Below are 72,089 nucleotides of genomic sequence, written 5' to 3'. Positions count from 1 at the left end.
TGCTACGCCCCGAGACCGACCCCCCGACCCGCCTGCTACGCCCTGAGACCGACCCCCGGATCCGCCTGCTACGCCCCGAGACCGACCTCTTGACCTGCCTGCCACGTCCCGAGGGCGACCCCCCCGAACTGTCTCGCCAGTCCGCCCGGCCCCGAGGGCGACCCCCCCGAACAGTCTCGCCGGTCGATCCGGCCTCGAGGGGGACCCCCCCGAACTGTCTCACCGGTGTGCCCGGTCCCGAGGACGGCCCCCGGAACCTTGACCATGTGTTCACCTGGTTTTTGGAACTCCTGCCTCCTGCTCTCCTGCGTTTGGGTCCTCAACAAACCGTAATCATGACAATTCTGGGAAATTTTCTCTGGCCTTCCGTCGGCAAGTCAGCATCTGAAATCCCTCGCTCTGAAGGGCTAGATTCATACCCCCTACCCATCTTTAAGCCCACTACCCCTGTATGAAAAAGAGTAATTGGGACACCACTACCATAGGCGGCAGGTGACTGAAATATTTGGTGAAGCTATATATAGGGAGGAATCCTCAAAATAGGGAGGAATCCTCAAAATTTTCGCTCAAAATTTTGAGTTTTTTTTTCACCCAAAACAGTTGCGTAACAATGATTTGAGCATAATTTGACCAATATCTGCAGTACAGCGACATCGCGCCAGTCACCAGGATGAATTGAATCGACTCATCATGACATAAAATAAGTAGGCCTACCTATACTGCGCGCACTAACAAACAGGGCACACAGGGCGCTGTCCATGGTTCTCAATTGATACATATATATGCATGCCACCCACTGAGCTATTACAGCGAGCCAAAGTCATTTGTTCAGTAAGGCATATAAACACATATTTGTCTTACCTTTAATGAAGCAATATGCAACGTTTCGTCTTCGCATCATAGGCGTCAACAATGTCCTCTGGGTTGATTTTCTCAGTGACATCACTTTCGATGTGAAGCAGGCTAAGATTTGTCTCTCCTGGAGCATAGTAATTCTCAGCCAGGTTCTGATCCGTTTCATGGCTGAGAATGAGCATTCGCATGTTGCTGTGCCGACAGGTATGCACAGTGCCAGACGAAAAGTTTCTCATAATTAGGGTAATGTCCAGACATTAGTACACTTCGGATGTCCTCAATCGATCCTTTATTGTTTTGCATTGATACCATTGTCAATTCAGTCCGTGCGAGTCTTGGGTTGATTTTGATCAAATTTGCATACTGGCTGATCAGGTTCTCTGCACCTCAAAATCACACTTGAATACAGCATCAACACTTTTTGAAATGGCCATTGACTGTGGGGAAAAATCTACTTCGACACTCGCCCAGAAGTGTTTCCAAAGCAGGATAGAATAGCTGACGGGCCCATTTCTGTTTCATGGTTTGGGTGGTTGCTGTGCTGCTTTCTATGCACTCTCTTTGGCCGAGAGTGCTCGTCGTGACAACGCTATGTGCCAGTGCAGCGGGCAGTTTGACGGGGCGCTTGCGTGCAGGAAGACTTGCAGAATGCTTCTATTTCGATCCATATGCCATCCCAAGTTTGGCTGTTGTTTCTTATGTTTCCAAAAGTTTTAATCATCGTTTCCAGGACACTTGCGGCTTTAGATAATGTTGTGTCTGCCCCCTTGTGAGCGACATGAACCGTGCTGAGCAAATTATTAAAAATAATCAGACTCACACAAAAGTCTGTGCTTGTCACACTTTTCAGCAGACCAGGGGCCTCATCTATAAAGCTTGCTTGCGCAGAAAAAGCGCCTGAAAGTTGCGGAAGCCACCATCTACGCAAAGCCTCGGATCTAAAAAGAAAAAACTAACCGAAAAATCTGCGGATCCCTACGGCAACCCTCACCCTCCCGTAAGAATCTACTTAAGACATGGGGAACTGGCGACGCAGGCTGTGAGGTGGTGAAATGCAGCCAGATACATGTCATACTCCCAGTGACTGCGTCCACGTGCACTCAACAACCACTTTAAAACGCGAAGATTGGCAATAACACGAATGTGGACTGCATGTAAACATAGTCAATGTCATCACATATCAGACTTACACATCCATTTACACCCAAGCCGGCACCATCATAGATCCATGTGTTCCACGAGTAAGCCATTACGCAGGCATTTGCAGGATGTACATATATCAAACTCCCATCCTCAAATGAGTGGTTAATAGCAGCGGTCTAATCATCTAATGATCAATCGTGACAATCAGTCTAATTGCTGTGTAAGAATATAAAATGCACGGTGACAGCCGTACGTAATGCTGCACAATGTATGCGCTGGCACTACTCGAGGACCACGGAAATGGTTGGATCAGGATGGAGAGACAGTTCAGAGATCATGCAGATTTCCTGGCCCATGATGATGACTGGTTAATAAGCCGATTTAGGCTTCCGGCTTAGCTGTACATGGGGTGAGACGTGATTAGCGGAGCTCCTGCAGAGTTAATTTTAATTCAACATTTATAGGCACTTTTTGCATCACTCCCACGGCTTTGGTTTTAACTAAATTATTTTCAACGCGGTTACTTCGACAACTTACCACGGAAATGCCTCCAAAGTCCTTCAAAGCGGGGAATAACCCTCCAGCTAACCCGCGGCCTGCTGCTCATGCTGTCTCCTCGCCCCGCGGTGTTTCCCCTCCTCCGGAGAGCACCTGCGCTGCGCAGGTTCCAGCTGCGGAGTTCAGCCGGCTTAAAACCGAACTCCTCTCCGCTCTCCGCAATGATGTTGCAGCTATATTTCGGTCAGAGCTTCAGGCAGCACTTACCGATAATTTAACGTCCATTAAGTCCGAGCTGCTTTCTCTTAAAGCCGATCTTTCTGGCAGTATTTCCTCCATGAAGGCGGACGTCGCGGGTCTCGCGACCACGGTCGCTGGGATGGAGCTGTCCGTCTCAAGCTGCTCAGACGACATCGTTGCTCTCCAGAAAAAAGTGGATCACTTGTCGAAAGAATATGTGAGGCTGGAGGACAGATGCGAGGATTTGGAGTCAAGGTCTCGTCGGCAGAACGTACGGATTATTGGCGTCCCGGAGGAGGATCCTGACTCTTCATCTGCAGCCGGTGTTTCCAGGCTATTGGCGGAAGCCTTCTCCCTCGACGCAGAGCCGGTGGTTGACAGAGCCCACCGCACCCTCATGCCGAGACCGAAGCCCGGGGAGCGGCCCCGCGCAATAGTGGCAAGGCTCCATTATTACACCGACTGCGCTGACATCCTGAGAAAGGCGAGAGAGCGGCAGCAGATCAAAGTCCGGGGTATGAGCATCTCCGTGTTCCCGGACCACACAGCCAAGACAGCGCGGGCGCGCGCTGCCTTTAATGACGTGCGCCGTCAGCTGCGGGAGATTGAAGGAGTCCGGTATGGATTGCTGTACCCCGCCCGGCTGCGTGTAACCCATGACGGCCAGCAACGTGACTTCACGTCGCCAGATGAAGCCCTGGCATTCATCAGGAAAATAAAAAAAGTGACTACCAGCTAGTTTTCTGGGACGACTTATCCAGCTTGATGTCCGTGCGGGACTCTGGCCCGGGGTGAGTGACTGAGTCAATTCAGAAAATGGGACTTTATGTCGTAATTTTTTATTTTTTATTTTTTATTTTTTATTTATAAATTTTTTTTTTCTTTTCTCTTCTAACTATCAATGGGAACAACACTGTTTTAAATTGATGGCCTAATCATTTCTCTGGTATGATGCCTTGATAAGAAAATATGCACGCACCCCTGTCTTTGCTTAAATTGTGTGCATGTGTGTGCGTGTCTGTGTGGGTGTGTGAGTGCATATATGTATATATTATTGTTCTATAGGCCAAAGATCTCCCTAATTTACGTTTGTTGTTACCCTGACAAGACAGCGATCGTCAGAATGGCTTAGATTGATGGTTTCATATGCCTCATATTTTATTTTTTTTTTTTTTTAAGGTTTTAACTCTGCAGGAGCTAATTTTGTTTTTGTTTTTGTATTTAGCTTTATAGTCGAAAGCATCTCTTTTCGAGAATGGCTTCCTTTGAAGCCAGCACGGCTGTTTCCATCGTTTGGGGATGGGATCATCTAATGTGCGCTGGGTGGGTGGGCGGGGGTTATGGGATGTTGGCTTTTTGTCTCTGTAGGTATGTATATATATATATATATATATATATATATATATATATATATATATATATTTTGTTTGTTTTGGTTTTCCCTTTTACCTCTTTTCCTTATATCTCCTCTGGTGGTGGGTGAGTCGGTCTTATTTTCTCTCAGAGAATGCCTATGAACGATCGTAATCTGCGCAAGCCTGATACTGGATCAAACATTACGTTCACTAGCTGGAATGTGAAAGGTGTGAATAATCCAATTAAGCGATCAAAGATTTTTTCACATTTGAAACGCTTGGACACTGACATAGCTTTCCTTCAGGAAACTCATTTGCGAAATAAAGATCATTTCAGACTCAAACGAGCTTGGGTGGGTGATATTTTTCATTCAAATTTTGATTCTAGGTCTAGAGGAGTAGCAATTTTGATCAACAAAAGAGTCAATTTCTCCGTCTCCAGGACAATATCCGATAAGAATGGTAGATATCTTATTGTTGCGGGCACTCTATACTGTAACCCTGTATTGTTGGTGAATATATATGCCCCTAATTTTGATGACCCCAATTTTACGGATAGGCTGTTTGGCAACCTCCCTTTCTTAAATACGCATATTACAATACTGGGCGGTGATCTGAATTGTGTTATTAATCCTTCTTTGGACCGTTCGAATCCTCGTACTTTGACTCAATCCTCTATGTCAAAATCTATTACCGATTTTACAGTCAAGAACGGGCTTGTTGATCCGTGGAGGGTCTCACATCCTGGAGATAAGGAATTCTCTTTTTTTTCACAAGTACATCAGTCATATTCACGTATTGACTATTTTTTTGTTGATGGCTCTCTTCTCCCCAAAGTTACTTCTGTCGTATACCACCCAATTGTTATTTCGGATCACGCCCCTCTAACTTTGAATATAACATGGTCTGAGCGCCCCCGTTTTTCTTCTCCCTGGAGGTTTAATCCATTGCTTTTATCCGACGATGCATTTAATGTCTCTATATCTGCTTCAATAGATGATTTCATTGCATTAAACAAAACAAATTCTACCAGTTTTTCGCTAGTATGGGAATCACTCAAAGCATATTTGCGAGGACAGATTATTTCTTATTCAGCATACGCCAGTAAAATCCGCAGGGCTAAATTACAGGAGCTCACATCTAAAATTCAGGACACAGACAGACTAAACTCAGTTAACCCGAGTCCGAGTTTACTGAAACAACGGCTTGATTTGCAGTCAAAATTCGATCTTATAGCGACAGCTGATTCTGAACGGCTCCTATTACGCGCTCATGCCAACTATTATGAACACGGCGATAAACCAAGCAGGTTATTGGCTCACCAATTAAAAAGGCAAGCAACGTCGAGACTGATTCCCAGCATTAGAGATTCTAATGGCACACTTACCACCGATCCAATCGCCATCAACACAATTTTTAAATCATACTACTCCTCTCTCTATGAGTCAGAATCTCCACTTGACACAGCAGAAATGACCTCCTTTCTTGATAATATCACTGTCCCTACTATTAATTTGGATGTGGCTAATGGCCTCGATGCTCCTTTCAGCTTGCAAGAAATTGCCGCCGCCATTGAAGCTATGCAAAGCAACAAGGCCCCTGGTCCCGATGGGTTCGGAGCTGAGTTTTTCAAAAAATTCAAAGACAAATTAGCCCCCCTTTTACTTTCAATGTACAATGAGTCCCTTGATCATGGCTCATTGCCTCCCTCTTTAATGCAGGCGTCTATTGCCCTCCTTTTGAAGAAGGACAAGGACCCTGAATCATGCACTTCTTATAGGCCCTTGTCCTTACTGAATGTAGATGTCAAAATTTTAGCCAAAGCACTAGCAATTCGTCTTGATAAGATCCTTCCTAGCATCATATCTGAGGAGCAGAATGGTTTCATCAAGGGACGCCAGCTCTTCTATAATGTTCGTACACTTCTTAATGTGATTCTCTCTAAAGATTCTTCTCCACTCCCTGAAGTTGTTATCGCAATTGATGCTGAGAAAGCTTTTGATCATGTCGAATTTAACTATCTTTTTGCAACACTTCATAAATTCGGATTTGAACACAGGCTTATATCGTGGATTAGACTTCTTTACACTTCCCCTCAGGCCAGCATTCACACCAATGACAACTACTCCACTTATTTTACATTATCACGTGGCACGAGACAGGGCTGCCCTCTCTCCCCTTTGCTATTCGCTCTATCCGTCGAACCACTTTCAATTGCTTTAAGAACTCTTCCTCTATTTCGCGGAGTCTCTAGGTCCAATGTGGAACTTAAATTGTCACTTTATGCAGACGACCTCCTTTTATATGTATCTGACCCTTTAACCAGCATCGCACCAATATTATCTCTGTTGAAGAATTATGGATCCTTCTCCGGCTATAAGGTCAATCTTCACAAGTGTGAATGCTTCCCCATAAACTCCTCTGCTTTACAACTCAAACAATCTGATATCCCCTTTAAACTCAGCCCGTCGGGCTTTAGATACTTAGGGATTAATGTGACCCGCACTCTGCCCTCTCTTTTCACCGCTAATTTTTCCTCACTGGTAACTCGAGTGAAGGCGGACTTACAGAGGTGGAACTCCCTACCATTGTCACTGATAGGAAGAATTAACACAGTGAAAATGACTGTATTGCCTAAATTTCTTTTTTTGTTCCAATGCACTCCTTTATTTCTACCAAAATCTTTTTTTAAATCACTTGACCAAATTGTTTCCAACTTTTTATGGGCTGGTAAGACACCCAGAGTGAGGTATTCGCTTCTCCAAAAATTTAAATTTAATGGGGGTCTAGCACTACCAAACTTTATGCTTTACTATTGGTCAGCGCATATTCACAAACTAATTTATTGGCTTCAGTCTCCTGAGTTATTATGGTGCAGATTGGAGGCTCAGTCACTCTCTTCATCCTCTGTAACGGCCCTACTCTCCTCCTCTTTACCATTGAATCCCTCTAAGTTTACAAATAGCCCTGTGGTGCTTTCCTCCCTTAAGATTTGGTCACAGTTTAGGCGCCACTTTAAATTTGCTTCTCCATCCATCTATACACCTGTTACTAAGAATCATCTGTTCCCTCCATCACTAATAGACACCACTTTTATGATTTGGTACAACCGGGGCATTAAGCACTTCAGGGATCTATATAAGGATGGTATCTTTTCCACATTTTCAGATCTGAGGTCAAAGTTCAATTTGCCTGCCTCCCATTTGTTTCGCTACTTCCAGCTTCGACACTGCGCCTCTGCTCTGTTTCCATGCTTCCCTTCCCTTCCTGCTTACCAACCGTGGGATGATCTTCTAACAATGAAACTCAGTCAAAAGTCTCTGATATCTAAGATATATGCACTGTGTATGACATTTGATGATCATTCTGTAGATAAAGCTCGGGAGGGTTGGGGACGAGAGTTGGGCCTTGACTTCACAGGGGAGCTGTGGGATAAAGCTATCCGTAGCATACGATCTAGCACGCCTTGCGCTAGATTTGAACTTATTCAATTTAAGGTGCTGCATAGAGCCCACCTATCAAAATCCCGATTATCGGAAATATATCCGAATGTTGCAGACCTATGCGACAGATGCCAGGGTTCTCCATGCAATTTAAGTCATATGTTTTTCTCCTGTCCTAGGTGACAGAAATTTTGGAGTGATTATTCTGTGATCATGTCTAAAGTTCTAGGTAAAAAAGTTGTTATGGCCCCTCTCTTAGCAATATTCGGACTCACTGTTGACTCCTCACATATCAGCCCCACACAGTCAGAAGTATTGGCTTTCACATCCCTTTTAGCAAGACGTCGTATCTTACTTCTATGGAAATCCCCCAAGTCCCTGTCTATTTCTATTTGGCTTAGTGATGTTATGTTTTTTCTTAAATTGGAGAAGGTGAGATACTCTTTAAAAGGCAACGCAGCTAAATTCGTTCGCAAATGGCAATCTTTCATAGACCACTTTACCGCGTTGAAGACTCTACCCACTGACTGACCCCCCCCCTCCCTTAATTTTCTTTTCATCTCCTTAATTTGTTTTTTTTTATGTTTTATTTATTTCCAGTTAATGGGATATCACTTATGGGCATCTACATTCACCACTGCATTTGTTTTTTGTATGCATTTTTGCTCATACATTACTTTCCTCCTTTGATCATTTCTTGCTCATCTGTTTATTTATTATTTAACGCTACAGAGACTCTGTTCCTTAGTTAGGTTTTGTGTGTTTTAAAAAAAAAAAAAAAAAAAAAAGGAGACAATGTATAATGCGTGTGTCTGACTACAGATTTCCATGTTTTCATTGTATGTTGTTTCCTATAAAAAGATCAATAAAAAAAAAATAAAAAAAAATAAGCCGATTTAGATTCCCAAGAGCAGTGGATCTATGTGCTGAATTGGGACCAGCTTTAGAGAGACCGACCCGCCGGAATCGCGCCATCCCGGTGCACCTGCAGGTGCTGACGACTCTCGGTTTCCTGGCAACCGGCTCGTACCAGCGGGAATTAGCCGACAGGTATGTGATTAAAAATAATGTTACATGTCCTGCCTAAAGCCCCATTTGAGGTACGATTATAATAACTAAATGCTGTCTTCAGGTCTCGGATATCACAGCCGTCGCTGAGCGCAATAATGCCATCCGTAATGGATGGCATTCTAAAAATGAGCAGTGGATACATCGGGTTTCCCTACACTGTGGGTGAACAGGCAAACATTAAAAGGCAATTTGCAGCAATGGCAGGTTTCCCAAATGTGATCGTTGCCATTGACTGCACTCATATTGCTATAAGGCAGGGGCCGGTGTCCTGCGTGTTTTAGATGTGTCCCTTTTTTATCAAACCGTGATACAAGGAGCTTGGTCATCAACAGAACTATCCAGACTTTGATGACAAGGTGGTGACGACCGTTAATTAGAATCAGGTGTGTTGATGCAGGGAAACAACTAAAACATGCAGGACACCGGCCCTCGAGGACCGACTTTTGACACCCCTGCTATAAGGGCTCCAACCGAAAATGAATTTGTCTATGTGAACCGTAAAAATGTGCACACCATCAATGTACAAGTTATTTGTGAGACGAACATGGTTCTGACGAACATAGTGGCACGGTGGCCTGGCTCGACACATGACGCATTCATCCTGACGCACAGCAGTGTAGGGAGAAGACTGCAGGCCGGCGCTGGGCGTGATGGCTGGCTCCTTGGTAAGTACACCATGATTGTAGAGATTCCTACTAAGGTCTGACTCATAATGCTCTCATGTTATACATTTCAGGTGACAGTGGCTACCCCCTGAGGCGATGGCTCCTCACCCCATTTACGAACCCGCAGAGCGAGGAGGAGGTGTGCTACAACATCACCCATGCGCGCGAGCGCTCCGTTGTGGAGCGAGCCATCGGCCTCCTCAAATGTAGGTGGAGGTGTCTGGATCGCTCGGGGGGCATGCTATTGTACCACCCTGCAAAGGTGTGCAAAATCATCCGGGTCGTGTGCTGTGCTGCACAACATGGCACTAAAAAATGCCATTCCACTGCCACCTGACCTCCCTCCCCCACAGCACCAGGACCCCGACACAGCCACCACCTCGACATGAGGAACACCAGCAGGGCGCAAGGCTCTTGCAGCGGATCATGCAGCAGATAACAAGACGAGTATGTTACATTTATTGCACATGTTTTTTTATTGAACCGGCAATGTCGGACATTATGTCACACATGGTGGTCATCACCACACGAATTTGGTCGGCAGCTAATTTTTCACATCGTTAACAGCGCTGAGCATGTCCCTCTGTGTTTGCAGCACAGTGTCAGTCAGGACGCGGCCACTGGCAGGAACGCCATGCGCTCTGCTGCTGGTGCTGGTGCTGGGGACAGCTAAGCCTGCAGCCGCGGTGCCAGACAACGACGTGCCCGGAACCTCCTCGTCGTCCGACGCTTCCAAGTGGAGGATGACTGAGGACAGAACAGAAAGTTCAATGTGCCTTAACTTGTTATAAGTTATTTTAATAAACTGATAAAACTGTACTTACCGCTGTCCTCTGTGGTCTCCGCCAAGTCGGCGTCTCCGTCCTTCTCCGACACTATACCACACACGCTGGCTGTTCCAATTATGAAGGCTATTCTGGTGTCCAGCGGTGTCGGCTCGGGTGTGCCCTGGCCTCCACCTGTCGCAGACACTCTCTGACGGTGCCGGGCCACTCTCCTCTTGGCCTCCACCTTCAAGTCAGACCACTTCTTTTTTAGTTCTGCCACTGATCTTTCAGTGGCATTCACGGCGTTTACTGCGGCAGCGACGTGTTGCCACTCACTTGCTTTCCTTTTATTTGTGATACCGTTACTGTAACCACCAAATAATGTAGTTTTCCTGGCCTCCACCTCATCTACGAGCACCTCGATCTCAGTCTCCACAAAATTCCGCTTTCTGCTCTTCCCCGCCATGGTTTATGAGTGTAAAACGCCGTTATTCGGATGATTTATATGCAAATTTAGTCGACACAGGTGCTTTGCATTTACCATTCTTGGTGGAAAATGGGGGGGGGGGCGTTACTGTATACGTAGAGCCTACGGCGTATGGTGCGCGTCGCCGCCTACCCTACACCGTAGGCTCTGCGTTGGTGTGACGTGGAACCATAAATCAGCCCTGAGCAGCTCTGAGGGGAGGAGGGGGAGCGGCTCCCGTCCCGTCTTCGCATCGCTTTCGCACAGACAGTCTTGAGGATTTGCAATCACAGGCTGAGCCTACAGTTTTTAAACTGTAAATTGGGGGTGACAAATACATGATTTTGAAAAGTGGGGGGGGACATGTCCCCCCTGTCCCCAGTGGTAATTGCGTCGTGGCACTAACGGGCAGCAACGGCGTGCTGCCACTCACTCGCTTTATTTTATTGTATACTATTTATATACTTATTCTAACTTTTACTGTGACCACCAAATAATGTGGTTTTCCTGTCCTCCACATCATCTACAACATCTAGATCTAAGTCTCCGTGAAAGTCAGTGTCACGGTGGCTGGACACCCTGTCATTAATTCTGACGCCAAACAGGCTGCAGGAAGCCACTGCGCATGCTCAGTAGGCTCATCCATATGCATTTATGGTAAAAAAGTGGGCGTGTAGAGGGCGGGATCTGAGGCGGATTCAGCTGCGCAACCTTCCAGCTGGACTGTGATTCATGAAGCGAACATTGCGTGCAAGATTACGTGCACATGGTGTTATTGATCCGGATTTTTTTTTGCGCCCGGCATTTTCGGCTTTTGGGTGTACGTGCAATTTTAGTATGACTCCTACGCAGTCCATTTTAAATGAGGCCCCAGATGCTTGGGTGTGCCGTCGATAAGGTGGTACAGACAACTCAGACAAAGTGGAGGTCAGGGCTTTCATTCCATCTTTTACAGCTGACACGTTTTTCCATCTGCAAGCCCATCTTGTGTCGCTCAGCGCTGTTAGATCTGCTTTAACACCAAGATCTTTCTGGGCCTGCTGATATGCGAGATGTGTTCCTGGCTGTGCGAAGAAGGTGTACAGACTCTCGAGGGTGTCAAAAAATCCTTTCGCAGTGCGATTGACTTTGCACGCATCTACCAAAACTAAGTTTAATTTGTGAGCCATGCAGTGGATGTAGATGGCAGATGGGTGATCCTGGCGCAGTTTTGTCTGTACACCGTTAACATGGCCCGACATGACCGCCGCCCCATCATAACCCTGAGCAACAATGGGTAAGCTGTACAGTCCACACTCCTCCAGAAAGTGCTTAATATGACCATAAATTGCATTTGCATCTTGTTCTTCAGAGCAATTCACAAATCCTAGAAATCGCTCTTTTATTTCCAGTCCATCATCAGCAAATCTCACACACAGTCATTTGCTCCTGTTTAAAGGAATGTGCTTCATCCACAAGAACGGTGTAAAATCTATTTCCCTCAACACTGCGAATGATTTGGCATTTCACACTTTTAGATGCTATTTCCAACAGCTCGTTTTGAGTGTCGTGGCTAGTAAGATTGAAGTAGCTATTCAGCCTAGCCCTGAACGCCTCATCATGCTTTTCATAAAATTTGCACAGCTCTAAAAAGTTTCTACGGTTTGATGAGGTCTGGCTCTCATCATGCCCTTGTAGAGCAAGACCTTGTTTGCCAAAATAAAGCAGCATCTCCACAACTGTGGTGGCGTATTCCCTGTTGTTTTTAACAGTTTCCCTGTGAGAGTTACTCAGCTGTGCAGGCACAGAACCAGTGTTTTTAGATGTCAAATAAGACTGCCCATGTTCCATACACTGCTGATGGGAAGCACAGTCAGTGTGTTTCTGTAACTTGCTCAAAACATTTCTCCAATCCCTTACACCATTTCTCACGAAAGCCAGATCCTTATAGCCTCTGTTGCACTGAAAATGCCTGCATGGGAAACAGAACACAGCGTCTGCGTCTTTGCTGTATTCTACAAAGCTGTACTTTTTAAATACTTCTGAGTTAAAGGAACGGTTTTGTTTCCCAAAAATTGTTTTGGGATATTCTGGCAGGATTGGCTGAGAGGGGCCACTGTCTTTTCCCCCTAAATCACTCGGTGCAGCAGGATTACCGGCAGTGCAGTCTCCTCCTCCTCCCGGGTCATCGCTGCTCATATGGCCGGCTGCACCATCAGGTGAGCCGGTGTTAGACACTGGGGGGGTCGCTGAACGTATATCCATCTTGGTCTTGACTTGGAGCTTTGTGTTGTGTTTTGAAAGGAGCGCTGCTGGCTGTGCATTTGTAATTGGCGGGCAAAAATGCGGATGTTTACGACAACATAATGCATTGCGGTTCTGATCACCTGAGCGGTCCGCAGACCAGGGGGTGTGACTGGCTACTTCTCATTTTTTTTAACCAAAGCCTTGCTGAATTATCACCGCATTGTCACTAGGGGAGTTGAAGCAACAACACACAATCAATATTGCAGCTTTTTATTAATGTTGCGCACATATTATATCATTTTTGCAAAATACCTGGCATTGTATTTGGGGATGCATAGCCTTCCCTAGCCTTCATTACCCGCCGCCCCTGACCACTACCCTCAAGGGAACAGGCAAAATATAGGGGTAGGGCTAAAAAGTAGGGCGAGGGGGGTGTATTACTGGCCCTATGTCTCTTGGCTGGCCTGGGAACGCCTCTGACTCCCCTCGGAAGAGCTGGAGGAAGTGCTGGGGTGAAGGAAGTCAGGGCATCTCTGCTGAAACTGCTGTCCCCGCGACCAGGTTCCGGATAAGCGGCGGAAAATGGATGGATGGAAGTTGAAATGTTGAGAAAAAGGGTGAAATTTCAACTTTATTCGCGAAATTTCGATTTTATTCTTGAAATTGTATTTCAACATTAATCACATTTTGACTTTTTTCTCGAACTGCACAATAAAAAAAATATTCCCCTCTCAAATATTTTTTCTGCTGCATGGCCCTAAAACTTTTCAGTGGTATTCTCATTTCATTCTCATGAGAAACACACTCCTCTTTTGGTCAACAGAGGGACTGGCATCACGGGGACCTCTCCTCCTCCTCCTCCTCCTCCTCCTCCTCCTCCTCCTCCTCCTCCTCCTCCTCCTCCTCCTCCTCCTCCTCCTCACTTTATTCCAGCCCAGCAGAAGTTCTCTCCTTCTGTTTTCTGCCCGACATGAGCGCGGACTGCGGCAGCTTCCACAACACGGACGGCGTGTTGGTGGCCGGCTTCTCCTGCCCCAAACCGGGCAGTAACCCGTCCTCCGTGTACTGCTGCGGCTTTAACGACGTCAAGTACTGCTGCGATGATCCCAACAGCTTCTTCCCTTACGAGTACGGATACATGTGGTGGCTGAGGTGAGTTCTGCAGGGTTTCTAAAGGAGCTGCTGTTCCCGTGGTGGAAGTTTAATCAAGATTCTCTCATGCCGAGCGGGGAAAATCCGTGATTGTCATGTGCATTCACTCAAAACTATTTAAAAATAAGTATAAACAAACACTCTTGGCCAGCTACAAAGGACTGGACAGCTAATTTTATTATTATTTTTAGACAGGATTTTATTTAGTTAGAATATAATGTGGGTTTTATTTATATTCATTCATATTAAAGTTACATTTTCTGAATTCTTTAGATTGCATTGATTAATGGATTATGAGTATTCTTATGGAATTGAATTTTGTATGAATGTGTCTGTATTTGTGCGTGTGCGTGTTTGTATGTGTGAATGTATGTGTGTGTAAATGGATGTGTACAAATATGTATAGGTGTGTGTGTGTGTGTGTGTGTGTGTGTGTGTGTGTGTGTGTGTGTGTGTGTGTGTGTATATATGTATATATATATATATATATATATATATATATATATATATATATATATATATATATATATATATGTAATTGTATATATATGTAATAAGAGGGGGCTGAACTTGATAAGCTTTGCTTCCTTCAGCTCCTTCTCGAACTTGCACTTCATTGTAATGTGCTATTTTTTTATATTATTATATATACCGTTTGTTTTATGCTTGTGCATGTTTGAGACAAATCAAAATCAAATCAAAAGTCATCAGCTGAGAATTTGTTAATTTGCATGCTTGGCTGCAGTGGAAGGGGGTTTTCTTTTATATTTTTCCCACTGATTTATCTTCAACCTGATTTATTTTTATATTTATCATAAAAATGTTTTATCAGCCTGATAATCGACACACACTTGTGGATTTTTTCTTTATTATTAATATCATTATTATTTTTATGGCTGTGGGTTGTTATGCTTTCATACTGTAACATTGGAAAGTTTCACTAATGGAATGATTACGTCCAAAAAGGGTCATAACTGTTATTATAAGGTCAAAATGATCAGTCTACATTATTCAAATGTTGTTTTTTCTCTTAATTTTTTCTTTTAAATTCATTGAATGTCTCACCTGTTGCTCTTTACTGCATCAGTTATGTTTCCAGACTGATCCTCTCCTCTGCTCTCCTCCCAGTATTGGTGCCTTGGTGGGTCTATCTATTGCCGCTGTCGTCCTCCTTGCCTTCCTCATCGCTGTGTGTGTCCTTTGCTACCTCTTCATTGTCACTAAACCCAATCACCTTGACAACGGCCTACCCCTTAGAGCGCAAGGTCAGGATGTGCCCATGTTGGTTCTCATAAATAGAGCACAGAATAAAAACAAGTTTAACTGCATGTTTTTCGTTTTGAATGTTTTTTATCATGAAATCTGTGCATTTTTTTCCCATTATAATCCATGTGAAAGAACGAAGAAAGTGGATTTTTAATGGGATCATTAAAAATGAGTGAGTTGCTGGATCCTATCCCAAAAGAAAAATCAATAGAGAACAAAAAACACTTTTAAAGTTGGATGCTTGTCACGGCATCACAATTACAAAATCTGCCCTCAAAGGGCAAAATCTTTGCAGTAATTCCTTCACTGCAAGTGTTGCCTGAAGCACATTTTACCACACTGCCAAACCAGACATGCTTTTTTCCTACTTCTGTCACCTTGGTTTTGTTTTTATTCACTGTGATCAGACACCTAGGCCATAACCGGGACCAGTTCATGTGTTAATCTCGGCCTAAATTGAATTGGAAACATAAAGTTGGAAGTGTAGCGGCCTAAGTGGCTTGGATGAAGTCTTCAGAGATCCCCATAAAGGCTTTGAAGTGTTGTCTGTTGCCTGGCAACAACTGAGTTGATGATGTCACCTGCAATGCAAGTACATACTGTTAATTCTTTTTTTTTATAAAGAAAAAACAATCTAAAGTAAACACACTTATTGAGGGTTTGCATTGACGTCACATTCCCACTGGACCACGTCCCCTTACTCACACTGAGTGGCAAAAACAGCTGCAACTAGTGGAGAAGACGGGATAACAGACGATTATCAGCTTAAATTAAAGTCAGTTGGACTTGACAGTGACCCGTACAGTTACCCCAAGAACCAGTGGTCCATGGACATTAATATTTGGTACAGTTACCAAGAACCAGTGGTCCATGGACATTAATATTTGGTACAGTTACCCCAAGAACCAGTGGTCCATGGACATTAATATTTGGTACAGTTACCCCAAGAACCAGTGGTCCATGGACATTAATATTTGGTACAGTTACCAAGAACCAGTGGTCCATGGACATTAATATTTGGTACAGTTACCAAGAACCAGTGGTCCATGGACATTAATATTTGGTACAGTTACCAAGAACCAGTGGTCCATGGACATTAATATTTGGCCACAAATCCAGTTTCCTGATATTTATATGTACTTAATTTCTACGCCGGGGGAAATACACGAAGCAAAGCTTGAAGGCTTACAAAAGTCTTGACGCTTGGTCCGACTTCAAGACAGGATTTGTTGTAGAAATTAAAGTGATGAGGACACCGAACTTTATGATTGGACCGTTTAACGTTAGCGACCCAAAAATCCAACATTACCTGATACAAAATGGGAACCGCAAATCCACGTTTCGGTGCCTGGAATCCAGTTGTTTCTGTGAATTGCAGCGATCCATTTGTCTCTCTTAAGCTTATTTTTCGGCAGTCTGTAAAACGATAACTCTGATTTCTTGCTAAATCTATGAGTACAGTCGATCGCACAACAGCTTTCCCATTTTAGATGTTTTCCAGTTGCTCAAACTGAAGGTTTACGCTGACACTCAGTCTTTCTGTCACTCAGTCTTTCTGAGGGTGCTTTCACACCTGTGGCCCGTTTGTTTTGTTCCGATTCAGGGGCTGAACCGATACAGTTGTTCCGTTTCTCGTTCGTGGGGTTTGTGTTCACAAGGCAAACGTCTGTACCGTTTCAAAGCTGTTAACAAATTCCATGCGTGAACCAGCTGCTCTCTGATTGGTCAAATGAACGCGGAAGGAGTTTCCTCTTCCGCACCCCGGGATAAACGACACGCCCCTTTCAGCGCAGCGCAGACCGCAGCCGTTGGCTTTGGCTGATTTATGGTTCCGCGTTACACCAACGCAGAGCCTACGGCATAGAGTACGGCGTAGGCTTTGCGTCGATTTAACGCGGAACCATAAATCAGGCTTTACCCATTCATTTATGTGCGCTCGGCGCAGAGCGGAGCTCAGCAGCGGACGAGAGGGCGCCTGCTGCAGCCGGGTTTGCGGCGCTGCGCAAACCCGGCCCGAATTGAACATTGTTTAATTTCAAACAATGTTTAATTTGTGCCGTGCTGGGAAGACATCTCGCACGTCCAATAGGAGAGGAGTTGGTGGAGGTTGCACCGACTCTTCTCCTTGCGCCGCGGCCGCACACACACAATGAATGAATGGAGTTGTCTCGGTTGCTGTGTGGATTATGTTCTCACTCCAAATAAAAAAAATGAACCGTTTCAGGTCTCGATTGGAATCGGGCCGAGACCACCTCTCCTAGGCGATCTCGGATCGCTGTCATGGTTTGGTTGGTAAAGGACCCAAGTGCAGGAGACAGAGGGAGGCTGGAGTCAGGAGTTCTCAAAAACAAAAGGGTTTTAATCCAAAAAGGTAAAGCAAAGCGCTGCAGAGCAGGATAAATACAAAAACAGGATCAGGACCAAAACACGAGGAGACATGGAGGAGAGAACAGTACGGACCGACAGGGAACCAAGGAATGACAAGACAAGATATACTGAGGGGATAACGAGACAAGACGAGACACAGGTGCGGACACAATCAGGGCAGATGGGACACAGGCGGGGCAAGACAGAACTGAAACTAAAACTGGGAGGAAGTGTCAAAACCCTGACAGTACCCCCCCCTCAAGGGACAGATCCCAGATGTCCCCAGAGTCCTAACCCAGGGTGGGCGGAGGGGGCCTGGAGGAGGGCCCAAGCCACACACGGCCAAAGTTCCGGGGGCCGACCTCGGGACCGGGCAGACCAGCGAGACAGCTCGGGGGGGCGTCCCCGAGGCCTAGGCCTGGGTCTTGGCGGGGGGCGTGACGAGGATTCTTGGTGTGGCTCGGGGACTTGACAGGGCTCGGGAACCTGACGGGGCTCTGGGACCGCCTCAGGAACCGAGGGCTGCGGGACCGCCTCAGGAACCGAGGGCTGCGGGACCGCCTCAGGAACAGAGGGCTGCGGGACCGCCTCAGGAACAGAGGGCTGCGGGACCGCCTCAGGAACAGAGGGCTGCGGGACCGCCTCAGGAACAGAGGGCTGCGGGACCGCCTCAGGAACAGAGGGCTGCGGGACCGCCTCAGGAACAGAGGGCTGCGGGACCGCCTCAGGAACAGAGGGCTGCGGGACCGCCTCAGGAACAGAGGGCTGCGGGACCGCCTCAGGAACAGAGGGCTGCGGGACCGCCTCAGGAACAGAGGGCTGCGGGACCGCCTCAGGAACAGAGGGCTGCGGGACCGCCTCAGGAACAGAGGGCTGCGGGACCGCCTCAGGAACAGAGGGCTGCGGGACCGCCTCAGGAACAGAGGACTGCGGGACCGCCTCAGGAACAGAGGACTGCGGGACCGCCTCAGGAACAGAGGACTGCGGGACCACCTCAGGAACAGAGGGCTGCGGGGCCGCCTCAGGAACAGAGGGCTGCGGTACCGCCTCAGGAACAGAGGGCTGCGGGACCGCCTCAGGAACAGAGGGCTGCGGGACCGCCTCAGGAACAGAGGGCTGCGGGACCGCCTCAGGATCCGGAGTCGGGGCTGACAGGAGGCGGGGAGCCGGAACAGGGGCAGACAGGATGCGGGGAGCCGGAACAGGGGCAGACAGGATGCGGGGGGCCGGAACCGGGGCAGACAGGATGCGGGGCGCCGGAACCGGGGCAGACAGGATGCGGGGCGCCGGAACCGGGGCAGACAGGATGCGGGGCGCCGGAACCGGGGCAGACAGGATGCGGGGCGCCGGAACAGGAGCAGACAGGATGCGGGGCGCCGGAACAGGAGCAGACAGGATGCGGGGCGCCGGAACAGGAGCAGACAGGATGCGGGGGGCCGGAACAGGAGCAGACAGGATGCGGGGGGCCGGCGTCGGGGGGCAGAGGATCCCCGGAGCTGCCCGAGTGGGGACCCGGGTCCGTGGCGCTGGCTGCGGGGGTACCCGGGTCCGAGGTGCCGGCTGCGGGGGTACCCGGGTCCGAGGTGCCGGCTGCGGGGGTACCCGGGTCCGAGGTGCCGGCTGCGGGGGTACCCGGGTCCGGGGCGCTGGCCCCCCCTCAAGGGACAGATCCCAGATGTCCCCACAGTCCACATCCAGGGCGGGCTGGGGGGGAACACGGGTCCTCGGAGCTGGCTGAGGGGGGGCACGGGTCCTTGGAGCTGGCTGAGGGGGGGCACGGGTCCTAGGAGCTGGCTGAGGGGGGGCACGGGTCCTCGGAGCTGGCTGAGGGGGGGCACGGGTCCTCGGAGCTGGCTGAGGGGGGGCACGGGTCCTCGGAGCTGGCTGAGGGGGGTCCGGGACCACCACAGGAACGTGGAGAGGTGCGTCCGGGACCACCACAGGAACGTGGAGAGGTGCGTCCGGGACCACCACAGGAACGTGGAGAGGTGCGTCCGGAACCACCACTGGGGCCAGAACAGGGGGCGATGCGTCCAGGACCACCGCTGGAGCAGGACCAGGGAGCGATGCGTCCAGGACCACCGCTGGAGCAGGAACAGGGAGCGATGCGTCCAGGACCACCGCTGGAGCAGGAACAGGCTGGGGCTGGCGCTGACGCCGTCGCTTCCCCTGGGGCTGAGAACCCCTGGGCCCGCCTCGAGCCAGGCGTGTTCCCCAGAAGGGGGAAGCAGGCTGGGATGCGTCCAGGACCACCTCGGGAACAGGAAGAGGTGCGTCCAGGGCCCCCACCGGAACAGGCTGGGGCTGGCGCTGACGCCGTCGCTTCCCCTGGGCCTGCAGGCTCCTGGGCCCACCCAGAGCCAGGCGTGTTCCCCAAAAGGGGTTCCAATACTCCTCCTGGCGCAAAAACTCCATAAAAGTGAGGTAGTCTCCCGCTGGGTCCATATGGTCGGTCCGTTCTGTCATGGTTTGGTTGGTAAAGGACCCAAGTGCAGGAGACAGAGGGAGGCTGGAGTCAGGAGTTCTCAAAAACAAAAGGGTTTTAATCCAAAAAGGTAAAGCAAAGCGCTGCAGAGCAGGATAAATACAAAAACAGGATCAGGACCAAAACACGAGGAGACATGGAGGAGAGAACAGTACGGACCGACAGGGAACCAAGGAATGACAAGACAAGATATACTGAGGGGATAACGAGACAAGACGAGACACAGGTGCGGACACAATCAGGGCAGATGGGACACAGGCGGGGCAAGACAGAACTGAAACTAAAACTGGGAGGAAGTGTCAAAACCCTGACAATCGCTTGTTTTGTACCGTTTCAGAGCGCGATTGCTGTGTTCACATATACCAAAACGTTCCGATCTTTAGGGGGAAACGTTCCCTGTATCGGAACAACTGCTTGAAACGGTACAGGTGTGAAAGCACCCTGACACTCAGTGGACGTAACCTGCTGTGAAGTTCCATCTGTAACGTCATGCGCACTCCCTCTATTGTCATTCTGTCCCCAAAAAAGGGGGGCATATATTAAGCAGTACCAGATAATTAGCAGCTCTTGAACTCATATTGATGATTCAGTTTCTCCTGGCTAAGCCCAACTTTATAAAACCTGCGTCTCCTTTCCTGTACGCAATACAGCAAGACATAATACCCAAAAAGACCCCAAAAATTATTTAAATTATTTTAAAAATTATTCAGATTATGTTTAGATCTAACCAAATTTAAGTTATCTTTTGCATGACTGTGCCAATAAATGTGTCTTTTTTTAGTTTTTTCTTTTGGCTTGTAAAAGTTGTACTGTACACACTCAACAGGTATTTGAGATGCGAAGACTTTGAGAAAGGAGATATAAAGGATAGAATTGGTGATTTTGTCTGTGGCCTTTTCAGGAGGAGGTTCCGGCGAGGGACCGAGCGATGTGACGACGAGCAGCATCTCCGGCCCGCAGGGATTCAGAAAACATTTGATGAACAGGAAAGTGGACTCGGCTAATGAAACATCAGACCCTGACCGCCTTTTCCAGAAGTGTTTCCCAGCTGCAGTGACTGGTGTGACAGTGGAAAGCTCCTCATAGTCCACTAACCAAACTTCTTGTTCAAGAATAGAAGTGACGGAGCACCGGTCAAGAATCTGGAGCTTTGTGGAAAGGAGTCTTCTTGGTTGAGAGGAATAGTCACTTGTAATGGATGAAATTAAAAGAAAATAACCAAACTCCAACAAGATTCTTACTGACTTAAGCCTGAATTATGGTTCTGCGTCAAACCAACGCAGAGCACACGCCGTCACCGTGACGCCGTCGTGAACCCTTCGGACTTCTCCGTCACTCCATTTCTCCGCGGTGCAGTACCCCCCGTGACCGCTAGTTAGCGATCTTTTCCTGAATGGTTTATCCGACTTTTTCTGGTCACAGTGAATCAAATAGATAAGGACAACTATTGTGCAAAAAAACAAAACAAAAAAAATCCCACATACACGAAGAAAAGAGCGCTGAAAGTTCACGACTGCTTCAAACCGGTAACCGGAAATGCGTTGCTACCAAGCGAACCAATCACAGCCCTCTCGTCTGTGCTTGGTCTGAGTCGCCTCGACGCGTAGTTACAATTTTCGGGAGTCAGTGACGGCGTCAGTGACGGTGTGTGGTGCGCGTCGATGCGTACCACACGCCGTAGGCACAGCGTCGTTTTGACCATAACTCAAGTTTTAGGCCCCGTTTCCACATAGCAAAAACTGTGGTGTTTTCATGCGTTTTGGCCGTTCGTTTACACGAAAACGAAGCTCAAAGTCACCAAAAACGATCATTTCTGAAAACTCCGGCCAAAGTGGAGATTTGCAAAAACTCAGTTTTCACGTTTGCTTGTAAACGGAGAGAAATGGACATTTAGGCTTCAGAACGTCACATTATGCAACAGAAACGTCACCAGCATCATGTGTGTGACCTGTGTTTACAATTAGTTTGGCCACCGTCAATATTTTCTTGTATTTTACCTGTTTTATATTCTAAAGTCACACTTAAAAGTAACTCCACTTCTCTGTCACTCCAAACGAAAGACTCTCGTTCATCTTGGAAGTAACTGGAAGTTCCTCGTGTCATTTGTTGATGTTTTTTCCAGGATTCTGATTGGCTAGCATGACTTTATCTTCTCGTTACACTACCCCCTGTAGGTTTGGCTGCTCATAGCACCTTAACAGATATTTATGCAGGTTCCTGGAAATTATGGTATTTTTCAAAACGTAGATGGGGAAATATCCGTTTTTGTAAATACCCGGGTATGTGGAAATGTGGCCTTACTGTAGATATATTTATTTAAACAAAATAATCTTTAAGGCATATTTTGTGGAAGGCAGTGTCACAAACCTATTTCCACAAACGGGAATTTCACTAAAATGCAATTTTAGTGTATATATGTCCCTTACTCGATAATTAAAAAATATATTTAGATACATCATGTAAATACTAGCAATGTCCCGATCTGATCACATGACTTTTGAATGATCAGGATCTGCTGAATATGGTCACTTTTTCTTCATTTTGATTTCATTTAATTCCAAGTATCTGATTGGATCTCATTAGTGGGTGATACTCAAAACCAATTGACTCAGACACGGACATCTCTGATAATAAATATTAAGGACAACAGTGGAGCAGGCTGAAGACACTAAGAAGACGGCGATACTTTTGCGACAGTGACACAATAAACAAGTCTCTTTGTGAAAAAACGTTTTCACGTCAGAATGTGTCGTCTCACGGCTTTCTGTGACCTGCTGCCTTGAGTACAACCACACAGCTGCCCCAATGCACCAGATTATTTACCTACATTCAGTGTTGGGGTAGTTACTCAAAAAAGTAATCTATTACATATTACTAATTACTTTTTAAAAAAGTAATCCCTTACACTACTTAGTTACTGGTTGCTGAAAGTAACTGGTAACATTACTAGTTACATTACTTTTGGATTACTCCGCAATATCACCTGAGCTGCACCATAACTCGATTGCCAATGAACAACATATACAGGACTGTCTCAGAAAATTAGAATATTGTGATTTTCTGTAATGCAATTACAAAAACAAAAATGTCATACATTCTGGATTCATTACAAATCAACTGAAATATTGCAAGCCTTTTATTATTTTAATATTGCTGATCATGGTTTACAGCTTAAGAAAACTCAAATATCCTATCTAAAAAAATTAGAATATTCTGGGAATCTTAATCTTAAAATGTAAACCATAATAATAACGTTCATAGAACATCTCTGCTGCAGTGCCCAGATCACCACCAGAAGTCCCGTAAAATCCCGTAAGATCACGTCAAATCCCATCAAATCCCGTAAAATCACGTTAAAGGCTGATTTATGGTTCTGCGTTACACCAACGCAGAACTTACGGCGTAGGCTCTGCGTTGATTTAACGCGGATCCATAAATCAGCCTTAAATCGTTATAAATTATAAAGTGTTGCGCAACGCGTGAAGACGCATGAAAGGCATGTTTGATTTTCTTTTCTGTTCTCCCGTTCTACATGTAGCTGAAAAGCTTAAAGTAACTAAAGTAACTAAAGTATTTTTTTGTCTTAGAGTAACTATAACGGGATTACCCAAATTACAACTGTAACGCGTTACATTACTGCGTTACTGGTGAATGTAATCTCGTTACAGTAACGCGTTACTTTGTAACGCGTTACACCCAACACTGCTTACATTGCAGAAGGTTTGTTATACATTTTTTGATATGAACAAAGTAAATTATAAAAACATATTAAATGTGAAAAAAATAAATAAAATGTTTGCACTCACCGAATCGGCCATTGTGGGTTAAAGCTTTTAACTGTTAACAGTCCTGGGTGGGACTCTATTGATCTGCATAGCACGGCCGTGGGTCAAACTAGTAAGTATCCATATCCAATCAGGGCAGATGGGAACAAGGGAAGTCAAGACAGAACGGACACGGGTTTCAAAATAAAACAAGAACTGAAACCAAACCGTGACACTGCTGTCTCAGTGACATGATCTGCTTCATCCAGCGGAGCAGTTGTGGCCTTGTTTTTCTAAATGTATTCATGTTATGTTGTATATATTTCATTACGTTAGTTTTCTGATGCATTCCATGAATGTGTGCAGTGATTTATTTAACACCGTTCTTGAAAGAATATAAATAATATTGCCATGAAACCTGATTATTGTGCACTGATGCTGCAACTTCAGAGATCAAATGACATCCAGCTGCAATCAGTCATAGTGGGAAGGAGATATGTAAACCGTGGTGAGAAGAGTTATGTGGATTACTTTTCATTTAGCCTTCATTAGATCAGCTGGTCTATGGGTTCATTCATTTACTTTCTTTCAACTGTCAATGTTTAATAGGTTTGTTCCTTTCCTTTTGTTTTATCAGCTTAAGCACAGTTTGTCTCTCTAGTAAGAAAGTTATGCAAAGCTGAAGTCACATCCTGAGAGCTATGCATCCTATCCTGTAAGATAGACTTTACTGCATAACTTTGACCTTTTACCTTTTTTTCTTTGTGGTGTAAAACTTGCAGTTAGCCAAATAAAAAGTGTTTGTGTTGACACCATGGATGTATTAAATAACTGGATAGGAGATGGATAGGAAAATGGCCGCCCATTCATTTCAATGTAATTTGCTCACTCAGCGCATACGCCGAAAAAGTTCCTGACTTCCGGGTTTACTTCCGCGTTATGCGGCCCATAGAGCATGCGCAGTTGAGTCACCTCCCATGATGCTCTGGGGCCTCCCATCATGCCCCGGGGCAATGACGCAAATATTAATATAATATGTATTAATATAATTTATTAATTAATGTATATTATTACATGTATAGTATTACATATATTATTAATGTATTAATATAATATAATTACATAATATATATTAATATAATACATCCGTGGAATGCACGGACACGGCTGTGACGTCAGCCGTGACGTCACGCCCAGAAAGAGATTTTTCTTTGAATTTTCTGGACGTTATAAAACATTTTTGACGGATATAAAGTCCATGACTTAAAAATATAGAATACAAAGATTAGTAATTGCCGGTGATTACAGCTGGAGGTTCCTGTGAACAGTTTTAGAGGCTTCTCTTTTACTATTGCGGTCTATGGAAAAAAAGCTTTCTGGGCCACATGGGATTTTTTTTTGCAGTACCGCGGCTGGACACTGGAAAAAATCGGCGTGCCTTCTGAGTGCGAGACTGGTGTCAACCAGCCCCCGGGTCTGTTGAACTTGTTGAATTACTTGGGGGGGTTTTGTTGATTTTTTTGGTGGAAAATTAATTTAAATACATTTAAAATGAACATTTCATTTCCAAACCTTTTTGAAGTTATAATAAACATAGTTATTCATATTCAGCCAGGACCTTAACACAATGACAATTGCATTTAACTGTAATAATGCAGAAACGTATAAAAGAGATACATCAAATATGAACTCTGATGTCAGAACTGGGGGTTTTACTACATGTATCCAAGTCACATCCTGAGAGCTATGCATTCTATCCTGTAAGATAGACTTTACTGCATAACCTTTACCTATTACCTTTTTTCTTTGTGGTGTAAAACTTGCAGTTAGCCAAGTTGGAGTTCGATGGTGATTAGATCATATTTTATAACATTTTAATGCAAAAAAGTAATTTCTAAGACAATAATAATAATAATTTTTCTGCTACTTTATTAGTTTCTCTCTGTGTCAGAGAGACTTACACTTTCATAGCTTGAAATAGTTTCTGGTTTAGATTTTTTTTTTATCTTTTATTTCCAAAGAGTCTTGGAAAGTCGCTCGGGGCATCAAAGATGAAGAACTTGTTTGGAGGATTCAGTCACAGCGACAGCAGCTACATTCATATTATCTTGTCCACTTTTGATTTCATCAGTGAAATATCAAAAACTGAAACAGATCCACACCATCGGTCAGAATTATAGCTGGTTATGTGGAGCTGCTGTGAAGGAGAAAATGCACCTTCTTTTTTGTTTTAATATTTTTATTAGGGTGTAAGGCACATTAGAACAGGAATACAAAAAAAAAAGATATACCTCCTAGGATGTTTTTTTTTTGATTGAAGAACAGAACAAAAAAATCCACACAAAATAATGACAAATAAATTTAAATTATATTAAAGGTGACCTATTATGGCATTTAATGTATATTTTAAACAGGCCTTGAATGTCTTAAAAACAATCTAAAGCTTGTTTTTTCTACATAAATCATAAATCCAGCCTGTGGGCCCTGTCACTAGTTTTACCGCTTCTAACCTCTTTTTCTGCGCCTCATTTTTAGGGAAGGGGGGGGTATGATAATGAGGCTCTGCGCTGATTGGCTCCCTGAATGACGTGTAGCAGGGAAGGAGCATAAACCTCGCTCCGCCAGAGCAGCCCGAGCCTGTAAATTATCACAACACTGAATTTTCACAAATGGAAACTTTATTGTTAAAAAAATAAAATATGAGTTGTATATAAATAACATTTATGCACTATTTCAGCCGGATCTACCCGGTGGATGCTGAACGCTGGCCCTGGAGCCACGCCGGGCGCCCGGGAGCAGCGCTGCTAGAGCAGCGCGCATCACCGCGGCTTTAACGGGGGAATCTGACCGGTTCCGACCGGCCGGGACCGCAGGAACCGGCCTGTACTGGTAGCAGGGACTCCCGGGGACCGACCAGCGGAATTTCAGCCGGATCTGCCCGGCGGATGCTGCGCGACGGGCGCTGCAACCCCACGGCGGGCGCACAGATCGGCTCCGGAGCATATCCGCGGCGCATCGCCCGTTACCGGTGATCAAACCGACAGATTTGCCTGAAAATCTCGGAGGGTGAAGCTGGTCCAGCCTGGGACAGACCCCCGAGGACCCAGCTCCCAAACCACCCGGGAACCTGGATGATTTAACCCGGATCCGCTCCGCCGCGGCGCCGCGTCCGACTGGCTGAAGGAAGGACCGCTCCAGCAGCGGAGAGAGCTGGTTGTGGGCGTGGTTTCAGCAGCGGAGGCTGAACCTATGGAAATCTGCTCCCGTCGTTACGTAACGACGGGAGCAGATTCTAAACGGCTCAAAAAAAAACCACGTGACACTGGGGGACTCTGTCCGGCGGGGGTCAGAGAGCTTGCAGAAATTCATGGTATTTTGTCTCCCCTGTGCTGGCAGGGTGAGGGGAGACCACTTTATATATGTTAAAACAAGAAAAAATGTGTTTTTCATAATAGGTCCCCTTTAAGTAATATTTAATTATTAAAGCTACACAGTATAAATTAAAAAATAGATGAATAAAAAGGGGGAGAAAAAAAAGAAAACAAAAAAAACCCAAGGCAAAAAAAAATAAATCCAAAAACAAAGGAAAAGTAAATAAATAGATAAAAAGGAGGAAGAAAGACAGGAATGAGAGAAGAGAGGGGGGGGGATCCGTCAATCAGGAGGCAGGGACTGGAGAGAGTGGAAGAATGCAAGAAAGGGAAGCCACTTATTATAAAATTTGTTACAACTACCCTTCAGTGAATATCTAATCTTTTCCAGCTTCAGAAAAAACATGGTGTCGTTGAGCCACTGGGTACTAGAGGAGCCTTAGTCTTCCAGTGGAGAAGAAGGTGGCGTCTTGCCAGTAAGGAAGTAAAAGCCAAAATGTCTATTTGGTTTGAAGTAAACCGGCCATGGTCCTCTGGGAGCCCGAATATGGCAACATGGGGGGAGACTTTTATATTCACCGAGAGTATTTTTGACATGGTGTCAAAATAATTCCACCAAAAGCGAGAAAGTAGTGGGCAAGAGTAAAACATATGGGTTAAATTGCAGGACGAGGCATGACATTTGTCGCATTCGTCAGTGACACTGGGATAGATTTGTGAGAGTCGAGCTTTAGAAAAGTGGACTCTAAACAGTACTTTAAACTGTATAAGTGTAAGGCGAGCGCAGGATGAACTTGTGTAAATTTTTTTAAGAGCAGTGTCCCACCAGTCATCCTCCAAGTTTAGATCCAGTTCATCTTCCCAGACAGCCCTAACTTTAATAACTGGAGAGAGATCGAAAGACAGAAGGTCATCGTAAACCTTAGAGATCAGTGATTTTTGAAGTGGATCATGGTTTAAAAGCACCTCGTAGAGTCGGCGGAGAGGACGGAAAAACTGGAAACAAAGCTTTAGCGCAGTGTCTAATTTGAAAGTATCAAAAGAGATGAGAAGGTGGGAGATTAAATTCACCTGAGAGATCTGTAAAGCTGCGAAAGATACCATCCTTGTAAAGATCTTCAAAACTTTTCAGCCTTTATTATGCCAAAATGCACCCTCTTTAACTGACCTGAGAAAGAGCTGAGCGGACCCTCGGGTGAACAACAACAAGTCAGCAGAATCTCAGACTTAGTTTGGGCAGAAACCTGCAAACTTCAGTGTACTCAAGTGAAAACGAATAAACTGACGTTTCTCCACAACAATGCAAAAGACCAATAATATCCCATGGAAGACGATTATTTCTAGTTATTATTCGTAAATGTGGGTCTACAAGTTACTGAGCTATCAGTATACACAGTTTTTCAAACACTGCTTCTGCATTAAGTTTGAATTTTTCTTAGATAAATAAACAATATTATGTTAGTTTTCAATCAAGGGTAGGACTGAATAATAATAATTATTATATATTAGCAAGCTTGGCAGCCGCATGCTTACAACAAACATACAGCGCACTGTACACACCATTGATTACATACAGGACACCCATGCATGACTACTTACATGCCACGCCCACTCCCCCGTGCCAGCAGTGCCTCCCTCCCTCGGTGAATCACTCCCCCTACAGGCCCCTGCTGTCACTACATCCCTTGCCGTCTGCTGTCGGTTGCCCAATTGATACCATTATAACTGTCAGACCCCTCCGTTTCCATGTGACTTTCAAAGAGCCACGCCCCCCTCCCCATAGTGTACTCTCTCCCCTGACCAAAGCAGCTGCATATACACCACTCACCTGTCTCAAACTCTGTCTTCTCAATATCAGATCACTAACCAATAAGGCCCTTCTCATCTCTGATCTCATCACCGACAAAACTCTGGACATTCTCTGCCTCACAGAAACGTGGCAACAGCCGAATGATTTCACCCAGTTAAATGCAACCACCCCACCTGGCTTTTCCTTTTTTAGTAAACCCCGCGCCACTGGGAGGGGGGGGGGCCTGGCTCTCATCTACCGTAAAAACACAAAAGTCACTGCTCTCACTGTCCCCCAACACTCCTCCTTTGAATGCCTAGCCGTAAAACTCTCTGGACCCAAACCCATCATCATTGTCACCATCTACAGACCACCAAAACCCTCCGCTGTTTTCCTTACTGAATTTTCATCACTGTTAACATCTGTATGCACAATGTCCCCTACTGTTATCCTCCATGGCGACTTCAACATTCATATTGACGACCCATCCTGCACCCTGGCAAAAGACTTCACATCACTCCTGAACTGCCTTGGTATCACACAACACGTCAACCTACCAACACATAACAAAGGTCACATTCTCGATTTAATCTGCTGCACAGACATAACTCCCGCCAACCTCACTATCATGGACTTCCCCATCTCGGACCACAAAGCCATACTTTATGACATCCATACCCAACTGCACAAAATCAAAGAACAACGGATCATCTCCTTCAGGAACATCAAACACATCAACCCCACAGATCTCTCTACCCTTATCAGCTCCTTCCCCAATCCCCCCTCATCCTCCTCCCCTGCTGACCTGGTAAACCATTACAACAACTGTCTCTCCTCCTCCCTCACTGCCCTGGCTCCACTGAAAACCCGCTCAGTTTCATTTACCCACTCTGCCCCCTGGTTCACCCCTGACCTCCACCAGCTCAAAACCACAGGCCGTCGACTGGAGCGACTCTACAAAAAGACCAGACTCACTGTGCACAACCAAATGTACTCCGACCACCTCCACCACTACAAAAATGCACTTAATACTGCCAAATCATCATATTACTCCAACCTCATTAACTCTGCCACAGGAAACAATAGAGTCCTTTTCTCAACTGTCAACCACTTACTTCAGCCTCCAAAAACCCTCCCTCCAGACATCTCCACTGACCAGTGCACCGCCTTCCTGGACTTCTTCAGCTCCAAAATAAACATCATTCACCATCAACTGGCCTCAACACGCACTCCCACAAATGACCCACCCTGGATAACTACCACCAACCAACCTCTCTCCAGCTCTCTCACCAATTTCACTCCGGTATCAGAACACACCATCTCAGAACTCATTCGTAAAGCCAAAACCACCACCTGTCAGCTCGATCCCCTCCCCACCCTGCTTGTCAAAGCATGTCTGCCATCCATTTCCCCCATGATTACTGAAATAATTAACTCTTCCCTCACCACTGGAACTGTTCCCCCAATCCTCAAACTAGCTGCCATCACACCCACCTTAAAAAAACCCGGTGCAGACCCATCCGACCTCAATCATTACAGGCCCATCTCCAACCTTCCCTTCATCTCCAAAACTCTGGAAAGGGTGGTTGCAGCACAATTACAGTCCCACCTCAATTCAAATAACCTCCACGAACCCTTCCAATCCGGTTTCCGTCCCAATCACAGCACTGAAACAGCCATGGTTAAAATCACCAACGACCTCCTCCGTGCAGCTGACTCCGGCCTACTCACCATCCTCATCCTCCTGGACCTCAGCGCAGCTTTCGACACCATTTCTCACCCAATACTCCTGGACCGCCTGGCTGGCATTGGGATCACTGGTGTTGCCCTCTCCTGGCTTTCATCATACCTCACTGACCGTCAACAGTTTGTCCAACTACGGAACCATAAATCTGGGTGCACGGGTGTCACAATGGGTGTCCCCCAGGGGTCAGTATTGGGTCCACTTCTCTTCACCATCTACCTCCTACCCCTAGGTTCAATTCTCCGTCACCATAGGGTCCATTTTCACACTTACGCCGATGACACCCAGATATATATCTCCTCCAACCCCACCGCTGCCATTCCTCCCACTTCCCTCACCACCTGCCTACACGACATCAATACCTGGATGAGCAATAACTTTTTAAAACTCAACGGCAATAAAACTGAGGCTCTTCTCATCGGCTCCAAATCCACCCTCACCAAGTCACAACCCTCTCCCGCCCTTCCCATCATCATCGACGGCTTTCCGGTACCCTTTTCCCCCCACGTCAAGAGCCTCGGCGTCATTTTGGACAGCACACTTTCATTTGCACCTCACATCCATAACATCACCCGGACTGCCTTCTTCCACCTCCGCAACATCTCCAGACTCCGTCCAGCACTGTCCCAATCCAGCACAGAAATCCTGGTCCACTCATTCATCACATCCCGTATTGATTACTGCAACGCCCTCCTCACTGGCCTCCCAACCAAACTCACCGACAAACTGCAACTCATACAGAACTCGGCCGCCCGGATCATCACCCGCACCAAGTCATCTGATCACATCACCCCCGTCCTCATCCAACTCCACTGGCTCCCAGTCCAATACCGTATCATTTACAAAAACCTCCTCCTCACCCACAAAGCCCTTCACAACCTAGCCCCCACTTACCTCTGTGACCTATTGCAAGATTACACCCCCTCCCGCACCCTCCGCTCAACCTCTGCTGGACTCCTTTCCACTCCCACCTCACACCTTAACAGTATGGGTGCCCGAGCTTTCAGCTGCTCGGCACCCAGACTCTGGAACTCCCTCCCCCCACACATAAAACAAATAGACTCCATCACCACATTCAAAACACAACTCAAAACCCACCTGTTCAAACTTGCCCATTCACTATAACCGGACATCACGCACTACTTCCCATCAGTTTGTTTGTCTACTGTTTATTATTTGTCTTGTTGCTTGTATAGATGTTTATTGTATTTTTAATTGTATTTCTTGTGTTTTTATTCTGTAAGGTGACCTTGGGTGTCGTGAAAGGCGCCTCCAAATAAAATGAATTATTATTATTATTATTATTATTAATATGAAACCTTATAATTAAAAGCAGGTTTACTTTCTAAGTCAAATAACTTCACAATTGTTTAGTGATACAGGATGCAAAGACGTGAGAAGCAACCTTAAAAACAAGGTACAAATCATTAAGAAACATGATGAAGGGTGGTTTTTTTTAATTAATGCATTTGTGTTAACAATGTCTGTATTACACAAACAAGGAGGTCGTGACGTTGGTTGTTATGGAGCTCTGGGACGCTAAAGGAAGCGGGATTAATGCTAATTATACTGACTTTCACCTCTGCCTTTCCAACCCTGATGATTCATAATTGTGTCTCTTTTGTCTTCTCTGCTTGTTTACTTTTCCTTACATTTGCCAGAAGCGACACGGCAAACCACCGTTACTGCAGAATTAATTTCAATCATGTCATGAAGGATTATGTTTTTTCTTTAGGAATAAATTGGACTCTACAGGTCGGCACAGTTTGTGGTCATGCATACACAGGTTTATATTCATAAAAGCCGTCATTTCCGTCCATGAGATTTCAATCAATTTCGCTTTGGTGGGTTAACAAAATATTTCAAATTGAATTAAAATGCTAGCAAAGATGGACAAAAACCAAGGAATATTGCACAAATAATTAGGGTTTATTTTATATCAAAAGCAGAAAATGTCAGCATTTTCCTCTAGTTTAATTGGAAATAATCAAAGAGTGGCAAACAATAAGTGCTGTTGTTCCATGATTAATGAAACAAACACATGACGCATCCTTTAAACTTGCATAAAGTTGCAAAGTACCGTATTCATCCAGTCGTGTGCAAAGTGGCTCGTGAGTGCAGGTTTCACCGTGTGCAGAGAACAGCCTGGACTTTGGTTCAGGAACTTTGGTTTTCTGTAGATGTTTATGGAGGTGGACCAGCAGTTTTCTCAAGTCCTGTTTTGCATCAGATGTCTGGTGCTGTTTGTCAAAGGGTGCCTTTTCTGTTGATGTTCTGTTAAAGCTGAAATCAGGGAGACTGTGCTGGGACCACATACACTGTATGTGTGTACAAATACACACACACACAACCAGAGGTGTCAAAAGTATTCACATTCATTACTCAGGTAGAAGTATAGATACTAAAGTTTAAAAATACTCCTGTAGAAGTTGAAGTATCAACTCAAGTTTTTTACTCAAGTAAAAGTATAAAAGTACTGGTTTCAAAACTACTTAAAGTATAAAAGTAAAAGTAATGTAAGGGGGAAAAAAGCCATTAAGGACAAAAGCCGTTGAAAATGAATGTATCTTAGTATAATGTAAATATATTAAAGAACCATATATGTGTACTATTGAGCATTAACATGTGTTTCAGAGAGCAGCAGATATGATGACTAGTTGCCTATAAGCAGAGGTGGACAGAGTACTCGACCCCAGTACTTGAGTAAGAGTACAAATACTACTGGTCAAAATTTACTCCGTTACAAGTAAAAGTAGCTCAGTCAAAATATTACTCGAGTAAGAGTAGAAAAGTACTTGCTTTTAAAGGTACTTAAGTATCCAAAAGTAAATGCTTTTAAATTTACTTTAAGTAAAAGTAAGAGTAAGAGTAAGAGTAAATTTCTTATTTTCCACATCAGTAAATTACTATATTTTTTTCTAAATTAATTTAAGGATCTTTTAACTCTTGTTTCTGAGAATTAACTCTTTGAAACCAGCTGCACTGATGTGCTGCTTTTAGAACCACAATGTTATATAAAACCTGCAGAAACACCAAAAACAAATCAAAGGGATCATAAGAAGACAGCAGATGATGCAGAGTTTATTAACAATCATGAACTGAAACCAAATGAACCTGCACCATCCAACTAAGTCTGGATCCCCCTCAAAGACCACTGCTTTACAAAAAACTACATCTCTGCTTTCAATTGAAGTCACTTAACTTTACAGGAAGGACATATACCAGTACAATATAGCAATATAGAGCATAACAAACTGTCTCCCCATGTCTGTCTTGTCTGTCTCCGTGCCTGTCTCCCAATGTCTGTCTCTGTGCCTGTCTCCCAATATCCCAATATTCTTCTCCTGATGCAGGCGTAGCCATTGTTGCGGCACAGCTTGTGTCCAATAGGATTTTAGGGAAGAAGAAAAAAGAGCAGACCTGAAAGTAACGAGTACTTTTCAGCCTTCCTAGAAATTTACTCGAGTAAAAGTAAAAATATTTGTCTTGGAAATGTATTCAAGTAAGAGTAATAAGTACCAAAGAAATCTAATACTCAAGTAAAGTACAAATCCTCTGGATATGTACTTAAGTACAGTACTCAAGTACATTTACTCCGTTACTGTCCACCACTGCCTATAAGTATTGTAATGGTGCAAAAAGTCAAACTTCAGAGGCATGTTATCATTTATCCTAACCTTTATTGGAATGTAAATCCAAGTTTAGTTGCAGGAATCTGAGGGAACGGATGTAAGAACAAAACTGGACAAGAACATCTGAAACAACCACAACCAAATTCACTCTATCCGGATGGAGCAATTTAACTGGATAGTTTTTATTAAAGGCCGAAATTAAATAGAGTAACAAGGCTGTTTTTAAAATGTAAGGAGTAAAAAGTACAGATAATTGCGTGAAAATGAAAGGAGTAAAGGTAAAAGTCGTCTAAAAAAAAGAATTACTCCAGTGAAGTATAGATAACCAAAATTTCTATTTAAGTAAGGTAACGAAGTATTTGTACTTTGTTACTTGACACCTCTGCACAAAACACGCATGGGATCTTTTTATTCTTTAATTCAGTTGTTTTGCCTTGAAAGAGTCTTGAGTCGTCTTCACGGGATGTTCAGGGTCCTTACAAGAAGCTGCGGTTAATTGTTCTCATCAGTTTTGTAGCATTTGTCTGAATGTGAACAGAGAGCAGAGCTCTGCACCTCCCAGTCCGTCCTGCTACCTCCGTCAGCTCCAACTTTATCTTGGTTTCATACGTCCAAAGTCTTTTTTTCAGAACATTGTTTACATGATTTCTGGTAAAAGTCTAATCGGCCTTTCCTGTTCTTGCACTTAGTTACAAACTCTCAGCTATTTACAGTCATGACGACGTCTCTTGATTGAAACACTTAGTCCAACTGTGACATAACCGTACTATAATTGACAGATCAAAGACTGTCTGTAGGATGACAGGTCCTACAAGTCTATGAAATAAAGAAAATTGCACAAAATTGTATAATTATGACCACTTTTAGTTTGTCAATCTCAGTAGTTTAGAAGGAACAAAAAGTAATTTCATCTGAGAAAAAAAATCCCTCTTACAGCTGAACCACCAATTTAGCAGCTCTTACCACGCTTTTATGCCACTTCACCTGAATATGTCTTTCATACTGAGAGATGCAGTTCATACATCATATTTTCCAAACTGCAAAACATGTCAATCAAAAGAATGTAAATCAACGCTCACAGCGCTGGTTTTTCTGTGTTCCCAGTATTCCTCGTGACTCCTGGTGAAGCATGTCAAGACGCTCTTCATGATAAAAAAAGCAAGACTGTAGCGTATAATGAAGTCCTAAATGATGACAATCTGTGTCTAGGTCTAGCGTCAGAGTCCTTGAGATATTCTAAGCTCAAGCCAAGGATACATAACGTCCTCCTTTGTTTGCAGAAATCTAATTTGATGTGCACGTACATAAAATCAAATCATGGTAACAAGAATTCATTCAATCTTGCAGCTTCACTGCCTGCAGACTTTCCAGTTTCACAGGATCTTTGAGGGTCATTAGAAGTCACTGAATACTCACCGTATCCATTCTCTAATGCAGAGATTTAGATTTCACATGCAGACAACAACCAAGAAAGGTGCCGCTGAAGAGATGTGGCACAGTGATGAAATCACAGGAAATGTAATCACGCCGTACTGCAGGAAAAATAATCAGGAACCAAATGTTGCAGGAACAAATTTGTACTTTTACCCGGCAGAGCAGTAGGTCACTTGCCTGTGTCATCACAGCGCCACCGTCTGGTCTGAAAGCATAAATACGCCATCAGGGGAAAATCCTCAACTCTCACAGTCTTAATCACATGCACAGAACAAAGCAGCTAGGATTGCTTTAAATTGTTCACTGCATGCAAATATCTTAAAAATGCATCAGCATTTATCATGGCTGTGGTTGTAGACGGATTCAAATAAGTATCCTTACTTTCATGAGGAATTTGATCAATAGTAAAAAAAACCACAATATTTCGCAGATCAGATAGTGCTCACTAGAAACGTCAATAAATATCCAACCAGACAATCATGTTATGATCTGGCACCTAAGCCAAGAACAAACTTTTTAAAACACATTACCTAATAACATCAAAAATATTACATCAAAATACAGTTTTAAAAAGGTAGCAAAAGACTTTTTACATAAAATTCAATGAGTAACAAATATATCACATGCTATAATTTATTACAGGAATTTATTTGTTGGATATACTTCGTGGTATTGTAATGACTGTATGATTCCCTTTTTTTGTACCAATAATGTATTTTAGACAGAAAGTTTGCTGTTTGTGTATATGATGACTCGGTGTTACAGTGATCCGTAACAGCGATAAATGTGTGTATGTGTGGACTATGTTCTTTTAAAATTGCATTGGGGACCCCAGGAAGAATAGCTGATGTCGTGACATCAGCTAATGGGGATCCTATAAATCAGTGGTTCCCAACCTTTTCCAACTCAGGGCCCACTTTTATGTCTCAAAAATGTTCGCGGCCCACCTCCAAACTTTTTAAATTCCCCCTGTTGCTAGCCAGCTATCCATCTTTATACTCCAGTTTCAGGTATCAGCATCAAACGTAGCCTAAATAAGTCAAGTGCAATGCAGTCCCACTGCAAAATGGTCCGACCGATAACAACAAAAGTTCCTATCGCTCATTTGCTTGTCACATGTCTAATACTTGAAGGAAAACAAAACAAAATAATGAAAATAATATTTAAACATTTTCAATATAATTTTAAACATAACCGAGTTTTAACATTTAAAACATTATTCTGTATATTTTTATATAATCATACCCCCCCCCCCCCCCCAAATATCAATATCAAATATCATACTTTTTTGGAAATGATTTGGCGGCCCACTTGCAATACCTCCGCGGCCCACAGGTTGGGAATCACTGCTATAAATAAAGAAACATCTCCTCACAGCAGCCGTGAAAGAGTCAGCTGTACATTCATGTTACATCCTCAATGAAAAGCTGTCTGTTTGGGCTTTTTTTTGTCCTTTTCACTCCCAGTTGAAAAACATGACTTCCAGAAACTGCACACAAGACAAATGAGCAGACCTGAGGAAGTTAAGCATTAACATGCCCATGTCTTGGGACTGTGGCGCAGCCAGGGTGGCAATACGACTTGTGCTGCAACCTTTGCCCAGCAAGTGTCTTTATTATTGCAAAACAGGCGGAAGAGGGAGATAAACACATAAATCAGGTCTTGGAAACACCAGTAGCTACTGGCAGCTGTTGTATTCTCTACAGGTAAGCCTATATGTATATTTATTTATCTTTTTAGAATCAATTAAAAAAAACAAGCATGTTTATACTTTGTTTTAGTCAGTTGACAGCTCTTGTGAGTGTGCTGGCAACCACGGTCTTGTGTACGCTGCCGTCATGTGACTTCAATACTGTACAAAAAGAGCTGGGTTTGAATTTTTACGTTTCTGCTTTTGTCAAGAAAGATAAAACAAAAACTAACAGTTGGTATTCTCAGAGGTGTCAAGTAACGAAGTACAAATACTCTGTTACCTTACTTAAGTAGAAATTTTGGTTATCTGTACTTCACTGGAGTAATTATTTTTCAGACCACTTTTTACTTTTACTCCTTACATTTTCACACAATTATTTGTACTTTTTACTCCTTACATTTTAAAAACAGCCTTGTTACTCTATTTCATTTTGGCCTTTAAAAAAAACTATCCAGTTAAATTGCTCCATCCGGATAGAGTGAATTTGGTTGTGGTTGTTTCAGATGTTCTTGTCCAGTTTTGTTCTTACATCCGTTCCCTCAGATTCCTGCAACTAAACTTGGATGTACATTCCAATAAAGGTTAGGATAAATGATAACATGCCTCTGAAGTTTGACTTTTTGCACCATTACAATACTTATAGGCAACTAGTCATCATATCTGCTGCTCTCTGAAACACATGTTAATGCTCAATAGTACACATATATGGTTCTTTAATATATTTGCATTATACTAACATACATTCATTTTCAATGGCTTTTGTCCTTAATGGCTTTTTTCCGCCTTACATTACTTTTAATTTTATACTTTAAGTAGTTTTGAAACCAGTACTTTTATACTTTTACGTGAGTAAAAAACTTGAGTTGATACTTCAACTTCTACAGGAGTATTTTTAAACTCTAGTATCTATACTTCTACCTGAGTAATGAATGTGAATACTGAAGACACCTCTGGTGATTCTACATGTGCCTGACCTCTTGGATTATAGGTGAACATAACGCTGATATTTAAACTCTCTTTAAAGTTAATTAGTAAGCTTTGTCTGGGCTATACTCAGGAATGTTACTACTCCTGAACATCATGTGGAACGGCTTCAGCACTTTAAATTCTCCTGGGTGTTTTCTGTCAACACACTTTTACGCTTCTGAAACCCACATAGCTGGAATAGGGTTTCCTTATCTTTCTAAGCCCGTGATACCCCGGAGGCTGGCAGCCTATGATCATGTTTACGGTGATACCCATTTGCTTTAATCAGGGTTAATAACTGAGGTAAAGCTAAGGTTGCCAACCACCCCTTGAAAAACGGAATTGTCCCGTATTTATAAACTAAAGTATGTGTCCCGTATTGAGCTGAAAAGGGACGCACTTTGTCCCGTATTACTGTGAGAGTCAGAAAATAGTCATAAAATGCCAATGGAAAATGGCATTGAGCTGTTGAGTTAGTTATTTTTTTCTGTTTTACTACAACTGTAGCTACAGTCATGGCCTTTGAGGCACAAATATGTTTACAAGTTTTCTGTTTTCTACAGACTTTCTGTTTGCACTTTTGATATTGCACGATTACAGAATGGATGTTCTGCTTTCTTTCTATTGTTTTATATCAATTTATACAATTTTAAGTTAAGCAGGACAGGTTTCTATTTAAGAAAGATACTTATTTTATTCAGTTAATTTTGTCATTTTGTATTAAAGTGAATTGCTGGATAATAATTTGTTTTCCATGTGTTCATGGCATTCAAAAATATCCATCTAATTCAATTCAGGTTCAAGTCAAATAGTTAAAAAATCGTTTCACTCACAAAAAAAGGGGGCTAAAAAAATTCACCACGCCAGGAAGGGGGAAGGCAATCAGGTTGACCGGCCCTGCAGATGAGGTGTCCCTTATTTATTTTTCAGGGAGTTGGAAACCCTAGGTAAAACTGAGGATGAGGTTCAGGACTTGGAATTAAGGCCAGATAAAACAATCAAACCTAAAACCAGACAGAAGCTCAGTTATCTGGCCTTGACTTGAATCTTAGGCTTGAGACCAAATGTTTAGGCATCTGAAGTGACTTGAAAAGATAGATATATACGTACCTTCGCACACATATATTCTTAAAGAGTCTGTCCTCATAAAGGTATTTGTTGTAAATAGCTCTGCTTGGCATCGTCCTGAACTGGACTCTGATAGAGATTTGCAACATCATCAAAGACAGCATCCTGTTACATTTTGAACAAGATGTTCTTGTTAAGTTGTTTAGTTTTCAAGATGGCTTCATAAAGACTCCCTGATTTCTCCAGGTCTAGCCTTGGGACAGAGCGATGGGTCTGCGGAGCAGCAGCGTCTTTGTGGGGGTTTTCCTCTGTGAGCTTTTCATGGGAAACATGAGGTCTGCAGCTGTCTCTGGTAACGGTACATTTATTAGAGGAGTAACAATGGATCCGCCAGACAGTAACGGCACCAAAAGTGGACGTAAGTGACAAAGTGAATATGTTTTATTTACAACCAGGTCATTTGTATACAAAAGAGTATTAGGGCCAGGCAGGAGAAAAATAAAAATAATATTTTAGAGGAGGAAGATTTTTTTTTTCATTATGCACTTCGAGAAAAAAGTCAAAATTTCGAAAAAAAAGTTGAAATGTCGAGAAAAAAAGTCAAAATGTCGAGATTAATGTTGAAGCACAATTTTGAGAAAAAAGTCAAAATGTTGAGAAAAAAGTCAAAATTTCGTGAATAAAGTTGAAATGTTGAGAAAAAAGGTGAAATTTCGACTTTATTTTTGAAATTGTATTTCAACATTATTCACAACATTTCGACTTTTTTCTCAAAATTGTATTTCAACATTAATCTCGACATTTCAACTTTTTTCTCGACATTGGTGGCAGGTTGTGTTTAGTGCAAATGAATTTTAGGTTCATAAAAATTATTAAATGTTTGTCAGATATTTTATAATTGTATTTGTAAATGTATGATATATTGTGGATGATGTGATTGACTGTTTTATATTTTTGTTGTTCTTTGTGGACCCCAGGAAGACTACCGTAGTTGGTTACTACGGTACCAGCTAATGGAGATTCTTAATAAACTTAAACTTAAACTTATTTCGACTTTTTTCTCGAAGTGCACAATAAAAAAGAATCTTCCCCTCAAATATATTTTCTCCTGCATGGCCCTAATATTCTTCTGTAGTTTCGGGAACTTTGTCCTCCAACTCTTCAACTCACAATTGTTGCTTTCCCTGCTGTGTTTCAGTGGGGGACGCCCAGGATGAGGGTCCAGCACCGCTGCAGTGGACCTATCTGGCCGCAGGGCTGGGCACGGTCCTCGCCATCTCCCTCCTCGTCGTCATGACGGTCAAGTTTCGTGTTTTCAACCGCTTCCTGGCGAGCTACAGACACTCGCTGCTGGAGGAGACCGACGGGGTCAGCCAGTACGGCCAGGACGACGGCTCCTTCCCCAGCGTGTCGGGCCAACTGGGAGTCGTCAGGGGGTCGACTCACTTAGGGCTGGATGAGGACGATGATGGCTTCATCGAGGATAACTACATCCAGACCAGTGAGAAAGAGAGGGCAGAGAGAGAAAGCCAGGATGGCGAGGATGTAGAAGACAGCGATGATGATCTTCAGTTCACCATAGGGTGAAGATTTTTGTGAGGAGAGAAAATTCAAAGAAAAAAAAACCTCTACAAAAAGATTTTTTCCACTTACAACCTTTATGAAAAGTCCAAAAAATAATTTAGTCTGCCACTGATCAGATTTGTCTTTTTCTTTACCCTCTAATGTTTGATTTTGCAGAATGTGCATTTTTCTTTTGGCCCTTAAAGGCCCCTCGTCCCTCGCAGTTGGCACATGATAACCGGAAGAAAGTTTCTTAAAACATCATCAATAAAAAGTATAGCGTATCTGAACACTGAATGACGGACAGAAAAACCTCATTTCCTGGAACGGGCCATACCTTTTTATGATACTGGCTCTTAGACAGTTAACCAGCATGACTAAGGACTAAGGTATCTTATAAACGTATAAAAATGCTGGACTTGTTGATGCTCCTTTTACTTACAGTGATTCTTTATTCTTTGATGAAAGCTCAACGTTTTCCTTTGTTACTTCCATTTAAAGAGGAAATTTGCAATATTTCTCTGGACATTAGTGTCCTGTCTTTATATCATACTGTATGTGGAAGAAAATATATAACAGAAATATGCTCATTTTGGTCATGTGTGTGGTGTATTTACGTTGTAGTTGCCGGGTAAGTGATTATACTGTCGGTGAATGAAAAACATGTAACAATGGGCCACCCCGGCCTCTGAAATGATCTTTTTAAAACATACTTCATGAATAAAGTTATTTTTATTGAAATCACTTTTTTTCATTCATTTTATTTTCCACTGCACAGAACACGTGTGACAGATGCAACCCAGTTTGGGCTCGATGCCACACCTCCTGAGGTGGCAAGTCACCAGTCCATCGCACGGCCACATTTACACAAACAACCAGACACACTCACACACCTACGGGAAATTTAGAATCAGCAATTAACCTACTACGCATGTTTTTGGACTGTGGGAGGAAGCCAGAGTAACCGGAGGGAACCAGGGAGAACATGCAAACTCCACACAGAAAGACCCTGCTGGGCCTGGGAGTGGAACCGGGGACCTTCTTGCTGTGAGACAACAGTGCTAACCACTAAGCCACCGTGCTGCCCCTGATGAAACTGATCTATCATTAAAATGTTTCTTTTTTTTTTTTAAACATTTATTTATTAGATTTTCACAGAAGTATACAAAACAGAGGTAGTTTTGTAGATGCAAACTTCCAGTACAACCCAGTAAATAGAAACCTTATAAAAGAAAAGACTGCGTTTTCTTTTTCACCCCAAAAATAAAAAAACAAAACAAAAAAAACAACATCAGAGACCAAAACAAAAACATAACATATAGGACATACTGTATGCCAAATTAAAAAATAATAGTAATAACAAATACAAAAGCAAACATCAGTCCAGAAGTATTACATATAAGATTTACCGTGACCCGCGCCGCAGCGCCCCACCCCTAGCACAAGTTTATAAAGCCACCATTCCACCGGACCTCACCTGTCCGCCAACAGAGTAGGATCCAGACTTCGTACAAAGGTGAAGAATGGACCCCAGGCCCTCCAAAATTTGTCTACAGAGCCATTAAGGGAGAATCTGATCTTCTCCAGTTTAAGACTATATAAAATATCCCTTATCCAGTGGGTGTGGGAGGGGGGGGACTCTTCCAATCTATCACTATCAACCTCCTAGCCAATAATGTAACAAAAGCCAAAACATCCCTCTCCGATTTGGAAAGAGTGGGCAATGAGGGGAAAACCCCAAACAAGGCTCCTAAAGGAGTAAGTTCCACTCTCTGCCCCACTATCTTTGATAGGGAGTGGAAAATCTCTGTCCAAAAGTTGTTTAATGAGGGGTAAAGCCAAAAGGTATGCATGAGGTATTAAAATGTTTCTTTAACTAACTCTGCCGGTTCATTTCCTTCAGATCAGACTGATCCTGCTGGTGGAAGCCTCTCTCCTCGCTTGAGCCATCTGTCCACCTGGAACACTGAACGCTCTGACGCCTCGGCTCCCCAGTCTCCTCGCCCTGCTCCCGCTCATCCTCCTCCTCCTCCTCTGCTCCCTTCTTCTCATGAGGTATAAGAGTATGCTGTAGCCGACCACAGCTAGAGACGTTACCGCCCCCGTCGCCACCAGCACGATCCCAGACACCAGCATTTCTCTGCTGTCGTAACTCCGGCTGCCGATTGTGGCCACGCAGAGCAGCGCCGACCCGCACAGCACCACTGCCAGCCCGACGGCTAACATCAGCGCCGGGTCGGCCCTCCCGCCGCTCTTCAGCAGCTCGATGCAGCGCCGGTTGTGCACGCAGTTCATGTCCTGGATGGCGGAGCTGAGGAGCTGCTTGAGCAGCACAGCGAGAGCCAAGAGGCAGAGGGTGGTGCCCACCCCCAGGCGCCATTCCCCGGACAAGCTGTTGGTGGAGGACAGGAGGCCCACGCCGCCAAGGCCCAACCCCACGATGAGAGCGACTGATGCACAGTAGCAGAACAAGGAGCGCCGTGGCTCCCTGAACCACCAGAACTCCACCTGATCTTCAAAGTTCTGCCGCCGTGAACGTGTCGCGTCCAGGTAGAGGCTCGGGGGCCGACGCATGGCGTAATAGAAGGTCTGCATCTCAGGCATGGCGAGTCCCCCCTCAGTCACCTTGAGACCAGAAGCCTCAGATGTTGGGTGGGTGATTGGTACACACCAAAATCTGCAACATCCGAGGGTTCAGTTCACCACACTGAACCTGTAGACAATCCAACGGCTCCCCTTCCTCAATTTGGGCTACATAACTGTCCCGTACTGCCGTCCATCCCGCTGCTTCCCATCTGCAGGTGAGATGATGTCCTTACGGAGTAAAAATAATCCTGTACAAAGCAAGAACATCCAGTGGTTGAGGAGTCTTGTGTGTTTCATCGGCTGCGGATGACTCGAGGGATGGAGCTGGACGTTGGGTGGCAGAAGTATCCTGAGGAAATGAGCGAGGACCCAGCGGCGCAGGGGCAGGGATTCCCACGGCGTCAATCTCCTCGGGGTTGGAGACGTAATGGTGATGTCCACGCAGCCCCTGCGGGAGGGCTTTCTCTGACTGTTCATCATCACAGTGACTACACTGGTGTCACAGATCGATCATCTGTGCCCTCTTCTCGCTCTGCAAGCCAGTGCCAGGCAGAACAGACGCTCGCCCCTTCCTCTCTTGCTGCCGCAGCTCCATCTTGTCTGGCTAAGTGGGGGAAAGGCAGGCCACAATAGCAGCGTTGGATCATGGTCGTGACAGAGATTGGCGACATTGTCCACCGTGTCTCAACACTGACAATAGGCTGAGCGATGAACACAATGTCTCTGCTGCAGAGCGCGGGTGATGGTGTGTGGGGGGGGTGGGGGGGCGTGGAGCAGTGTTTCATGGCTGATGTCAGTGTGAACAGATAATGGTGTGTCTGTGATCGTGAGGATAACATCATTCACACACGGGCCTGGGCTCGCCTGCAGCTTCTCTGTGAGGCTCGGTTGTAGTGACACACCTGTTAACAATCCAATTTAAAATGTTATTACTTGCGTATAAAGCCCAAAACGGCTTAGCTCTGCAATATTTGCAAGACCTGATAGTACCGTATGTTTCTAACAGACCTCTCCATTCTCAGAGTGCAGGTTTATTCGTAGTTCTTAGAGTATCCAAATGTAGATTTGGAGGGCGGGCGTTCTGCTATCAGGAACTGTTACTATGGAACCAACTTCCAATCTGGGTTAAAGAGGCTGACACCACCTCCACCTTTAAAACTAAACTAAAACCTTTCTGTTTAGTAAACCTCTAGTTAGTGTTTAATAAACCTCTAGCTAGTGTTTAGTAAACCTCTAGTTGGCGTTAGTAAACCTCTAGTTGGCGTTAGTAAACCCCTAGTTAGTGTAAACTCTAGTGTGTTTAAGAAAACTCAAATATCCTATCTCAAAAAATAAGAATATTCTGGGAATCTTAATCTTAAACTGTAAATCATAATCAGCAATATTAAAATAATAAAATATTTCAGTTGATTTGTAATGAATCCAGAATGTATGACATTTTGTTTTTTTAATTGCATTACAGAAAATAAAGAACTTTATCACAATATTCTAATTTTCTGAGACAGTCCTGTATGTCGCTGCACTTAGGGAAAAGGTTAAATAACATTTAAAAATCTCACAGAGGCTCACAGTTTTTCTTTTTACAAACAGAAACATTTTGGACAGTTATATGGCAATAAATGCAATACAGATGGGAAAAATAAGGAAAACAACAGCAAAAAAAACATTGCTATGTCAAAGTTTTACAACTCCTACTGTGAAACGATTTCATTCATAATGTTTTCAGGTTGCCCTGCCCCTCATCCAACCACAGCTTAGTTTAGCTTATATCCCTTCAGGCTTTAAAGGGGACCTATTATGTCATTTAATGTATATTTTAAACAGGCCTTGAATGTCTTAAAAACAATCTAAAGCTTGTTTTTTCTACATAAAACAGAAATTCAGCCTGTGGGCCATGTCTCTAGTTTTACCGCTTCTAACCTCCTTCTCTGTGAGTGATTCTGAGTGGGCGGGGCTATGATAATGAGGCTCCGTGCTGATTGGCTGCTTGAATGACGTGTAGCAGGGGAGGGAACAAAGCCTCGTTCCGGGGAAAAGAGCAGTGGCTGCGTACACAAAGCGTGTCCCATGCGAGAAGCTTCTACGACAAAATGAATTCCATTGCTTTATTTTTATTGTATTGGACTGTCCTAACTGGCCGTGAGTTTAACGGTTTCAGTGTGGACAGAGAGCGTCCGATGTCACGCAGCTCGACGCGATAGTCGGACGCTTGAATGCAGTTATGACACGGTGTAAACGGATCTTAAGCCTGAATTACGGTTCTGCGTTAAATCGACGCGTACCCTATGCCGTAGGCTCTGGGTTGGTGTAACGTGGAACCATAAATCAGCCTTTAGTCACCTCGTCTTCACACAGGAAGATTTAATTGAATTCCAAACAGTTACACCACAGTTATTTACTCAGATTCCTCATCATTTCATATGTTACAAGACAAATGAATCATGTTAACTGTAAAGAAATCACAACACTGAATTTTCACAAACAGCAACTTTATTGTTAAAAAAATAAAAGAACATAAGTTGTGAATAAATAATATGTATGCACTATTGCTGGCTCAAGGAAGGACCTTGCATCTTCTGAAGGTGTCGTTGAAGCTTCAGGTGCTTGGAAGATCTGAAACCATAAACAGAAGGAAATGTATTACGGTACTAATAGAGCTCCGGTGTTACCTAACACTCCGTAAGGGAACACTGGAGCCACCAGGGCCATTCACCGGTCCGGTCCGGTGAGTGGCCCTGGTGCTCCGGAGCTAAGCTAAATACTTAGCCCATGCAAAGATCATACTTGTAGACAAAAAAAACTGTCCCTCGCTGTGGAAACAGTCACCGCTTCCAAACAATGGCTGAAGCTCCGGCCGGCGGAGAGAGTTGTGGGCGTGGTTTCAGCAGCGGAGGCCGACCTATGGATTCTGCTCCCGTTGTGAGTCACGACGGGAGCAGATTCTGAACGGCTCATAGAAGTCACATGACACTGGAAGATTCAGCCGGGCGGGGTGAACAGACCCTGCAGAATTTGGTGGCATTTCATCTTTTCTGTGTTGGCAGGGTGAGGGGAGACCACTTTATATATGTTAAAACAAGAAAAAACTTGTTTTTCATAATAGGTCCCCTTTAATAACCACCGTGGCAAGAATGAGCAGTTAACGCCAAGTAAAATATAGCTACCATTTCCAAAGAGTTGATCTCTGTTGTGATTCATCCAAAAAGCATCCATAAAACCATAAGGCAGCAAATATTGACTTAAAATAATGACTACTGCTGCAGATTCACAGTGATCTGTTCTGTCACGTGGACAGCGATGGAACGGATCACTGGTTCTGAGCTTTTCAGAGACCGCAAACCCTAACCAGCTCACCAGGGTGAGAAATTTAAGGAACGAGAGTGTGAATGCATGTGATTTTGGATTATACTTCCCAATGCACAGCCCTAGCAGGGAACCATAGCAGACACTCGTCTGTTCAGCAGAAACTCCTGTACATGAACAAGTTGGAATCAGTCATGATTGTGCAGCATCATGACCTCCCCTTAGTGGGATAAATCTATTGTTAAGTGTGTTCATCATGTTTCGGCATGTCAAAATGTCCGCTGCGTAAAAGGTAGTTAGTTAGTTAGTTACACTGTACATTTGTAAATTGTCCAAAACCTAAGTCTTTGAATGGTCTTTGAACAGCCTGTTTAGAGATGTGGACTCTGACTAGATCGTTGCAACACCCTGATTCTTTTGTTTTTCAGCCTACTTTTATATACAAAAAAGTTTATAATTAACTCAGTGACTCCAAGGTGCTCAGTCCCTGTGGCTGCAGGCCACACTGACTCATCATCCCTCCACAATTACTACTGTTGATGAGAGGTACAAGTATGCTTTGCTTAGTTTTTGCTAAACAAGCTACCGTTACCATTATAATTTCAGTGTTATAGGATGCCATGGTTTGGCAGCTGCAAGACTGCAAATCTAATCTGTGCTGCCATGTTCTTCGTTAATAGAAGAGGCTTTCTCTTCCTTTTCCTTATTGTCCTATCATGGCCTTTAACATTTAACATGCTAACTGAAACTTGTTCAGTCTGAGATGTAAAGATGTAGCTCTTGTCTTGGTGTCTTTGTCCAACATGGATGGCTGTTTATCTCCTGCTTCTTAATTCAGATAAACCTGCTGTTATAGTAATCGGATATGTGGCTGTGACTGCGGAGGGACTCCTCAGCCGCACAGTTCATTTAGATCGTGTTTCCTTTGCCTCCAGCTCGACTGTCAGGAAATGGTGTCATTTTTGATCGAGACTGGTCTCTTTGCTCTCATGTAAAACAGGTCACCAAAAAAAAATATTGACTCAAGAGGGCTCAGAAACGCATCCATGCCTTTGTTACTCTGGGCTGGATTATTGTGATGTATTGCTTTCTCGCTGTACAAACAGTTGTGTTTAAAAACCTTCAAGTGGTCCAAAATGCTGCAGTAGGAGTCCTAACGAGGAATAGACATCACATCTCACCAGTTCTTGCTTCATTACGTTGGGTCACTGTTAAAAGTAGACTTACATTCACAATATTACAAAGCCTTGAATTATATAGTTCCAACATATCTGAAAAACATGTACCAGACTGTTGGAGCAGAATCTCCACCCCCTAAACGCAGGTTTGCTTGCTGTTCCAATAGTCCGTGGGTCTAGAAAGGGTGGCACCTCTCGGGCTCCTCTGAGACCCCCTCACTACATTTAAGGTTGGGCTGAAGACCTTCCTTTTTTAACAAAGCCTTTAACTCTGTAGCCTCTGACACCATCTCTTAGTTGGGGGACTTCTGCTGCGCCCCGAGCGTCCTGCTACTCTTATCTCAGTTTAAGATTGTTCTCCAGTCTCTCTTCTCCTTCTGTCGGTCCTGCTATGGTGATCAAATCAAATCAAATCAATCTTTATTTGTATAGCGCTTTTCATACAAAAAAAAATGCAACGCAAAGCGCTTTACATAAAACATAAAACTCATAACTCATAAGGTCTCATAATCCGCAACCACAAGGGGGGGGCTCCATATACACCATCCCTCCACAGAGACCATCCCTCCACAGAAACCATCCCGGCCTCCACAGAGACCATCCCGGCCTCCACAGAGACCATACCTCCACAGACACCATCCCTCCACAGAGGCAATCCCTCCACAGAGCCCATCCCTCCACAGACACCATCCCTCCACAGAGACCATCCCTCCACAGAGCCCATCCCTCCACATACACCATCCCTCCACAGAGACCATCCCTCCACAGAAACCATCCCGGCCTCCACAGAGACCATCCCGGCCTCCACAGAGACCATCCCTCCACAGAGACCATCCCTCCACAGACACCATCCCTCCACAGAGACCATCCCTCCACATACACAATCCCTCCACAGACACAATCCCTCCACAGAGACCATCCCTCCACAGAAACCATCCCGGCCTCCACAGAGACCATCCCGGCCTCCACAGAGACCATCCCTCCACAGACACCATCCCTCCACAGAGGCAATCCCTCCACAGAGACCATCCCTCCACAGAGCCCATCCCTCCACAGACACCATCCCTCCACAGAGACCATCCCTCCACAGACACCATCCCTCCACAGACACCATCCCTCCACAGAGACCATCCCTCCACAGAGACCATCCCTCCACAGAGCCCATCCCTCCACAGAGCCCATCCCTCCACAGAGCCCATCCCTCCACAGAGACCATCCCTCCACAGACACCATCCCTCCACAGACACCATCCCTCCACAGAGACCATCCCTCCACAGACACCATCCCTCCACAGAGGCAATCCCTCCACAGAGACCATCCCTCCACAGAGCCCATCCCTCCACAGACACCATCCCTCCACAGAGACCATCCCTCCACAGACACCATCCCTCCACAGAGACCATCCCTCCACAGACACCATCCCTCCACAGACACCATCCCTCCACAGAGACCATCCCTCCACAGACACCATCCCTCCACAGAGGCAATCCCTCCACAGAGACCATCCCTCCACAGAGCCCATCCCTCCACAGACACCATCCCTCCACAGAGACCATCCCTCCACAGACACCATCCCTCCACAGACACCATCCCTCCACAGAGACCATCCCTCCACAGAGACCATCCCTCCACAGAGACCATCCCTCCACAGAGCCCATCCCTCCACAGACACCATCCCTCCACAGAGACCATCCCTCCACAGAGACCATCCCTCCACAGAGACCATCCCTTCACAGACACCATCCCTCCACAGAGACACCACCCCGGCCCGGACGGCTAGAGGAGTCCACACCACAGCGGTGAAGCCGTGGTGCAGAGCTCCACCACCATCCAGGCCAGAACCACCCCCAGAACGACCCCCAGGACGACCCCCAGGACGACCCCCAGGACGACCCCAGGACGACACCCTGCAGGCCAGAGTCCACTCCCAGCATGGAGGCTCCCCATGAGGAAACACTGGAGATAAAAGCTACAAGAAAGCAGGAGAAGATGAAAATGTAAATGTAAATGTACTTTATTTATATAGCACCTTACATGGCCCTACAGGTGAACCAAAGTGCTTTACATAGTAAACATACAATCAAGACAAAAAGTGCTTGCAGAATTTATAAAATAAATATATAAAATAAATAATATATAATAATATATATATAATATATATATATATAATAAATACAATCCAAATTAAAAACGTGAGTCTTGAGCCTGCTTTAAAAAGCATCAACAGTCTCTGAAGCCTGAGGTTCTCCGGCTCTATTCCTCAGACGTGGGCCGTAGTAGTGAAATGATGCCTCACCGTGGGTTATGGTTCTGACTTTAGGAATGATTAAAAGGCCGGAGGACCTCAGGGTCCGCCAGGGTTTATAGGGTCAGATCAGACAGATCAGAAGGCCCGAGACCGTTAAGAGATTTAGAAACAAATAAGAGACCCTTAAAATCGATCCTGAAGCGCACGGGGAGCCAATGCAGCATGCTGATGCAGGTTCCTGCTGCTGACACTGTCTCTCTTCTTCTCCTGTGTTCTTTGTGACGGGCAGCTTGGTGCTGGACATCCCTGACACTTCACGGCAGGAAGGTTCAGGTGGATCTCCGTTCAGCCGTGTCTCTGCGTGGAGTTTGAATGTTCCCCCCGTGTCTGTGTGGGTGGTCTCCGGGTGCTCCGGTTTCCTCCCACCCCAAAAACATGTTGTTCTAGGCTAATTGGTGATACTAAATCCGAGCGAAGCCTCATTTACGTCAATTACAATTTAATTTGATTTACACGAGTAAATATTATAATAATTTAGGCTGATAAATAAGTCAATCTAATTATGTGTGTGTGGGTGTGCCAGTGAGAGAAAGGTGCCTGCATTGTAAAAGCACCTTGAGTCGTGCTTGGACTACAGTATAGGTATTGTTGTTGTCTTTTTCTGACTTTGGGGGGAACTTGCTCTTAAGAATTCTTTACAATCACGGATCCTTCCCGTAACGGCAGTATCACTGCTGACGTCTTTCTTATTTAGCATTATGTTACAAATGTTCAGGATAAGCAGTCTCCCACAACGTCTACTTTTAGAGAAGTACACATGAATAATTCATCAAGTGCAACTGATTAGCACCTGGGTGCTGCTTGTCAAGACTAGTGGGAGCGTACGTTTCAGTACAGAGCTTTTGCATGTTAATGCAGTTTAGATATACTGGCTTGTTGGTTATATTTACTGTGTTGAGGACAAGAGGACCAGACAGAGCCGGCCCAAGGCATAAGCGAACTAAGCGGCTGCTTAGGGCCCCGTGACCACTAGGGGCCCCCCAAGAGTTAAAAAAATAAAATTAAAAATACAATTATTTTTTATGTGTGAGTGATGATTCATACATTATCAAAGGTATGTTATTGTACAAAAACACAATAATTAATAAAGTTCTTGAATCTAGTTTTACAAGTGTTTTTTGTAATGACAGGGAAGAACATGAAAAAATTTAAAGTGGGTGTGTGAATGATCAATAATCAGTATTATTGGCTGTAATAGGGGGCCCCATAATTAAATTTTGCTTAGGGCCCCATGGAGGCTTGGGCCGGCCCTGGGACCAGATTATATCACTAGTATGTCCTGAAGTAAAACCTGACTTAAACTCTGTTCTTTTTTTTAAACATCATGTGATAAACACAATGTGATTTTGTACTCTACATAAAAGACAAAAAAAAACCCCACTGATGCATCAGGTGAATGAAGAACATCCGGCTTGTCATCCTGGTTGTCCTACACCGCATCCGCCGCCAGGGGGCAGCAGCCTCCAGGCCTGCGTTCTCCAGTCTGTTCCCTCATTTTCCACAACTTTTGGTTGGTGGCTGGGACTTTAATGAGGTTAAAATTCCAAACAAATCAATTAGAAATACGTTTAATTTCATCTCATACCCCTCGGTATCCTACAGAGATTCAATCTTACAATTTTACCCCAAACATATCATCACCATGTTATGAACAAAATACTTAAACTTTCCAATTACTCCCAAAGCAAAATAACTCAATTTTAAAACCTTAAATGGTGTATACCCATCCAGTGAATTTGTTACGACAGTTATTTTTTTAATGCATATATTCTAATACCCTTTGGCAGGTTATACATGACTGGCTTCACCCAAAGATTTTTGATCAGCAGGACTTCTCACGAAAAGCTATTATTTTTTGGGCTTTCAATGGACAATACCAATGATGACTTTCTTATCACCAGTAATAATATCATAATTCTGGGTAAATTCCATATCCACAAGTCCAAGTATGAAAGTGAAACCTCGATTTTGTGTATTCCATAACGAATTCCTTCACTTTTCTAAAGCCCTTAAACTCATGACAAAAAGAAATGCAATACAACTTTTGAACATAATTGATGAATATAATTTATTGAATAAGCCCTAGCCCCCTTTAATTATTTTCCTTTTCATTTTATTTATTTTCTTCTCCTTCTGTTTTCTCTCAAATGCACCTGTTCCTTGAAGCATTTTGATAAAGATTGATGCCTTGTTGTTTGTATATAAAGATATTTTCAAAAATAAAATAGAAGAGGAACACCTAAACCACGGGGGACAGCAGCCCTCCAGGCCCTGGATCAGGGAACATACAACATTCCTGCACATGAGTTAGATGCTGGGGTAGAAGACTCAGATCTTAAAATCAAGAGATTTATTGAACCGCAGCGAAACAAACTTCAAATGAGAACTGCAGGCCTTTGAACAGTGCAGCTGTCCAATTATATGTGATTATGGAAATTCAACATGTATCGCAAAATGACTGCTGAAAAGCTAACCCCTGTGAATAAAACCGTTACAGAGCGTACTGGACTAAATCAACATTACGTAAAATTAACGTAAAATATATAATCTATTCAATCTATTCAAATTTACAACGGTGATAATAATCATGTCAGTACCTTGTATATCCTGAAGGACTTCTGTAACTTTCATGTGGGTTTTATTTTATGAAAAGTTCTCCACTTTACAAAGTGAACAAGCCCAGTTTCCTTTGAGCATGTTAAGCAAATAGTCATTGATCTCAGAGCTCAAATTCAAAATATCAGAACATTGCCAGAATATTATGAAAGAGAATTAGGGCCAGGCAGGAGAAAAATAAAAATATTTTAGAGGAGGAAGATTTTTTTTTCATTATGCCTTTCGAGAAAAAAGTCGGAATGTTGAGAAAAAAGTCGATTATTCTTGAAATTTCGACTTTATTCACGAAATTTCGACTTTATTCTTGCAACATTAATCTCGACATTTCGATTTTTTTCTCGAAATTGTATTTCAACATTAATTTTGACATTTCAACTTTTTTCTTGACATTTCGACTTTTTTCTCGAAGTTCACAATAAAAAAAATGTTATATTCTCATATTTTTTCTCCTGCCTGGCCCTAATACTCTTCCGTAGAATAAAGCTTGTTGTACGTATCTGGTTTTAAAACTATTCTGTCTCTTTTTACATTGTTTTTTTTTTTTTTTTTTTTTTTTTTACAAGGTGAAAGTACAAGTCACAACATGTAAATGAGAACATTTAGGATTTATTAGGGAATTTATGGTTTCACTGAGGTGTAGGTGCTCCCGCTTGCACGAACTATGGTAAACTAGACTAACTACTCGACTCTGGGGTTGACACCAAATGAGCCAACTCCCCAAATGCTAGCATATTCCTTAAAGAGTTGGTTCACTGGTGCTCTTTAGCTGTTTCATTTCATTTTTCCTGATGTGTCACCTCTGTTGGTGATGTCATTTGTGTTGTCTCTACTTGCGGCTCATCAGCTCGTGCTTCGTTTGTGTACGTAGTTCTGTGCAGTTCTCCTCCCCTTGTCAGTCCGTTGCGCTACCTGCTGTGACAACAGGTGTTTTGCATCTCCTTTCTTCTGCCTCTGCATCCCAGCTTGTGGTTTTGCCTTCACGGATACCCTGCTGGAGCCATGTTTGGACCTTTGCTTTTAAACACCATTAATACAGCGGAGTGGTCACCTGTCCGGGGAGTAATCCCCATCCTTCTCCTGTTGGCTGCGGGGATACGCTCCAGCTGTGACCACTGGGATCCTGGGTAGGATTGAAGCAGGTTCAATTTTCAATTCAATTCAATTTTATTTATATAGCGTCTATTACAAAAGAAGTTGTCTCTGGGCACTTTCCAGAGACCCATCCAGGTATAGATGAATAGATAGAGGGACACCCTCCTCTGATCCCCATGGCCCCCTGTATAGAGGGTATGGATTGATGTCACTTCCCCACGGGACCACGCCCCCTTACTTGCACTGAGTGGCGAAAATGGCTGCAACTAGTGGAGAAGATGGGATAACAGCAGATTATTGGCCCGTACAGTTACCCCAAGAACCAGTGGTCCATGGACATTAATATTTGGTACAGTTACCAAGAACCAGTGGTCCATGGACATTAATATTTGGTACAGTTACCCCAAGAACCAGTGGTCCATGGACATTAATATTTGGTACAGTTACCAAGAACCAGTGGTCCATGGACATTAATATTTGGCCACGAATCCAGTTTCTGATATTTATATGTACTTAATTTCTACGCCGGGGAAATACACGAAGCAAAGCTTGAAGGCTTACAAAAGTCTTGACGCTTGGTCCGACTTCAAGGCAGGATTTGTTGTAGAAATTAAAGTGATGAGGACACCGAACTTTATTATTTGACCGTTTAACGTTAGCTACCCAAAAATCCAACATTACCTGATACAAAATGGGAACCACAAATCCACGTTTCGGTGACTGGAATCCAGTTGTTTCTGCGAATTGCAGGGATCCATTTGTCTCTCTTAAGCTTATTTTTCGTCAGTCTGTAAAACGACAACTCTGATTTCTTGCTAAATCTATGAGTACAGTCGATCGCACAACAGCTCTTTCCCATTTTAGATGTTTTCCAGTTGCTCAAACTGAAAGTTTACGCTGCCACTCAGTCTTTCTGACACTCAGTCTTTCTGACACTCAGTCTTTCTGACACTCAGTCTTTCTGACACTCAGTGGGCGTAACCCGCTGTGAAGTCGCATCTGTGACGTCATGCACATTCCCTCCATTTGGGGTACCATTTGTCACAGGATCATCGTCGCCCTCGACCAAGCGTTCAGCCCGGGTTCAGGAGACAGTCATATTCTTCATTTCTGAGTTTTGTTGTTATAGGCCGCGGCCGCTGTAGGACCCCCTATAATCCACCCAACGCCTTTGTTCTGCTCGTTTCTCCTTTACTGCCCAGGCATTTATGAGCCAATACTGCATGCACTTAACCTCTTGCAAGTGCAAGAGCTAATCTTCTTCATTTCCAACACTGTTGTCACTCTCTCTCTCTCTCTTCTTGTGTTTTCGGCTGGTTTCTCTTCTCGCTTGGCTCTCCAGCTAAAGCTGAGCTGTGCTTACTGGTAACAACAATCTGTTCAGTGTTTGTTAAAAGCTCATCTTTCCTTCTTGTGTCCTGAACTCTCCCCAGCTGGTTGAGACAGATGGCCTCACTGTCTCAGTTTGACTTGTTGGACATTTCTTCACGCTAAAATGCATTTTTTTTTTCTTGACAGCTGTCACCATGTGAATGTCTAATTACAACTTCTGGGTTAATTTCTCTCATGAGACATTTTTCTGGGGATTTTTTAAATTATTTTTATAATAAATCTGTTAGTTAAAAATAGTTATAACAGTTAGAAGATCATCCTACAGAATATTACCTGAGTTTTTGATGTAGGACTCTTCCCTCTGTGTGGAGGCAGGACGGAAATCCCTGAGCTTTACAAAGTGATCCATGTCTCTTGAAAATATTGGAAGGCCAGGGCTGTTTGGCAGGAACAGTGGAGGTGGTGCACTATTGCTGGGAAATAAGAGATCAATCACTTCTGTGAGCCTGAGACTGCAGCCGTTCAGTGGATGGTGCAACATGAACCATGAAGATAAGTCGACCTTTGTGAGACAAGCCCACGTTACCTTTCGTTCAGCAGAGAGCTCCTCCTCCACCCAGCAGACCTGGAGTTTCATCACTACCTCCTCCACTTGCTCCTGCTCATTGGCATATGAATGGAGATGAAAAACGACTGCATCTCTGCTTACCGTTTACAAAATACATATATTTACATAATGATGAATCCAGTGTAAGTGTTTGTGTAGTTGCTTGAATGAGGAGCAAAGTGTAAAATCGTTGCATAACCGTGATATCGTTGAATGGGGATTTAAATGTGTGGTAAAAACAAAAGCAAATGTGACTTTGAAGTCCAGCCTCTGAGGTGTTCTTGAGCAGGTAATTAAACCCAGTTATTTCACTGCTTAAGGCCCATCAATAATGGCTAACTCAGCCATGATACCAGCCAATGCTCCAGCAGTTGAGGTTAACTAAATAAGAGATGTGGCCAGACTCACACTATCTTTTAGATGGTTTTCACATTTGCATCTGCAGGTAATGGATGTCTCTCAAATCCATCAGGTTTATATGATGTCGTATAAGATCATGCCAAGTGGCTGCTGGGACTGCTGGACCTCAGTAACATGACACTAACACAGAAAAACCTCTCCAGCCGTCGTACTTTGAGGCTCTCTGGAAAGTCGCTCAATTTGTAAGCCAAGAAAACTGAGGTGATACAGTAAAATTACTACTAGATAGCTGAGAGACGGTGGACTTTTATGTGAAAAGAGGGACAGAAGATGCATGACTCAGTAAGAAGAGAACAGACCAGAGAATGTGAATCTGCCAGAGGTGAAGATGTGTAAATGTCCACCACTTTGTGAAGGAAACCATTCAGCGAAGCAAATATGATTCTAAACGCAACACTGCAAACATTTTGATCACATCGTCAGTCATATTGCAATAAACCCAGAGACTTCTCTACCCGTAGGACAACGGAGGAGGCTGAAAACCAGTACTGAATACAGATTAGCAAGGTCCACACCAGTTGTTGGGGGACCAGGCGCTCGGGTGTGAAATAGGCAGCTGGAACAAGACCTAGGTGGAAGACAATATAGAATTGTTTGAATGTTACTATACAAGTAGCCCAGATGAAAGAGGATACCTGCAGAGGATGTGTGGCCTGTGATTACTTCGAAACACAACATCCAGATTAACCAAGAAACACCTTGTTCCAACATCTGGAAGTGGCAGCACCAATGAACCAGCTGCTCGCAGACGGGACACACTCAGAAGGGCTGACCCAAGGCCCCACGGTCTTCCTCACGAAGGACCCCCCCAGTAAAAGGGTTGATCCCTTCCAACCTGCCGATTACCTGCCTCTGCACAACATGGACGCTCCGGTCCGCCGTCATGACAGCCAGGATAGGTAGGCATGGCTCGGCACATGACCACTAGGGGGCCCCCAAGAGTTAAAAAAAAATAAAAATACAATATAAAATGTGTGAGTGATCGCAGCACGGTGGCTTAGTGGTTAGCACTGTTGCCTCACAGAAAAAAGTCCCCGGTTCGACTCCCAGGCCCGGCGGGGGTCTTTCTGTGTGGAGTTTGCATGTTCTCCTCGTGCTTGCGTGGGTTCTCTCCGGGTACTCCGGCTTCCTCCCACAGTCCAAAAACATGCGTAGTAGGTTAATTGATGATTCTAAATTGCCCGTAGGTGTGAGTGTGAGTGTGCATGGTTGTGTGTATCTATATGGCATTGTGATGGACTGGTGACCTGTCCAGGGTGGACCTGCCTCTTGCCTGAAAATGACCTGGGATAGGCTCCAGCAGACCCCTGTGACCCTGAAAAGGATATAGCAAGTATAGATAATGGATGGATGGATGGATGGATGGATGGATGTTGGAGTGATGATTCATACATTATCAAATATATGTTATCATACAAAAACACAATAATTAATATTATTACATAAACAATATTATGTTAACAGACTAGAGTAGATACTGGTGGTGTATTGGCTGCTGCCTCTCGATCCAGAGCTCCACTGGTAACGTGTTCATTCAATCGAAAACGGCACTTCACATCTGAGGAGTAGGTTGAAGGCCCACCATGTCGCAAAAACAGACTTTATTTGTTTATTCTATTTAATGATGTCTGTTTTTATACATTTTAATTTATTCTTATGTGGAGAACATATTGATGAGCTACTGTTTATCTAAGTTGAGTGATTTTAATTATAGTTCTAGTTTTTGTAGTACTTTGTTGTTGCACTTAATTGTTGTTGTTCCACTTCAAATTGGTGTTGCACATTTGCTGTTGCAGTTTATTTAAAACCAAAAATAAAATAGATAAGGTGTTTACAGTAAATGGTTTATAAATGATCTATCTGATTACCGGTATTTTGTTTCTTTCAGTAGGCCTACACTCTAGATCACACTCGGTTTCACACTTAGTACTATATCACTTTAAATATTCAGTGTAAATCAACCCCAGGCCACTCTTGTAGCTGAATTTGCTCCATTTCAGATTAAAAACCATAGATGGTAAAAACCTGCCAGGCTGACAGTAGGATGATGGAAACAACTCTGCTGCAACTCTGCAGCTCTTTCACCTTTGACCTGTTGCTTCTCTGTGTGGCCAGTAGGGCCAGTTGCTGACTTTGCCAAATATTCATTGAAAGATTTTCTGCAAGTTTGTTAATCTGTCGTCTGCTTCCATGGTCTTAATCACTGTGGATTACAATCTAACTACAACAAAAAGTTCTTACATCTAGTTTTACAGGTGTATTTGTAATGACAGGGAAGAACATGAAATAAGTTTATAGTGGGTGTGTGAATGATCAATAATCAGTATTATTGGCCCCTTTGTTTAAAAAATTAAATTTATTATCCATCTATGATATTAACATACTCCAATCATGTGCTTTCATTTACAAATGCACTTATCTTGCAAATATGCTTCCAAGTACTTTCAAAGATTTTTTTAAGACCAATTCACAAATTCATAACTATAATACCAGACAATTTGAGGATCTCCATTCTTCATTCAGTCGTACCAATAGCAGTCAGTTCTCCATCAAAGACAGAGGTGCCTCACTCTGGAACTCTCATATACTTATCGCAAAATCTTCACTGTCTATTAATAGTTTTAAACAGAGATTGAAGACCAGCCTTATTGATCAAGCGTCTAGAAGTGCTTCCACTTAATGTGGACTCACTTCTGCACGTGCACACCGAGAAATTGTCTGTTTATATCCATCTTTTTTGAACGCTGTTTTTTTTTTGTTTTTTTCTTTTTTTGTTCTTGCTATTATTTCAATACAATGTATTTTTCTTGGTGAGAACTTTGAATAAGCCCATTTAGGGCTTCCTTTCTCACCTGCACATATTTTCATGCTTTTTATGTTCATTTAAACTTTTGTACCGTTTTTTTTTATGTTGTGCAAATAAACAAATCAAATCAAAATAATTAGAGGGTCCCAAAATCTAATTTTGCTTAGGGCCCCATGGAGGCTTGAGCCGGGCCTGTCCAGCACCAACCACTGCCTACAGGACGAGCCTACGACTCGTGGATCCTGGAATCCTTGGAGATGTACGACATCAATGGGACTCTTTTCTTCATCACGAACTGGATGGGAGCCGTGAAAGGTTACTCTGGAGCTCCGGCCACTGGCAGAGAACCCCAGCTTGGAGCAGGGAGCTGCTTTTATGAAATAAAAATAAAAATAAAAATACAAATAAACCAACCAACCAATTCTACTGGACAGATTTCTAAACGGAAAGGTGCTGAAATATATGTGTTGACATCAGAATCAGAATCAGGTTTTATTGGCAGTTTAGAAAAACATGTTTTTGACTTCGGATACACCGGCGGCGACACGATGGTATTATGCGCCTATTTTTCCAAGGGTAACACTGGGATAGGGGGGGGGGGGGGGGGAACACATCTTCACACTGAGTATAATACGCAGTGTCAAGGTGCAAAAAACACCTCGGCACACAAAGCAACAAACATCATCACAAGACTTGCATGTGGGTGTGTGGGGTTGGGGGGGGGGGTCCCGGCACAGTGCATCCAAGTGATCGCCGCGGCTTCATGGCACTCGAAACCCGGAGACTGCGATGGGGGAGGGCTGATAAGAGGGGGCGCCGGGAAGGCGTTGAGATGAGGGAGGTGTGGTTATCAGCAAGTGTGTGTGTGAGCGGTAAGTCCGTGAACTTCGCTCAGAGCTGCTCCACAACCATTGTCCTTGATGTTATCAGACGGCTCGGTACAGTTCTGAAACAGGTCCACAGATGTTCCTGGGAGAGGGGAGGGCTAGTGGGGGCAGAGTCCCTTGTTTACATTCCACCAGGGAGATTGTGACTGGAGCAACCGGCCAAGCTGCCCTGTCAAGGTCAGATTATAGAATCAACAATTGTATTGAAAAGAAAACAGGCAGACTCCAGTCATTTTCTGTCTGCCTTAAGTCTCTGGTTCCTCAATGGCGACTCCAAACAGACAAATTGTGATCAATTCCACACAACATACAATTGTTCCAATTTCTTTGAGGCACCTTGACGCCGTAACATTGGATTTAATACTTGAACGTATTTTTACATGAAAGAAAATAACCTCAAATTGCTGTTATCAGTTGAATGTCTCATTTAAATAGTTGGCAGGTGAAAACAAATGGAAACGTGGTAACATGCAAACATCCCTCATGTGTTTTCTTTCTGGGGTTTGTGAGACGCAGCAAAGGAACAACCCAGAGAACAGACGGGTTCTGGGATTCTCTCCCCTCAGTCCTGACGATACTGAAAACATGACTTTTATTTAGTCATGACCCGTTTTACGCAGGCAACTGACTCTCAACTCAGCTTGGTGCCTGTCGTTGGTAATTCATTTCCCTTCAGGTATTGATAAAGTTTGTTTTTAATTGAATTTGATAGAATTGTCTCCCATAGCTAAGAAACAGACTTGCAAATGAGCCGATGCATGTACAAGGGCGATGTTTGTGTCTATTAACTGTTATTTGAGCGACACAACAAAGACACACCCTATAATCTTAATGTCAGCTTGGAGGAAACATTTGTCAGATATTTCTCTGGAGAACTGGATTGTATCGGGAAATCTTTGGATATGACAAAATCTCCCGTCGCTGCAAAGACAGGAATACTTAGTTTGATATTGCCGCAGTGATCATTTTGAAACCTGTATTATTTTTATTTTATTTTATTCTACTCCTGATGCCTTTTATAGGATTGGGACGGCAGGTGTCCACCACCACTGTGTTTTGCTTGGAATTAATTAATGGATTGGAAAAAAAAGCAGCGGATATTTTGGGTGTGCCAGTGTCTCTCTGTGTATTTGCTACACATTGAGGATTAAGTTATCAACTTATCACCATTTAAAATGATTACGCTGCCAGCGGTGGACATGGCCTAGATTTGAAAGACAGCCTTGTTTGCTCCGGCAAAATGCTCCACATACTTTGTAAATACTGCTGATGCCTTCTTATCTGCAGACAAGTGTTACAGCGTTCTATCTGGTTAAAAAGTCCTAAGATGTGATTGTTAAAGAGGTGCGTAGAGTTTTTTCCTGTAGCTGCAGCGTTAAGGAGCTGCGACGCCTTTAGTTCACCTCAACATTTGAGTCATTTGCATATAGATGGTCTTAAATTAAAGGCAGTTGGACTTGACAGTGACCCGTACAGTTACCCCAAGAACCAGTGGTCCATGGACATTAATATTTGGTACAGTTACCCCAAGAACCAGTGGTCCATGGACATTAATATTTGGTACAGTTACCAAGAACCAGTGGTCCATGGACATTAATATTTGGTACAGTTACCAAGAACCAGTGGTCCATGGACATTAATATTTGGTACAGTTACCCCAAGAACCAGTGGTCCATGGACATTAATATTTGGTACAGTTACCAAGAACCAGTGGTCCATGGACATTAATATTTGGTACAGTTACCAAGAACCAGTGGTCCATGGACATTAATATTTGGTACAGTTACGAAGAACCAGTGGTCCATGGACATTAATATTTGGTACAGTTACGAAGAACCAGTGGTCCATGGACATTAATATTTGGTACAGTTACCAAGAACCAGTGGTCCATGGACATTAATATTTGGTACAGTTACCAAGAACCAGTGGTTCATGGACATTAATATTTGGTACAGTTACCCCAAGAACCAGTGGTCCATGGACATTAATATTTGGTACAGTTACCAAGAACCAGTGGTCTATGGACATTAATATTTGGCCACGACTCCAGTTTCCTGATATTTATATGTACTTAATTACGGGGAAATACACAAAGCAAAGCTTGAAAGCATTCAGAAGTCTTGACGCTTGGTCCGACTTCAAGGCAATATTTGTTGTAGAAATTAAAGTGATGAGGACCCCGAATTTATGATTTGACCGTTTAACGTTAGCTACCCAAAAATCCAACATTACCTGATACAAAATGGGAACCACAAATCCACGTTTCGGTGCCTGGAATCCAGTTGTTTCTGTGAATTGCAGCGATCCATTTGTCTCTCTTAAGCTTATTTTTCGTCAGGCTGTAAAACGATAACTCAGATTACTTGCTAAATCTATGAGTACAGTCGATCGTACAACAGCTCTTTCACATTTTAGATGTTTTCGAGTTGATCAAACTGAAGGTTTACGCTGACACTCAGTCTTTCTGTCACTCTGTCTTTCTGACACTCAGTCTTTCTGACACTCAGTCTTTCTGACACTCAGTGGGTGTAACCCACTGTGACGTCATGCACATTCCCTCTACAGGGTGAAGGATGGCCAAGACTTATCCGCACCTGGAGAGTGGGACACTGATTGGTAAGTATTGGTGTTTGAACAACTTCCAAGTGTTTACAAGACTGTTCTCTTTTTCTTTTTTTTTCTTCTTGTTTTTCTCAGCCATGATTACATTAACCACGGTGATTGAGTAAATGAGACTACGCTAAGTGTTTCAACAGTGTTTTGCACGCAATGCTGTTGTATATATATGCTAAATAAACATGGCGTAGCCTAGCAACTTTATTTTTGGAGCACAGCTTACTAAATCAAAGTTAAGATTGTATGTGGTTGTGAGAATGCAATAAATGTTTTCCAGCTTTAGCTGGACTGCTTTTACAGACGTCCCCAACAGAGATGTCAGTGTGTAATCTGTGTTGTTGTGGGTCCTCCCTTGTACACCTTTCATGCTCCAGATCAGACTCTGCCCTTAACGCTTGTGGCTGGACATCTGGACTTATCATTGTTGAAAACAGGGGGCACGGTGGCGCAGCTGGTAGTGCAGCGGTCTCACAGCAAGAAGGTCCTGGGTTCGATTCCCGCCGGGGGACGCTGTGGGTGCTGAAGTGCGTGTTAGTTCCCCCCTGACTTCAGTGCCCACACCATGGGTGGGGTTGGCGAAAGGATCTTTCTGTGTGGAGTTTGTATGTTCTCCCCGTGTTCCCCTGGGTAGCTAGTGTGAGCTACCCTCACAAAAACATGCACACAGTCCTGGGCTATACATGCCCCCTCTGGCCAACCGGCGCCTCCCGGGGTTGGTAGAGGATGGCAATGCCCAGGACTGTCACTTAGGTAGGAGCACGGGGTGGTAAAAATGGGAAAAAAACCGGGATAAAAATATTAAAAAAAAAAAAAAATCATTGTTGAAAACACAAGCTATTTGATAGCAACAAAACTAAAACAACAAGGAACTTGTTCACGACGGATGCTCCAATCCTGGACTTGTTACCGTGGGTGGATGTGAGTTCCCATCCAACTTTTCAACAGAGATTTGCATGTGATTTAATCACATCAGTTGTTGCCAGGATACGACAACAACATTATGCCTTCATGGAGATCTCTGTACATTTCAAACATCAACAGTTGATTGAGCAGTAGATTTTATTTTTCAAGTGATGTATTCCTATTTTAGTCACTTCAGTTAAAAAAAATACTTTATTAATCCCGAAGGCAACTTTATTAATAATGAATTAATTAATTAGTTTCCGTCAAGTGTAGCATGAATACTGCAACTGTGTAATTTCCCTTTGGGGTATAAATTAATGAACTTTGATGCATTCTTGGTACAGTTGCTTTTGTTTACACTCATATGTAAAATGTATGTAATGACACTGTTGGTTCATTCATGATTTTCACAAAACCCTGTATAAAGGTCACCACTGTACTATGGGTTCTTTTGTATGGATATTATGGTTTTAGTAGAATAATTATCATTTTTTTCTGGTACACTTTGAACATTTTGTGAACTTTTTAAAAATGTGTATATATATTCCTGTTTTACATTTTTTGTCTTTTTTTAATATGAATTATGCACAATGTTGCCACTGTTGCACCCATTCTATTCTATTCTATTCTGTTCCATTCTATTCTACTTTTTAAAAATGTGTATATATATTCCTGTTTTACATTTTTTTGTCCTTTTTTAATATGAATTATGCACAATGTTGCCACTGTTGCACCCATTCTATTCTATTCTATTCTATTCTATTCTATTCTATTCTATTCTATTCTATTCTGTTCCATTCTATTCTATTTTATTCTATTCCATTCTATTCTACTCTATTCTGTTCCATTCTATTCTATTATGTTCCATTCTACTCTATTCTGTTCCATTCTATTCTATTCAGTTCTATTCTATTATATTCCATTCTATAATCCATTCTATTCCATTTCATTCTATTCTATTCTGTTCTATTCCATTTCATTCTATTCCATTCAGTTCTATTCTATTCTATTCCATTATATTCTATTATATATTCCATTCTATTCCATTTCATTCTATTAAATTCTGTTCCATTCTATTCTATTCTGTTCTATTATATTCCATTCTATTCTATTCTGTTCTATTCCATTCTATTCTATTCTATTCTATATTCCAATGTATTCCATCCTCCGTTCCGTTCTATTCTATCCTATCCTATTCCATTCCATTCCATTCCATTCCATTCTGTTCTATTCCATTCCATTCCATTCCATTCTATTCTATTCTATTCCATTCCATTCCATTCAATTCTATTCTATTCCATTCTATTCTATTCCATGGTATTCCATTCTCCGTTCTATTCTATTCTATTCGTTCCCGTGATTCCGCCTGGGCGACCCTGGCCCCGCCCCCACGCTGTCGTCACGCCCAGTGGGCGGGGCCAGGGCTGTGTGACGGCGGAAGGCTGATTTATGGTTCCGCGTTACACCGACGTAGAGCCGTACGGCGTAGGGTACGGCGTGGATTTAACGCGGAAGCATAAATCCGTCTGGAGCGTGTGCAGCGGCGGCGCAGCTACAACAGAGCGGCGACAGCAGCGGCTCCGGGGCTTTGTTTAGTGGACGTGAAGGAGCTCCAGCACCTCCTCCAGAAATGTGGTCGGATATAAGGACGTTGCTACTTTTTCATTTCTTCGTCCTCAGGCTCCTTATTTTGGAAGGTCAGAAGTGTTTTGTGTTTTTCTTATTTTTCTCCCGTGTGTGAGGCGGTGATGAATTGAAATATAACGGGAGCCGTGGGATGATGATGATGATGATGAGGATGATGATGATTGAAGGCGCCCCCGGTACTCGCGTCAGATAAAGGGAAGAAAGAGAAAATATATAGGCTACATTTCTCTATTATTGATACACAAAGGCGCGGTTTCTGTCATTTTAACTTGTATTATCTTGTTTTTCCCCCTGGTTGCTTCAGTGTGTGTTGAGCGTAGAGAAGCAGCGCGTCTGTCATGTGTGTGAGCATCTCTGCATCCCCATCCTCTCTGTAGTCGCTCACACTCACTGAACTGTGTGAGGAAAAGGGGCCTTCCCCCCCCTAAAACTATTAAACAGCCCTACAAAAGCAAAGCAGATCAGTAATAGAGAAAACTCCGACCATGACAGTTCCACCGCCTCAGCCCATTGACCCGCATGAATGCTGCATAACAATCAGGCATTCATTTGCAAATGAAAGTTGGACCACTAGAGGTTACTACTCCACTACTGTGGCTTTGTTGCACATCCCTTCTGGACTCTGATCCCCCCCCCCCCCCCTTCGCATTTTTCCTGTTTTTTTTAATTGGTATTTATTTGTCTTCTTGCAGCTACTGATGAATGCGAGGATGGACAGTTCCAGTGCCACAACAAAAGGTGTATACCAGTTATCTGGAGGTGCGACGACGACGACGACTGCTCTGACAACAGCGACGAGGAGAACTGCCGTAAGTGAAGTCTGGGCAAATTAAAGCCCCCTCTGGGACCTGAGCTGTTACATATTTCACACTGAAAGTAAAAGATCACAAAGCTATAAAAGCTTTCCTATAAATAATTGCATCAGTTTAACTAGTAACACCCCCTCCTCTACCCACACACACAATAATTTAGTCCCAGTTTAATGCTGTCCACCATGTATCCCTTATGATCCAGGTCCTGGTCCAGGTTTCTTCCTCCTAAAGGATAGTTTTTCTTGCCACTGTTTGGTTTAAGGTTTTCTTCCCACTAGGGGAGTTTTCACCTGCCATTGTTTAATTCAATTCAATTTTATTTATAAAGCTTCTAATACAACAAAAGTTGTCTCTAGACGCTTTCCAGAGACCCATACCCAGAGCATGACCCCTGAGCAGTTATTACATAAACAATGGCAGGTTAAAAACTCCCCTAGTGGGAGAAAAACCTTAAGCCAAACAGTGGCAAGAAAAACTCCCCTTTAGGAGGGAAGAAACCTGGACCAGGACCTGGATCATAAGGGGGGACCCTCCTGCCGAGGCAACAGCACAGCAGGCAGGTGGAAGCAGCAACGGGATGACCAGGGGTGGGGACCGCAGGCCAGCACGCAGCTCCCGAAGCTCCGGCCCAATCAGCAAGTCCCAGGTTGGGGTGCAGGGTCGGGGAAAGGTTGAGAAGGGGCAGGGCCAGGGAGAGGAGTCTTGACGGACAAACCTCTCCCCCGCCTGCCCGGGCCGTTACCCTGCCCCTCTCACTCCCACGCTGCAGGATCCGGTGTTTTGCATTCAGATTATGTTATGTTTATGTAATAATTGCTCGGAGGTCATGTTTTGGGTTTCTGGAATGCGCCTAGAGACAACTTGTGTTGTTATAGACGCTATATAAATGAAATTGAATTGAAATTGAATGTATCTAAGCAATGAAAAATACGCTTCAGAAGTTGGTCCCCTTATTTGCTATCATTAGATTAGATTGTAATTACAAACCCATTTGGGGTTGACTCTCAATTCAGGAATGGTGTTTATATTGGTATTTCTTTGTCTTAATTAAGCGTGTATCTGCCAATTTAACGTTTATGGACTAAAAAATTACAGCTCCCTATCGTTGATTGTGATTTCCTTCCAGTTTTGAGGCGGATTTGCCGGATTGCCTCCATTTCTTTCCCCCCCTGGTCTCTCGGCCGTGTTGTTTTCGTGAGGGTGTGATGCATGTGTGATGGCCTCAGGCCTTGAGTCTGTGCAGGTGATTGAATCTCTCCTGGAAAAAGAAGCTCGATTGAGGGTTGATTGAGTGGAACCATTTCGCAATCATCGCCAAACTGGAAGCTGTCCAGGTGAAAGCGTCCGCCCGGTGAAAGGAAGCTCCGTCACGTCTCTCCCGGACGCGTCGTCCCGTGTCAAATTGTAGAATTCCAGCTTCCTATCTGGCAGTGAGCCAGTGGCCTATATTTTTGAAAGAATGCCTGTGCTGGAACCCGTGAAGTTGTGCCAAAGCGCTGCGTGTTGCTGCGCTGCGCGTTCTTTTGTGTCTGGGAGGAATTTTCACACCTCCCCACCGAGGAGAAGTACGCAAAGCTCTCCACGTCTCCTCGTACCTAGCTCGGTCTTCCAACAACTCCTACACTATATTGTATACGAGCACGTCGTGCACGTCAGGAGGTGTTGCTATTGACTTCCTGTTTCGGAGACAGCAGGATGTGCCCTCGGGCATGCAAATGAAAGCAGGTCACTGGGAGGATCTCTGCTCTTAAAACTGCCTCTCGTGCACAATCAGACATGCACAAACCTTGTTGTTGGAGAAAACCATTACTCCGTCAGGCTTTGTTTCCTTCCTCTTTATGTATTTATTAAGAATCTGCAGACCCCTCACACCCAGGACACAGTCTGTTCCAACTCCTCCCCTCTGGACGGCGCTACAGAGCTCTGTACGCCAAAACCCTTCAGACACAAGGACAGTTTCTTCCCCCAAACTGTTGCTCTGATCAACTCTCAACACTCATACAGGACTGTCTCAGAAAATTAGAATATTGTGATAAAGTTCTTTATTTTCTGTAATGCAATTTAAAAAACAAAAATATCATACATTCTGGATTCATTACAAATCAACTGAAATATTGCAAGCCTTTTATTATTTTAATATTGCTGATTATGGCTTACAGTTTAAGATTAAGATTCACAGAATATTCAAATTTTTTGAGATTGGATATTTGAGTTTTCTTAAGCTGTAAGCCATGATCAGCAATATTAAAATAAAAATAAAAAGGCTTGCAATATTTCAGTTGATTTGTAATGAATCCAGAATGTATTCTAATTTTCTGAGACAGTCCTGTAGAGTCTCAGAGTAATGAATCACTGTGCAATAATAATAATAATAACAACCACAACCATATGCTGTAACAATGCACCTTTCAATAATCATATCTACCTCATACTGCTGTACCTTTCAATTTAAAAAAAAATGTATATATGTTAATAAGAGCTGTCATTTGCCTCTTTACTGTACAGTGAGCGAAAATTCAAATTCAAGAGTCAAATTCCATGTCTTCTTTGACCTGACTTGGTCAAATAAGCATGATTCTGATTCTGATTCTGAACCCCTGTTTCTTTAATCACGTGCAGCTTATGACACGGGACTAACATGGAAACACTCTTTCTTGAAAGCGTTTGAAGCTTGAACAAGTACCTGGCCTTCGCTGTGCGTGCACTTCCTCTCCTCGTCTGGATCCTCGCATCTGCGTTTCCCACGCAGGTGCAGAGGTCGCTTCGTCTGTGCAAGGACAAACTCTTGCTCCTGAATGGCTGTCCTTACAGCGTCGGACCACTAGTGGGCTCAGGGTACGAGTTGGTAAACATCCCCTGCTGCATGCTGCGCAGCTCTTGGAGCTTTTGATGAATGTGCTACAATTAAAGTTATTCTTTCCCCCGTTGCTGCGTGTGAGGGAAGACAAAAGACAGAAGACAGTTTAGTGCAGTGAAGTGTAAACCTTTACGACTCATGCTGCACAGAGGGAGAAGACGGCGCGTATCTGGATTCTACATGTAGCGAATCCTGTGCATAAATTACCCGTTAAGTTTCTCAGTGACGAGTGGGGGCTGCGGGTGCGTGGCGTAGTTTCTGAGCAGCAGAACAGAGGCTTTACTCGGGTCCACGAGGTATTTTTGTACAGCACAATGCCAAGCCACAGGAGCCAGGGACTGACTGTGCTCAGCAGACCGTTGCTGCAGAACTTGCTGACAGGAGGAAACCTTCTTCTCGGCTCTGTAGTTTTCATGCCGCTGTCGTCTTCATATCCCACCCGGCTGGAGCTGCCGGTTGAACACTGGGAAGTTGTTCAAACACCAATACTTTCCAATCAGTGTCCCGCTCTCCAGGTGCGGATGAGTCTTGGCCATCCTCCACCCTGTAGAGGGAATGCACATGACGTCACAGATGCAACTTCACAGCGGGTTACGCCCACTGAGTGTCAGAAAGACTGAGTGTCAGAAAGACTGAGTGGCAGCGTAGACTTTCAGTTTGAGCAACTGGAAAACATCTAAAATGGGAAAGAGCTGTTGAACGATCGACTGTACTCATAGATTTAGCAGGAAATCGGAGTTATCGTTTTACAGACTGACGAAAAATAAGCTTAAGAGAGACAAATGGATCACTGCAATTCACAGAAACAACTGGATTCCAGGCACCGAAACGTGGATTTGTGGTTCCCATTTTGTATCAGTTAATGTTGGATTTTTGGGTAGCTAACGTTAAACGGTCAAATCATAAAGTTCGGTGTCCTCATCACTTTAATTTCTAAAACAAATCCTGCCTTGAAGTCCAAGCGTCAAGACTTTTGTATGCCTTCAAGCTTTGCTTCGTGTATTTCCCCGGCGTAGAAATTAAGTTCATATAAATATCAGGAAACTGGATTGGTGGCCAAATATTAATGTCCATGGACCACTGGTTCTTGGTAACTGTACCAAATATTAATGTCCATGGACCACTGGTTCTTGGTAACTGTACCAAATATTAATGTCCATTGACCACTGGTTCTTGGTAACTGTACCAAATATTAATGTCCATGGACCACTGGTTCTTGGGGTAACTGTACCAAATATTAATGTCCATGAACCACTGGTTCTTGGTAACTGTACCAAATATTAATGTCCATGGACCACTGGTTCTTGGTAACTGTACCAAATATTAATGTCCATGGACCACTGGTTCTTGGGGTAACTGTACGGGTCACTGTCAAGTCCAACTGACGCTAATTTAAGCTGATAATCTACTGTTATCCCGTCTTCTCCACTAGCTGCAGCTGTTTTTGCTGATGTTTTGCCACTCAGTGCGAGTAAGGGGTTGTGGTCTAGTAGGGAAGTGATACTCTCTGTTTCCAATGACCCCCATCCCCCAGCTGCATAACCCCCACGCTGTGCTCCATCCCTCCATCCCTCCATCCCTCCACCCAGCACACCATCCCCCATTATCTTAACTGTAGTCCCTGCTGACCAGTCCCTTACAGTACACACCCACGCATGCATGTTCACGCATGTGTAACTACACAGTTATGCAGAGATGCACACGTGCGTGATGCAGACATGTTCATTTTAATCAAAAGTATGTAACCATAATGGGAATGAGACATCGTGTATTCTGCTTGCATAACTTTCCTGGGGAGGATGATCTACAAAGCCAAAATGCCTCGCTCCTCTGCTGGTGCTGACAGCTGCGGAGGCGACAAAAAGACTTTCTCAGAGTTAGATTCGTGCCAACTCTGACACGGAGCCGTCGTTTAATCCCTGTCCTGATTACAGACGCCCGTCACCCACTTCCCATCCGTGTGTCTCACCTTCAAAGTCCACAGTGTCCCCTCTGACTTTCCTCTCATCCTGGAGTGTGATAAGGATCTCCATCTCTACTCCATCCACATTCATGGCTGTATCATTTATACCGCAGTCTCACATCGCCACGCAGAGCTCAAAGTTTCCCTTTGTTTTCCTCTGGGATGCAAAGTCAGCACCAAGCAGCGCCTTCTCTCGTTGTGTTCTTTTCCCTAATAGATACACACCATCTTTTCATTCTCAGGCTCACTTCTGGGAGCGCTGGCGCCCGCCTGCACCTCCTGTTAGTGTTTACCTGTTTGTCCAAGCCTCTGAGAGGCTGCACTGTCCTCTGCAGCGGCGTGGGAGCCAGTGGTGTACTAGCACACTTAAGCTTTCAGGATGAGGAACTAATTACAGCTTCATTTAACAGTTTTTAAACGTCAGACATTCTGTGCGCAGCTTGCATCTGGATCACATTGAGGTGACTGTGAGGTTCTGAATATTAATTAGTTGGTAGATTTGGCCATTAGGTAAATGATCGTGTAGCTGTTCGGAGGCCTCTCTTTCCAGAGACATGTCATGCCCTTCTTTTAAAGGCTGGAAAACCTGAGCGTTATTCCTCTTTTTATTCTCTCATGGCACAAAAGTTCCAGTAGTGGATGGTGCTACACAGGTGTCAATATTAGTAGTAAATGTGAACATAAATGTGGTTGTAGTTCTTGCTGTGATGCTTTTAAAGGGCGGCTCCACTGTCAGATGAGGCAGTAACATGAAACATCCACGATAAGAGCAGGCAGCTCTTGAAATGTCTGAAAAGTCAGCTGGAGCCGCGAGCAGCTATGAAGTGACAGAGCTCCTGGTGGATCTGGTTGTTCCTTATCGCCCATCTAGATCCCTTTTTAATTCTCTCCTCAGCACCAGGTTTATGAACATCTGCACCTCAGAGTTGGATCATGAAACAGACTTTTGCGCTGCCATTGCCTGTTGAATAAAATGAACAAGAAGCCGTCAGTCTCTCTCTCGCTGATTTCCACATCCTGACTCAGACGTCTGACTCCACCAATCGGTGGCCTTTAGTTTGATGACATCACAGCCCGACTCAGCCGCTTAGAACCTCGGCAGAGTAGTTACAGAAAAAGTATCTACTCGGCAC

At 43.9% G+C, this 72,089-nt stretch overlaps 4 protein-coding genes across 5 annotated transcripts in view; 3 read left to right on the top strand and 1 right to left on the bottom strand.

Annotated features, from left to right (window-relative positions):
• Positions 1-13,699: 13,699 nt before the first annotated feature.
• LOC133452102 (protein shisa-like-2A) lies at positions 13,700-21,181 on the top strand. The gene is made up of 3 exons (XM_061731301.1): positions 13,700-13,881; positions 15,010-15,146; positions 20,901-21,181. Exons 1-3 carry the CDS (start codon positions 13,700-13,702, stop codon positions 21,083-21,085), a joined length of 504 nt encoding a protein of 167 aa, XP_061587285.1. The 3' UTR covers positions 21,086-21,181.
• Positions 21,182-37,320: 16,139 nt separating this feature from the next.
• Positions 37,321-41,767, top strand: LOC133452101 (type III endosome membrane protein TEMP-like). Its single transcript, XM_061731300.1, has 3 exons — positions 37,321-37,439; positions 39,707-39,878; positions 40,659-41,767. The coding sequence occupies exons 2-3, from the start codon at positions 39,728-39,730 to the stop codon at positions 41,045-41,047; spliced, it is 540 nt and encodes a 179-aa protein (XP_061587284.1). The 5' UTR covers positions 37,321-37,439; positions 39,707-39,727; the 3' UTR covers positions 41,048-41,767.
• Positions 41,768-42,309: 542 nt separating this feature from the next.
• tmem125b (transmembrane protein 125b) lies at positions 42,310-44,252 on the bottom strand. The gene has a single exon (XM_061731299.1). It carries the CDS (start codon positions 43,625-43,627, stop codon positions 42,923-42,925), a length of 705 nt encoding a protein of 234 aa, XP_061587283.1. The 5' UTR covers positions 43,628-44,252; the 3' UTR covers positions 42,310-42,922.
• Positions 44,253-65,242: 20,990 nt separating this feature from the next.
• Positions 65,243-72,089, top strand: part of LOC133453072 (low-density lipoprotein receptor-related protein 8-like) — a 196,729-nt gene continuing 189,882 nt past the window's right edge. For both annotated transcript variants that reach the window (XM_061732927.1, XM_061732926.1), the window contains exons 1-2: positions 65,243-65,374; positions 66,017-66,133. In XM_061732927.1, the coding sequence (XP_061588911.1) occupies positions 65,308-65,374; positions 66,017-66,133 (184 nt within the window). In that variant the 5' untranslated portion in view covers positions 65,243-65,307. The remainder of the gene's footprint in view (positions 65,375-66,016; positions 66,134-72,089) is intronic.

The sequence above is a fragment of the Cololabis saira genome, chromosome 10 (assembly GCF_033807715.1).
Source record: "Cololabis saira isolate AMF1-May2022 chromosome 10, fColSai1.1, whole genome shotgun sequence".
In the NCBI taxonomy this organism is placed as follows: Eukaryota; Metazoa; Chordata; class Actinopteri; order Beloniformes; family Belonidae; genus Cololabis; species Cololabis saira.
This window is presented reverse-complemented; position numbering and strand designations above follow the sequence as displayed.

Bases quoted from the DNA above. Each gene is read 5' to 3' on its own strand.
- tmem125b (XM_061731299.1), bottom strand. From the start codon at position 43,627: ATGCCTGAGATGCAGACCTTCTATTACGCCATGCGTCGGCCCCCGAGC.
- LOC133452101 (XM_061731300.1), top strand. From the start codon at position 39,728: ATGGGTCTGCGGAGCAGCAGCGTCTTTGTGGGGGTTTTCCTCTGTGAG. The intron at 39,879-40,658 runs GTAAGTGACAAA...GCTGTGTTTCAG, and splicing joins TAACGGCACCAAAAGTGGAC to TGGGGGACGCCCAGGATGAG.
- LOC133452102 (XM_061731301.1), top strand. From the start codon at position 13,700: ATGAGCGCGGACTGCGGCAGCTTCCACAACACGGACGGCGTGTTGGTG. The intron at 13,882-15,009 runs GTGAGTTCTGCA...CTCTCCTCCCAG, and splicing joins GGATACATGTGGTGGCTGAG to TATTGGTGCCTTGGTGGGTC. The intron at 15,147-20,900 runs GTCAGGATGTGC...TGGCCTTTTCAG, and splicing joins CCTACCCCTTAGAGCGCAAG to GAGGAGGTTCCGGCGAGGGA.